At 47.7% G+C, this 72,089-nt stretch overlaps 1 protein-coding gene and 1 non-coding gene across 2 annotated transcripts; both read left to right on the top strand.

Annotated features, from left to right (window-relative positions):
- Window positions 1-28,651: 28,651 nt before the first annotated feature.
- LOC136514648 (small nucleolar RNA Z247) lies at window positions 28,652-28,788 on the top strand. The gene has a single exon (XR_010773795.1). It is a non-coding gene; the product is annotated as a small nucleolar RNA Z247 (small nucleolar RNA).
- An 8,553-nt stretch (window positions 28,789-37,341) lies between these two features.
- Window positions 37,342-38,823, top strand: LOC136513699 (RING-H2 finger protein ATL66-like). Its single transcript, XM_066507657.1, has one exon. It carries the CDS (start codon window positions 37,616-37,618, stop codon window positions 38,183-38,185), a length of 570 nt encoding a protein of 189 aa, XP_066363754.1. The 5' UTR covers window positions 37,342-37,615; the 3' UTR covers window positions 38,186-38,823.
- Window positions 38,824-72,089: the final 33,266 nt, after the last annotated feature.

Consider the following 72,089-nt stretch of genomic DNA (forward strand, 5'->3'; position numbering starts at 1 on the left):
AAGATTCGGATCGCCATGAAGACCTCTCTATTTTGGTGACTACGATGGATCGACTCGCCGAAAGATTCACGCAGCTCATGATGTCCGATCCAACTCAGATTTCATGGCTTAGCGCATCCAACTCAAACTCTGGCTCCACATCCGAGATAGAGTCTTACCCGAGTTCTTTCGAGAAACCGAGTTCTTTTCTAGAAGGGTTCTAGAACACGGCTTTGACCTATCAAGAATACAACTCAGAGTACACTCAGAATCCTTTCAAGAAGTCGAGTCCTTTTTCGTTCGGACTCTAGAACATGGCAAAGTCTTATTAGGCACGGCCCAAAGGATCCCTCGATTCGGTGCTTAGAATGCCACTGAAAGGAGCCCAGGAAGGTCTCGTACTAACTATAACATCTCAAGACTGCATCATCCACTGGCCAGGTTCTATTCTTGAGGATAGCGGAACCCGACTAGTCAGCACGACAACAATGGCAATTCTACCCTACCAAGAAGGAGACTCGATATGCGACCTTGAAGCCTCTACTAAAATCATCAACAACTCCGACAGTGTGGAAACCAACACTGATAACAAAACAATTCACACACGAGAAGTATTCATGGTTCGCTATCCTCGATCACCATTGGCCCCCCCAGAAGCACCCGACATCAGGTCATCGGATGAATCTGAGTCCAACATATCACCCTTTATCTAGGGGCACGGTGGTGAGACCGAGAATCAGAGGCAAGCCAGAGAAAGAAGAAATAAATTGAAACAAGGACGCCAACGTCGTGCTAGGCAGCGCAAGGAAGCTTGGATCAAATATGAGTCAGATCTGGCAGAGTATGACAGAAGAAAATCAGAACAAGAAGTCGAAGAAAGACGCGTGGCGAATACACCCTACAATAGGATCTGAGAAGCACTAGAAGAACTCGGAGCGACATCACTTCCCAGTGAAAAATAGGAACAACTCCGAGACCTCCTCCGGTCAGTAGCCCTAAGGACGCACGATGGAAGGACCCGCTCAAGACTACCTACCTGGTCAATGTCTCATAGGAAGGAAGATCATAATCAAAGGAAGTCTGCTTTCGAGAGATTTGGACCAAGTGGAAGTCACAATAGAGAAAGTAGAAGGGACCATAGTTAAAACTACCGAGTCGAACAACCAAGAAAGATTAGAAGCAAAGTACCCATTCAGACATCCCCGTAGAACTATTCTCACCAAAACGACAGTTGGCAGGAAGGAGGTGCTGAATCAGAATACACAGAAGCCGGAACACATGATAGATTCCCCTATTTTGCAAACAGACTTGCTTCAATACGACTACCTCACAAGTTCAAGTCATCCAACCACTCTAAATATGATGGCAAGACCGAACCAAAGCAGTGGCTCAGGATTTACTCGCAGTTGATTGAACTAGCCAGAGGAGACGACGATATCAAGACCTTATTTTTTTCCCATGGCACTGGAAACCATGCCCCTCCAACGGTTCGACAAATTAAATCTATGGTCAATCAGAAATTGGGAGGACTTGCAAAGAGTTTTCTGTGAAAATTTCACGGGTATCATTACGCAACCCATCACCCACGCAGAATTAAAAGGACTCAAGCAGAAAGGAGGCAAAAGTCTCAGAAATTACTATCGATGATTTGGCGAACTACATGCTCAAGTACACGACATCACCGAACGAGAAGTAATCGAAGCTTTCTCTCATGGAATCATGGCTAGGTGGCAATTTCAGGACTTCTGCAAAGAAAACCCGAGAAATAATGAAGAATTCAGATGCACATTAGAAAAGATGATTACTGCAGAGGAGAAGACACGAGAAAGGTTCCCGGATAGAAACAACCAAGACAACCCGGACAAGCAAAATCATCGAAACATGAGCTGAAAAGATGCTTGAGCCCGCCGATGAGGGTAGCTAATAAGCTAACACCCGAACCAAAAAGCAAAATGGCTGAAATTATGCCTAAGCATACCGGCCGAGAGCAAAAGAGCTAAAAAGATGCTTGAGCCCGCCGATGAGGGTAGCTAATAAGCTAACACCCGAACCAAAAAGCAAAATGGCTGAAATTATGCCTGAGCATACCAGCCGAGTGCAAAAGAGCTGAAAAGATGCTTGAGCCCGCCGATGAGGGTAGCTAATAAGCTAACACCTGAACCAAAAAGCAAAATGGCTGAAATTATGCCTGAGCGTACCGGCCGAGAGCAAAAGAGCTGAAAAGATGCTTAAGCCCACCGATGAGGGTAGCTAATAAGCTAACACCTGAACCAAAAGCAAAATGGCTGAAATTATGCCTGAGCGTACCAGCCAAGAGCAAAAGAGCTGAAAAGATGCTTGAGCCCGCCGATGAGGGTAGCTAATAAGCTAACACCCGAACCAAAAAGAAAAATGGCTGAAATTATGCCTGAGCATACCGACCGAGAGCAAAAGAGCTGAAAAGATGCTTGAGCCCGCCGATAAGGGTAGCTAATAAGCTAACACCCAAACCAAAAAGCAAAATGGCTGAAATTATGCCTGAGCATACCGGCCGAGAGCAAAAGAGCTGAAAAGATGCTTGAGCGATGAGGGTAGCTAATAAGCTAAGGCCCTGTTTGTTTCCGCTTATAAGCGGCTTATCGGTGGAAATAAGCGAGAATCCCGCCAAACGCTTTGCTTATTTCCACCGATTCTCACTTATGTGGTAAGCCGCTTCAGAGATTTGAACTACGAGAAGCGAAAAGCGAGAAGCGAGAAAATCTTCGCTTAGATTATAATCCAAGCGTGTCTGGGAGAAGCGGAAACAAACAGGGCCTAACACCCAAACCAAAAAGCAAAATGGCTGAAACAAGCCAGTTGTCTGACTACTCATCACAGTTTCCGACTACTTTGGCTGCGGTGACCAACTACTCGATAGCTCATGTCCAAGTACTCGCAAGCTGATGCTCGGGGGCTACAACCTCTGGGGTCTCCTAAGCGCAAAATGTCAGGATTGCGGGCTGATTCTACCACGCGGCCATCAATCAAGCTAAGTCATGATTTAATATTTTTTCAAATATTCTTTAATCATCATCTCTGGATATTATCCATATGCCTCCGCGGCTCTACTACAGTTGATTTACCTAGGTTGCTGAGGCCTTAATCCGTGAAGCCTACTCGCCGGAAAGGGAACCATTTTCTAGACCACGTCATCAAATAAGGAGCTCGCCCACCGCTGGCTGCCTTACTTGGCCACTACTTCGTTGGGTGAGACACACACCCCGCGTTGTCTTACTCGGTTGCTGCTCTACAAGTCACAAGGATGTCCGACTACTCGGCCGTGGTGATCGACTACTCGGTTGGGGTGATCAACTACTCGACGGCTAAGATCGACCTTGTTGCAGTGATTTGTAAATTCTAAGGTGGGGGTGATACAGGATCTCCGGTGAGGGGACTGCCCACCCGAAGCCTTTTAACGGATTATCTAGGTTACCTTGCTCAGATTGGATCATGGTCAAACGAGAAGATTTTGTCTCAGCAAGATGAGCACAAATATGAGGATGCACGTGCATATTTATATGTACTTTCATTACTCAAGCGAAACAAAGGAAGAGGCATGACATACAGCAGCATGCAAGAAGACATCAAGCATGCAAGCTAATTATGGAAAGTACTCGGTGGCGCAGCTGTGTTGACTTGCAACGGTATATGGATAGCCTACTGCAATTCACGGGTTACTTGGATACACCCTTGAGAATGTCTACAAGATCCTACATATCCTCAGAAGAGGTTTTTAGTTCTTTGAACAACTCAGATTCAAGACCCTCCAACTTTTTGTTCCAAATAGCAAGAGGCTCAGGGGCTACACTCAGTGAGTGCACTTTTTCTTCCAAAAAGCGCACATCACTCAGAAGACTTCTTCAAGACAGGAGTTTTCAAACAACATAAGATTCAAGACCCTCCAACTTTTTGTTCTAAATAGCAAGAGGCTCGGGGGCTACACTCAGTGAGTGCACTTTTTTCTTCGAAAAAAACGCACATCACCAAGAAGACTTCTTCAAGACAGACCACTTCAAGGCCTCACGACAAAAAGAACCCGGACCGATCTATATCCGAGTTCTTTTTGATAAAGAACCCGGGTATATGCTCGGGAGCCCTTCGACGAAGAATCAGAGCAATTTCAAGACAAGACCCTTCAGCTCCTTGTTCCAAACAGCAAGAGGCTCGGGGGCTACACGACGGGAGTACTTTTTCTTCAAAAAAGCACACACCACTCGAAGATCCCAAGAAGCGCTACATGGTTTCACTCAAGAAAGCACTCGGGCGACGCTTGTTCCTGCTCAACAAGACCTGGAGGAACAAAACAAGGCTTCCGGAGTTCAACCATGAAGTGCTCGGGGGCTTGTCGATGCGGGACCCACGGGATACGCCGCAAGGAAGAGAGGAGATCTAGTTTGATTAGGATTCCTCCCATGTAATCCTAATAGTAATACTACCCTGTAATCCTACTAGGACTCTACATTGTAAACCAACTAGGACTCTAGCCTCCTGACTATATAAAGGAGGGCAGGGCTCCTTAGATGGGAGATAGGACAGATAATGCAACACAACACTCTACAATCAATCCAACGCAAAGGCTAACGCCGACTGGACGTAGGGCTATTACTCGATCACGGTCGAGGGCCTGAACCAGGATAAATTGACTGTCTCTTGCGTTTACTATCGAGTTCTGCATACGATGAAGCCCAAACAAACTGCCCCGGGTACCCCTGTGGTAGGCTATCGGTGGTGAAACATTGACATCTGCCAAGACTTGAGATTTTATTGATGTTCTTTTTTTGAATTCGATGTAATGCTGAGATAGTTCTGCTGCCCATTTTCTCAATCTTCTAGATGATCTACAACTTTGCAAAACTTCTTTCGGAGGATAATTTGTTGGTACTCTGATTTTGTGAGCTTGAAAATAATGCTTCAATTTCCTTGCTGCAGTTACTACTGCATAAGCTATTTTCTTAATTTATGAGTAATATATTTTTGAGCCAGACAAAGCTTCCAAAACAAAGTAGACTAGGACTTGTCTTTTTGTGTGTTCATTTTTCTGTTCTTCAACTAAGACTGCACTTACTCCACTTTCTGTTGCTGAGACATATAGGAGCAATTCAGCCCCTGGGGTTAGTGTGGTTAGAGTATTTAGCTTTGACAAGTAACTTTTTATTTCTTTGAATGCATGTTGTTGCAAAGGTCCCCATGCGAAGTCTCTTTTTGTTCCCTTGAGTGCTTGAAATATCGATAGACTTCGCTCTACTGATTTGGAAATAAACCTGTTTAAGGTGACAAGTCTTCCTGTCAATTTTTGGACATCCGTTATATTTTCAGAAACTTTCATGTTTAAGATTGCCTGGACTTTATCTGGATTTGGATTGATTCCTTTTGCTGACACAATACAACCTAGAATTTTGCCCTTTTGGACTCCGAAGGTGCACTTTTCAGGATTCAACTTTAAATTTGCTCTCCTGAGATTTGTAAATGTTTCTTGGATGTCTTCGATGTGATCTCTGCTTTTCTTGCTCTTGACTACTATGTCATCAACGTAGGTGAGTAGATTTTTGCCAATTTGACCGCGTAGCACTATTGAGGTCATTCTAACAAATGTTGTGCTAGCATTGCGAAGCCCCTCCACCATTCTTACAAAACAGTAGGTCCCAAATGGGGTGATAAAACTTGTGAATTCTTCATCTTCTTTTCTCATCCAAATTTGATGATAACCAGGAAAACAATCCAAGAAACTTAGCATTTTATTTCTAGCTGCTTGATCGACTAGTGTGTCAATTCTTGTGGAAAATTATCTTTTGGGCACACTTTATTGAGATCTGTGAAATCGATGCAAATTCGCCATTTTCTATTCTTCTTCCTGACCATGACAATGTTTGTGAGCCAAGTTGTGAATTGAACTTCCCTTATAACTTTTGCATCAAGCAATCTTTAAACTTCAGCTTTGGCAGCTTGAACTCTGTCTTCGGCTAGTTTTCTTAACTTTTGCTTCTTTGGTCTGACTTTTGGATCGATGTCTAGTTTGTGCTCAATTATATCTCTGCTAACTCCTCCTAAGTCATTTGATGACTAAGCAAATATATCTTTGTTGCTTCGAAGAAATTCTACAAGTTTGTCCTCTTCTTCTTGAGAAAGTCTAGTACCAATGATGACTTATTTGTCTAGGACTAATGGATCAAGAGGTACTCTTTTTGTTTCTTCACAAGCTTGAGCTTTGGGCTTAGGCTTCGCAATTTTTGTTTCTTCTTCTTCAACGATTGCGTGAACATTCTTTTGTCCTAGAGTGTATTCTTTTTCAATGTTTCTTGCCTCAGTTTGGTCTCCGTGTACTGTGATTACTCCATTTATTGCTGGCATTTTCATACATGAGTATGAGTAGCTTATGACTGCTTCAAATGCTTTTAAATTTCCTCTTCCAAAGAGCGCATTGTATGGATAGTACATGTCAACCACATCAAATGCTATTTGCTTTGTTCTTGCATTGCTTACTATTCCAAAACAAACTGACAAAATTATTCTTCCAATTGAGTGGATCTTTTTCCCGATGAAGCCATAAAGTTGGTGCTCAGCTCTTCCTAATATTTTGCGATCGATTTTCATGGCATCAATTATTGATGTGAATATAATGTCAGCGGAGCTGTCTCCATCAACCAATATTTTTGAGACTGTCCAACCATCAATGTTTGCTTCGATTACCAAAGCATCCATATGTGGGTAATCTTTCAACCGAAGGTCTTCTTCTGAAAATGTGATTTGCAGATGGGACCATCTTGTTTTCTTGTATTGGCCTTCCATTGAAATTGAATTTACTCTTTGAAAGTAATTTCTTCTTTGACTGTTATTTTCGTGGTCCATGCTATTTTCTCCCATGATTGTTAGTATTCTTCCTCTGCTTGGGATGATTGCATTATTGTTCACTGCTAAAATTGATGGGGAGTTATTTTCTTGCTTAGCTTGGCTGTTTTGTGGGTTGTTGTTTGCCACTGAAGTTTCAGGTTATGCTGATTGAACATTGGATTACTGAGATTGATTTTGCCTCCATTGATTTTGCATGAGATGATACATTGCTAGGGGTTCATAGCTGTATGCTGGAGGTGGCTCTGGAAGTAGTGCTTGGGTATGTCCATAATGTATTAGGTAATAAGTTTGATGAGAGGTTTGTTGTTCTTGCCTCACATGATTGACAACTTTCGGTTGGCTTGGTGCCCTGTTTTCTTCTTGGGCTTCTTTGATGCCTTTCTTTACTTTAGGACACATTTTAGATGTATGTCCAGCCCCTTTGCCATGAATAATGCAGTACGTGTCTTCAGGTTTTAAAGGTGCTCTTCCTCTTTCTCTTTCTCCTCTTCCTCTTGTGCCAAAGCCTCCTCTTTTAAATGTTCTTTCATTGAAATGACTTCGCTGGTTGTATCGATTTTGGTGAGCATAATCACTTTCAACTGTTGAATTGTTGTCTTTCTCAATTTGATTGACTTGATTGTGTGGTGTAAATGGTCTTCGCTCACAGTTGTTTGGTCTTGGAGGATGGAAGTTGTTGCTTTGCTTGATTTGAGCCCTGAAGTTGTTTTCTTCTTCGATTCTTTTTCTATAGTCGTCATCTGACTTGCAATATTTTTGAATGACTTCGTAAAGCTCAGCAAATGTACTTGGTTTTTCTTGAGCAAGATGAGAAGCGCATCGGCCTACTCGAAGCCCTATAATTATGGCTATTATCACCACTTCATCTAGGATGTTTGGGACTTGTGCTTTGATTTGGATGAATCTTTCGAAATATTGACTTAGGGGCTCTTTGATTTGCTACTTGCAATTGAACAGATCTATGTCTATGAGGCCATTTGGTTGAAATCCTTGAAAGTCAACAAGCAAGTTTGCTTTAAGTTGATCCCTTGAATGTATGGATTTTGCTTTTAGCGATGAGTACCATTGTTGTGCTGGTCCTTTAACTATCATGATGAGATTTTGCCAACGTAGTTTCATCGCCGCCTCTAGAAATTACTATGGCTTCAAAACTCATCAAAAATTGACTTGGGTCAGATTGGCCATCGAAAGTTGGTATCATGTTAAATTTATACCCCAAAGGCCATTGTGCTAGCTGCAAGTTTATTGATAGGGGAGAGCTTGTGTAAATTGATATAAATAACTTTTGGGAGTTCTTTTCTTGAGAGGCTTTCATTGCTGAATTTGGTTCTTCTAAATTTATGACTTCGTGGCTGGCGCTTTGAAGTTGTTCATTCAGTTCATGAAGGGTGGCTTTGGCTTTTTCTATTCTTTGTTTGAGAGACTTTTCTCTTACTCTCGTGTAAAGATGGCAACGGGTAATATCTGCGTGGATACTGGTAGCATAAACCCGCAACCGCAAGAAAATTTCTATGCCCGCTCCCGCTACCCACCACAGGCACCACTTTGCGCCCGCACCCGCTATCCGCTGGTATGTTTCGCCCGCGGGCATGCCCACATACTCGCAAGTGGAGGAGCCACCGAGCGACACCACGAGAGGAGCATCGCGGCGGGTACGATGCCATGGAGGCGGGTGCCGAGGTCATGGTCTCACGAGGTGCCGGGGTGGCTTGCTGCCTCCCTGATGGATCCGCGACACCGAGCGGGGATTATAGAACAAAAAATACAAACAAAAACGCATCTTGCAAGCTCCAATCAATAATCCAAAAGCATGAAAATACAAAAAAATGCATCTTGCAAGAGCACTGATTAAGGACCACACAAGTTACAGACTCCTTTTACAGGTCACAACTCCTTATGCCACCAAAAGAACAAAGCAGATCCACAGATCAATAATGGGAATAAGCACCCAGATGTTGCACTCTTGCAGATCGAGCACAGAGAGAGAGGAGATCCTACAGATCGAGCAGTGACAGACACAGAGAGAGCAGGGAGATCCACAGCAAGCCTGCAGCTTGCCATCCTACTCTCATCAGGCGTCAACTTTGCTCTGCTAGAGGAGTCGCATAGCAGGGGATGGAGGAGCTCGTGTTGGCCTTGCTCTGGTTGAAAGGGAACGGAGAAAGGAGATGAGTGGAGGAGCTCGGTGTGGACCGCAGGAAGCTGGAAGCCAGGAAGGCAGCGGCGGCGGCAGGAGGGAACGGGTGGGGTGGCCGGGTGGGATGGAATGAAACTAGGGTTCCAAACTTCCAATATATACTTGGTTGGCTGTGACCCCAATTGTCAGGTAACTAAGACGGGTTTGTGGATACGGATAGGCTATTTTCTTACCCGTTAATGAATGCCCGTTGGGTTTATACCTCTGCCCACACCCGTGCCCGCGGGCACAGGTTTGCGCCCGTATCCTTGCCCACCGGTTCGAGTGCCCGCAGGTACATGGATTTTTTCTACCCATTGCCATCTTTACTCTCGTGAGACATTCTTCAAGTTCTTGTTGCTCTCTCAGCACTTGTTCTTCTAATTCTTTGTGTCTTTATTCTTCGGCTTCGCTTGCCTTTGAAGAGCTTGGGTCTTGGGGTGCATCTTTTTCGAGACTTTGGTCTTTCGACTGCTGGTGGGTCATCTTCGGTTACCCCAGTGATAACTTTCTTGTTAGGTCTACCCATTAGCTTCGTGTGGTAATGGGAGTTTTCGAGCACACACAAACGGTGGGCGCCAGATATTGGGTAAAAAATTACTCAAGCATCAAAGTTTGAACACAAGATAAAGTTGTATTCATTTCATCCTCGTCCTGTACATGTCAGAGGGGGTATTTATAGGGTACTTAGTCTTCGTATTTTACATAAAATGACTATTTTACCCCTAACTCAAATATTTACAACCCTTTTCAACTACAAGGGCGAAGTGGTCTTTTTTTCCTTCTGAGTCTTCATTCTCCAACTTTTGGCCTTCAATCTTCTTTGTGTCTTCATATCTAGGGACTTAGTCAGTTCTTGCCCTGCTTCTTTTCTGTCTTTGAAATGTTAAGCGAAGTCAAATATTTGTCTTCACTTGGCTTTGTTTCCTTCTTTTCAGCGAAGACAAGCTCTCTCCAGCGAAGTCAAATTCCCTTTCGCGAAGTTTAAACTTTCATCTTTGCTATGTTTTTTTCCTGCAAGTAGACTTTGTTATGAAATTATAATTTCAACTTCAAAGTTTCAAGGGCTGAGTTTTTCTGGCGAAGTTAAATCCCCAACATCAAGTGAGAGTGTCAATATGTCAATCTTTGATTTTCTTCTTGAACACAACCATCTTGAGCATGTGACTTGATTCCATTCAATAAATGTGAGTTAACCTCAAATGTATCAAGTCACTTCCAACAATATATCCAATATATTTGATTCCTCACTTTAATGTGATTATTATAGCTTGATTGATACCTCAACTAAATGCAAGTACTTTCTTCTTCACCCTAGCTAGGTTCTTTGATCACCAAGCCGTCACTTGCCCTTCACCCTTGCTTAGTACCTCCAAGCCTTTCTTTACTATCTTCACCATTTCAAGCCATCAAGTCACACCTTGTGTTGAATCATCCATTAACATCATAATTCATCCTTTCATTTGTATAGCAAGTTTCAAATATGAGAATATTTGTGGGGGTATTAACCCCTATACCCTTACGGCTAAGCTAAGGCCGGCCCGGATCAATGGGTCCGGTCCACCCGAAAGACGACGTGCGGCCCAGCCAACCTGATCGGAGTCCCGCACAAGGAGTCAAGGCGGATTTGGCGATCAAGCAGGATCCTGGTCGGTTAGAATAGGAATCCTTATCCGGCCGCATATGGCAATTGTAACTGACTAGGATTGGTTTCCAGATCTGTAACCCTGCCCCTCGGACTATATAAGGCGGGCAGGGGATCCCTCTAAAAAACATCTCTCATTGACATACAGCAATACAAATCAGACGCAGGACGTAGGTATTACGCCTTCTTGGCGATCGAACCTGGATAAAACCTCGTGTCTGTCTTGCGTCACCGTCTTGTTTGTGGCTTGCGCATCTGTCTACCGACAATCTACTACCTTGGGCATACCCCTAGGTAGACTGCCGACCATATTTCGTCGACAGTGGCGCGCCAAGTAGGGGGTGTGCGTACTGCTCTCCAAGCAAACAAGATGGTCATCGTCTCCGCCTCCATGGCTACGCCGAACGGCCTCACGTTCACCGTCGGCCAGATCACTTGGACCACTGGCTCCGACGACTTCATCGCCATGGCCACGGAGGAGGTGTGGATTCAGTCTGCGCCGACCACTGCTTCACCTGCATCGGCTACGGCTCTGACCACGATGGGTATGGCTCTGACCACGATGGATCTGACTCCGACCACGGTACATCTGGCTCTGACCACGCCTACGTCATCTTCAGCCACACCGACGACTCGACGTCCGCTTCCCCGCTACAAAGGGAAGCAGATCGACAACACCGACCTGCTCGACTCCATCGATCGGGTCGGCACCAAACTCGCTGAAACCCTAGCTCTGGTAAGTACGATTCAAAGTCAACCTAACGAGCAGGTAACCGCTCCCCACAACAGATCTACCCGACCAGCTTGGACCAGTCGTCCTGCACGACTTGGTACAGATCTCGTGGTCATATCTACTCCTGAAGGGCGCTCCGCTCGTCGCCGGCCAGCCTCCGCGATGGGTCTCCAGCTCTCCGAGTATGAAGCCTCGATGGGGAACCACTAGGTCTAGCCCTACGGCCTGCGAAACGCTGCCTCCAGCTACGCGTATAACCTACAACGCCGCTTGGATCTGTGTTTTATGCACCAACTTCGGCCGAAGTCGCGCAACTTCATCAACATGATCCGGATTGAAGATTATCAAGAAGGATCCATCCACACGGTCCAAGAGGGGGACTCCAGCTCCTCGTCTGGCACCGTATCTAATGCCTCCGTGCACACCGAGCTCCAGCATCACGACGATGAAGGCGTCGAATATGATCTGGATCTCCCAGACCATGCCCCGGGTTTCCCGCAATTCCCGTCTTTCCCACCAAGGCAAGGGGATTTGATCCATGTTGTCAGCAATGACGAACCACCAGCAGTGGGCGAAACAGAACAAGAAAGGACTACGTGCGAAGCACGCAATATTGATCGGTTTAATCGCCGACAAATCAAAGCCGAAGCAGACCAGGAGGTACGACGCATAAGGGTCCAGCCACGCGACCTCAACGATGCTTTCGATAGGGTGGGGGACAAACAGGTCTTCAGGACTCCGAGCGCCAACATGGCCATCGCCATGGCGACGATGCAACGGCTACCCAACACCCCGGAAACCCAAGCGGTTTGCGATGAAATACAAGCCTATCTGACAGCTGCCATGGCCCAGACCGCAGAGATTGTAAATCAAGTTCAGGCTCCATCTGTCTTAGTCGAGTCAAGCCACAGCCGCCAGCTTCCAAGTCGCTCACAGCCACTCAACCCACGTGGCTCGCGCAACAACGACCCATCAGACAACCGTCAAGGTAGAAACAGTGGCCACGATGGTGGTCGGGATGACAACCGCCGTCGGGAGGACAACCGTCGCAACGTCCAGGATGATAATCACCGAGACAACTGCGACAATCACCGCGATAACCACGGTCGTAGGGCTAATCCGGATGGTAATCGAGATCGCCGCGATGGCAATAACGATCTTCGCCATTACCTCGGTGGACGCGATCTGCGCGCTCGCATCAACTAGAGAGCCAATGATCGAGCATCCTACGAAAGCTATCGCTGTATGGAGTATGACACTGCCCACGGTCCACCGGGTTTGAAGCAGTTTACTCCACACCTTTGCCAAGTCATATGGCCCAAGAATTTCAAGCTCGAGAAACTTCAGAAGTACGACGGCAAGGAAAATCCTAATTATGGGTCATGCTCTACGAAACTGCGTGCAGATCAGCCATGGCTGACGAGCACGTCATGTCTAACTACTTCCCAGTCGCTGTTGGCCATGCAGGTCACCAATGGCTGGTCAGCTTGCCGGCAAACTACTTTGATTCTTGGCAGGAGCTTAAGCAAGCCTTCATCGACAATTTCATCGCTACTTGTGAACAACCGGGCAACAAGTACGATCTGCAACGGATCCGAGATTAGAAAGATGAGCCACTGCGCGAGTACAGTCTGGTGTTTCTCAGAGATGCGCATCAAGGTCCCATCAATCTTCGACAATGAGGCAATCGAGGCTTTCATCACTGGCCTCCGCTTCCATGACGCCCTAAGAGACAAGCTCCTCCGGAAGAGACCTGAATCGGTCACAGCGCTCCTAGCCACCGCCAAGAAATATGCGGACGCCGACGACGCTAAGAAGATAATTATTGAAGAAGCAGCAAGGGTTCCATGCTCCGACCACCCCCCACACCGCGACGACTACCGTGGCAACCGTGGTCAGAACGACAATTTTGACCGCCGCAACCAGCGCAACGACTCCCGCGATCACCGCGACCAACGTAATCAGCAGCGTAACCGCCGTGACGATTATAGGAGCAAGCGTGCTCGGGAAGACGACGGCGAGGTCAATACCGTTAAAAAGGGTGGCGGACATCGTAATTACGAAGACGACTACGCCAAAGCATTGAAAGGGCCCTGCCAGCTCCATCCTAAGTCAAACCATACCATGGAGAATTGCCACGTTCTCAAGTCTATCTATACGCGTCAACAGGCTCCGGACATATCCGACAAGCCTAACGATGCAGGGGAACAGCACAACGAGGATAACGACGACGACGATGCAGACCCTCATCACAAGTACATCAAGCCAACCGATCGCGTGCACACCATCATCGGAGGCAAAGTGTCCATCGAGACCAAGTAGGAATGCAAGCTGCTCGCCCGTGCTTGCTTGAACGTGGCCAACGCCGATAACCTCCTCGCCGATCCGCGACTCCCTCCATGGTCTCACCACGAAATCTCTTTCAGCAGGAAGGACCAATGGGCCGCAATACCGGAGCCAGGACGTTTTCCCCTGGTCCTCGATCCTTGTATCAACAAGGTCCAGTTCGACAGAGTACTAATCGACGGCGGCAGCTCCATCGATATACTGTTCAAGAACAGTCTGCCCGCCCTGAAGATAGCTCAGGCGGATCTTAAGCCATACGAGGCACAGTTTTGGGGTGTTCTCCTCGGACAGAGCTCTACACCTCTCGGGTAGATCACTGCTACCTATACAGTTTGGGACCCCAGACCACTTCCGCACCGACTACGTCAACTTTGTGGTCGCTGACTTCGATGGCACCTACCATGCTATTCTTGGTCGGCCGTCGCTCACCAAGTTCATGGCCATACCTCATTACAGGTATCTAGTGCTCAAGATGCCTACCGAGAAAGGAGTCCTAACCCTCCGAGGTAACGTGTACGCCGCTTACACCTACGAAGACGACAGTTTCAAAGTAGCAGAGGCCCACAACCTCTCTATTCGCATGGCCGAGACCATGCTCGATGCTAAGAAGACCTCAGCCGACCACCTGGAGATCCCAGACCTCGAGGCTCCACGCAAGAACATCAAGTCAAAGGAGCACAAGGTGATCCAGCTGGTCGACGGCGACTCCAGCAAAATGGCCCTTATCGGGGCCAACCTGGATCCCAAATAGGAAGACGCGCTCGTCGGGTTCTTGAGGAGCAACGTGGATGTGTTCGCATGGAAACCTGCCGACATGCCCGGTGTACCTCGGAACTTGATCGAGCACTCCTTGAATGTCAACAGCAAGGCCAAACCTATCAAGCAGAAGCTACGACGGTTCGCTCAGCGACAAAAAGGAGGCGATTAGGGTAGAAGTGACACTGGCTTTTGGCAGCCGGATTTATCAAAGAAGTGTATCATCCGGAGTGGTTAGCCAACCCGGTTCTTGTACGCAAAAAGAATAATGAATGGAGAATGTGCGTTGATTACACTGATCTCAACAAACACTGCCCTAAGGACCCCTTCGGCTTACCTCGCATAGATGAGGTCGTAGATTCAACCGCCGGTTGCGAGCTCCTGTCCTTTCTCGATTGCTACTCTGGTTATCACCAGATCGCTCTCAAAAAGGACGATCAGATCAAGACGTCTTTCATCATGCCTTTCGGCGCCTACTGCTACACGACTATGTCGTTCGGGCTCAAGAACGCCGGGGCTACATACCAACGCGCCATTCAGGCCTGCCTCACAGACGAGATAAAAGACGACCTTGTAGAGGCCTATGTGGATGATGTAGTTGTCAAAACCAAGGAAGCACATACCCTTGTCGACAACCTAAAACGCACCTTTGCAGCCCTCAATACATTCCAATGGAAGTTAAACCCAAAGAAGTGCATCTTTGGTGTTCCTTCTGGTATATTGCTAGGCAACATCGTCAGTTACGACGGCATACGCCCTAATCCGGAGAAAGTCAAAGCTGTCTTAGACATGAAGCCCCCCAAAAAGGTGAAGGATGTCCAGAAGCTTACCGGATGCATGGCTGCTCTCAGCCGTTTCATATCAAGATTAGGAGAAAAAGGGCTACCATTTTTCAAACTGCTCAAAGCATCTGAGAAGTTTGAGTGGTCGGAGGAAGCAGACGCTGCCTTCACGCAGCTAAAACAATACCTTACATCACCTCTGGTCCTCACTGCTCCTAGAGAAGACGAAACTCTCCTACTTTACATTGCGGCAACCAATCGGGTGGTCTCCACTACCATGGTGGTCGAGCGCGACGAGTCGAGGCCACACCTATAAGGTACAGCGGCCAATTTATTTCATCAGTGAGGTACTCAACGAATCCAAGACCAGGTACCCATAGATTCAGAAATTGCTCTACGCCATACTGATAACATCCCGAAAGTTGAGACATTACTTCGATGGATATCGTGTGGTGGTCATGACCGAGTACCCTTTGGGGGACATCATTCGCAATAAGGATGCGAACGGGCGCATCGTCAAATGGGCAATGGAGCTATGCCCCTTCTCCTTGGAATTTGCAAGCCGTACTACAATCAAGTCTCAGGCACTCGTCGATTTCATCGTCGAGTGGACAGACTTAAGCACACCTGCCTCTCCGGGATCTAACGAATATTGGACGATGTACTTTGACGGCTCTCTCAACATTGACGGTGTGGGAGCAGGAGTTCTTTTCGTGTCACCATCCAAGGAGCAGCTCCGGTACGTCCTCAGGATTTATTTCCCGGCATCTAATAACGCCGCTGAATATGAAGCATGCCTGCATGGTTTACGCATTGCGGTTGAGCTTGGTGTTAAACGTCTCTATGTCTATGGAGACTCAGCTCTGGTCATCAACCAACTCAACAAGGACTAGGACATGACCAGCGAAAAGATGGACGCATACTGCAAATCGATAAGAAAGCTGGAAGGCAGGTTCTATGGCATCGAGTACATACACGTGGTCCAGGGACAAGAACCAAGCAGCGGATGCACTGTCAAAGTTAGGATCATCCCAAGCCAAAATCCCACATGGCGTATTCTTCCAAGACCTGCTCACGCCTTCCATCGAAGAGGAAGATTCCACGGTCGACAAAGCTCCAGACCAGCAATTGGTGGCTATGGTTCTGGTGCCGAGCACAACCGAGCCGCCTCCGACCACTCATGAGCCAGACTGGAGAACACCTTTCATCAAGTACTTAACAGATGGCAGCGGTTATACTGATTGGACAGAAAACGAGCGACTGATGCGTTGCAGTAAGCAGTATCTACTCATCGATGGCAAGTTATGGCGCAAAAACGCAAAGGAGGAAATCTTGATGAAGTGTATAACCCAGGAGGAAGGCGAACATCTCCTGGACCAAATCCACTCTGGCTCCTGCGGCAACCACGCGGCCTCAAGAACACTGGTCGGTAAGGCTTTCCGAGCAGGGCTCTATTGGCTATCAGCAGTAGCCGACGCAGAGAAGCTAGTCCGCCACTGTGAGGGTTGTCAGTTCTTCGCTAAGAGAATCCACGTACCAGCACATGAGATCCAGACGATTCCAACCTCTTGTCCCTTCACATGCTGGGGACTGGATATGATCAGGCCTTTCAAACCGGCTCCTAGGAAATTTACATGCGTCTTCGTGCTGATTGACAAATTTTCTAAGTGGATAGAATACATGCCTCTGGTACAGGCATCCTCAGAGAAGGCTGTCACGTTCCTCGACCAGGTCATCCACCATTTCGGCGTACCAAACAGCATCATCACCGATCTGGGTACTCAGTTCACCGAGAACGCTTTTTGGGACTTCTGCGATAAAGGAGCATAGTAGTAAAATACGTCTCGGTGGCGCACCCTAGAGCTAATGGACAAGTCGAGCGGGCAAATGGCATGATCTTGGACGCATTGAAGAAGAGGATGTATAGAGAAAACGACAAAGCTCCCGGAAGATGGCTCAAAGAGTTACCAGCTGTGGTCTGGGGCCTCAGGACGCAGCCCAGTCGTAACACCGGCGTCTCACCATACTTTATGGTTTACGGCGCTGAGGCAGTCCTCCCACCAGATATAGCTTTCCGATCAGCACGAGTAGAGAACTTCGACGAAGGCAAGGTCAATGAAGTACGGGAGCTAGAAGTGAACAGCGCAGAAGAGAAAAGGCTCGATTCTTGTGTACGCACGGCCAAATACCTTGCTGTTTTGCACAGGTACTACAACAAGAACGTTAAAGAGCGGTTCTTCATGGCTCGGGGACTTAGTCCTGAAGTGGAAGACGAACCAGGCTGGTGTCCACAAACTCGCAACCCCATGGGAGGGACCCTTCATGATCAAGGAAGTCACACGACCAACGTCTTACAGGTTAGCTCACCTGGACGGTACAGAAGTACCAAACTCGTGGCACATTGACAAGCTTAGACGTTTCTATGCTTAACTACTGAGATATGTACTCCTCTTGTACTTTCGATTTACTTCAATAAAGCAATTATGATTTCTCCGACCACTCTAATGTGTCACTCCGAATTTTATGGTTATTCTAACTTAGCCAGTACAAGCCGACCACCACTCCTCTATGGTTTTCGGAGCAGGCCTTGTCTCCGGTTCCTCCCAACACATGCATGGGATCCTGCTCTCTATGTTACGAGGTGATCGGTAGGTCCCCCTTGGTTTGACTTGTCCGCGTCTATGTGTGCACAGGTCACCGATACCTCACACTCCGACCACATGGCAAACTAAGGCCACACAAACCTTCCAGGATGATGTGTCGAGCAAAATGGTACAACTAAACAGAACGTTAACATGTTCTCACTTAGTTACACCAACATAAAGTTTCAAGCTTAAATACGTTTTATACAAAGCAAACAAGCTTATAATGATATACAGTTACGTTATTACAAGCTTGCCTGAAGAGGCTCAAGTTTACAATAACACAACTATGTCCTCCTTCTATAGCTCTAAGCCTATTACATTGGCTGGTCAGGGCGCGTGGCACTTACTGCTCGCCGATTCCGACATCCTACTCGAGTCTCGGGGACTCTTGTGCTAATCGAGCTGAAGGGGATGGCCCCTGCCTGATGCCTGGCTGGTCGAGACCGCAGGCTTCGTTGGTTGGCTTGCAACTGATGGCATTTCCAGCTGACTCATCAATGGCGTACCCTGTACAGGTGCTGTCCCACCTCCACATAGGTTAATGTCGCTAATTATCTTTGATGACAAGTCCAGCTGGGCTGTCCGAAGCTCCTCCGCCTTGTCTGGGTCTACCTCCTTCGGGTACCCAGCCTCCAGGCGCTTGAGATCGATCAGGGGGTAGTGAGCACATACCATGCTTAGTACATGGGCACCCGTGTACTCACCCGCCTCCTTCACGAACTCTTGGAACCATCCCCACGCTTGTCTGCATCTCTCGACCAATTCGAGCTGGGGTGTCCTTGGCTCTTCCTCTATCAGCGCCGGGTAGATAAGGTCAAGGAACGGGCATAATGCCAGTTGCCACTTCTTGGCACCGGTTCTTCCACGTGTCCCGCTCCTCTGTGATCTCGTGGGATCGTGCTTTCCAGCCGTCACGCTCTTTGATCACGGCCTCTAGATGTCTCTTGGCATTGACTTTTAAAACTGAACACCGTACAAGACATCAAATGTTATGGCACTACAAGACAAGGCGGGCAACAGAATGAGAAAGGTGGTCTGGAATACTTACTTTTCAGTTCCTCCTTCATTTTGGCAGTGTGGTCCTAGAGTTGAGACTGACTGTGTGCCAGTTTCTCAGTTGTCTTCCTTCAGACGACCACACTCTGCGGTCATGCGGCTATTCCCCTCTTGGAGGCGGGTTACTTCAGCTTCTAAGCCTACATTACAGCTGTCACTACCAACAACACAACAATACATGTTACACACTTGCTGTGATAAAGTGACAACTTACTTATTTTTTCTCGCTCTTTGTTATTAAGCTGGCCGACCAGGTTCTGGTTCTGTGCCTCTAGCTCTGCCCTTTTCTGGTCAGCGGCTTCAAGTTGGCGGCGCAAGTGTTCCACCTCGGACCACCAGTTCTTTATTATTCGCCATGATCCCCTCAATCTGGTCGAAGCACCTCTTTCGGTACTTCGCGGTCTTCATCGAGTCCTGCACATAAATAAGCTAAGTCAGACAGATCGACTACATAACAGGGTCAAGTGGTCAAGCAGAACATACCTGGACTTCTGTCACCAGACGCTTTGCCGCCCGTTCGACTCTTAGGGTCTCTTCGACCTCTGGGATTTCTTCGTGCATAACCCATTCGTCGTTTCGCCAGCGCGACACATATACATGTTGTCGCTTATCTTGGGGACAGGCCCAGGACCTCTTCTACTTCGTCCTCTTTAGCCTCCTATTTGGGGGGCGGTGCTGGTCTGGAGTCTGCAGTCTCCGCGACCACCATGGCTTTTCCACGAGCCGTTGCATCGGCAAGAGTGCTCTGTGCCACTTCTGGCTGCTGCTCCTCGGCTTGATCCAGTTCCCTTGGCACCAAGGTATCTGCCTCAGTAGGGTTTGTGCTCGGAGCACTTGTACTCTGCTCGGCTGTCTTCTCGACCAGCCGCTCGGGGACTAATGTCTGGTCGTCCGCCTGCTGAGGTCCCGGCGGAGTTCCTTCTACAGGCTCCTCCACGGCCGGCTGCTGGGCAGTTTTTCCCGCCATTGCTGGCAAAGTTGTGCCGCACCCGGCTAGCTGGTCGGGGTTCTCGGTGGACGCCGACCTAATTTATCAGAGAAAAGTTCAGAAGATAATAGTATTCAATACAAATTACAAGCTTACATCAAAGTTATAGATACTTATAGCTTCGAAGCACGGAATGATGTGGCGAAGGAGCGTCTCCTTGACTGCCCCTACTCCGCGTGCTCGGTAGGTTCCACCGAAACTCTTTCCACCACCGGTACAGGCGTCGGGGTTTGATGCTCGGCATTTCCTTCGCTTGTCCTCTATGTTGCAGTGGTCGGTGATGCGATCACTGCTGGCACAGAGGAGCCACCCTGCTCCGTCGACCCCATTTGTCTCCTCCTCTTTCGAGGGACGAGCCGAAAGATGTCCACATCCTCTACTTCGTCGTCCGAAAGGGGGAAGATGGCTTGGCGTCGTTTGTTGGCAGCCGGACGCTTGCCAGCGGCTCTGGCTGATGCATCCTCCACAGCCTCGAGTGCCGCCCAGTGGACGTCGTCGGTCCTGGCGCTGGTCTAGGCAGCTGGGCCGGCAACTTGTGGCCAATCCACACCGGGGGGGCGGAGACACGAACACTGCTGCCCGGTCACGACCATTACTCTGAGACACATAACGGAGACAACATTCAATTTCTTGTTACAACATGATTCTACAGTTAAAAGGAAGCATCATTTACCTTTGGGGGAGGTTGGGCCAGCTTGAAGGCGTGCTCGATGTCGTTCAACCTGACGTAATTGGGATCGGCCAGGTTGAATAGCTCCCCAATCCTGGCCTTGACTTCTGTCTTGTCGAGCGCCTCTTTCCTGGTCCTTGTTGGATCTGCGCTTCCCTGGTACTCGAAGCCAGGATGTACCCTCTTCTGGCAGGGTTGGATCCTTCGGCTGACGAAGTTCCCGACCATGCTTGGACCATCCAGTTTTCTCCACGGGATCATCCCAAGCAGTTCTGCAATCTGCTCCAAGTTCTCGGGCTTCTCTGACCAGCTGTTCTTCCTCTCCGAAATCAACCCCACGTCGCAGAGGGTGATTGTGTTTGGCTCTTCACGGATGTAGAACCACTTCTTGTACCATTCGTCCAGCGAGGTGTTCCAGGGGCAATGCAGGTATTGGGTCTTCATGCCGTCATGAAGATTGAGGTAGACGCCTCCGGCTATCTTCGAGCCGCCGCTCCCTTTCTTCCGCAGACAGAATAGGTGGCGAAAGAGGTCGAAATGGGACTAGAAGCCACCATAAGCCTCGTAGAGATGGATGAAGGTGGAGACAAGAAGAATCGAGTTGGGATGCAGATTGCAAATCCCAATCTCGTAGTACAAGCAGAGACCCTGAAGGAAAGGGTGCACTGGAACCCCAAAACCCCGTTTGAAGAAATCCTCGAACACCACAATCTCACCTGGTTGTGGATCGGAGAAGCTTTCTCTTTCGGCGCACGCCATCCCGCGAGTGCCTTGTTGTGGAGCACTCCCATGGCGACGAGGTCTTCGATGGTCTGCTCATTGCTCCGCGATTTCCACCACTCCTTCGCCATGACTCCGCCTTTCTTCTGGGTGTCTCTCTTCGCCATTAGTCTATCTTTACTAAGGGGGTGGATGCGGTGGCAAGGGGGTTGGCGATGATTTTCAGAGGAATAGGGTTCGGCAAGAAGAAGAAGAAGGTTGCGGTGGTGAATGACAATGGGGAACGGTATGAGTAACTTACCAGATCTACATTATAAATAACAAAGAGCTCCGTCGTTTCGTTCGCCCGAGATTATTGGGAGACATGCGCACGCGCCGCAGACGGTTGTTCACACAACTTCGAGATCTACGCCAATAAACGCGCCCCTTCGTTACCAGTGTGCGTGCCTCTTCGTTGATAGTGTAAGAGGGCCCACACTGACGCACCTCCATATAGGTGCCAAGCGACTGTTTGCCAGAAAAGAGTAAGAAGACAGAATGACGTACTATACCCATCTGCTTTTTTGACCAGGCGTGTCAGACTGGACTTGGCAGAGAAAGGAGATAAATAAATACACCGAATAAATACATCAATGGCATTCGTGTTTTCGATGCTTGTTTTGTGCTCAAGGATGGATCAGACTCTTACAATGCTCGGGGACCGCCCAGACCACTGCCGTGCTCGGGGACTGCCCAGACCACTCCCGTGCTCGTGGACTGCCAAGACCACTACCGTGCTCGGGGATTGCTCCGACCACTGACGTGCTCGGGGACTGCTCCGACCACTGACGTGCTCGGGGACTGCTCCGACCACTGTCGTGCTCGAGGACTGCTCCGACAACTGATGTGCTCGGGGACTATCCCGACCACTGCTCGGAGAATGGTTCTCCTCGGCTACATGTGATTTGTACCCACATACAGTTGAGAGACATTTATTTAGACCTTGCTACAAGGCTCATATTTCGCATTTCAGCAAGCTCGGGGACTACGTCGGTACGATGCACCTGCCGGTGCATCTTGTATCGCCTGTACAACGATTGGATTTTTAACTTCAGTGGAAATTCTTTTTTAGACCCTGGCACCACGTGCCTGCGTCACCTACTACCAGGCTCGGGGACTAAGTGGGCACACTTCACCTTGCGGTGAATGTGTTTTAATTGACCCCTGTGCTTTGAATGATTGTAAGGATTATCAATGTGCTCGGGGACTGTCCCGACCACTGCTCGGAGAATGGTTCTCCTCGGCTACATGTGAGTTGTACTCACATACAGTTGAGAGACATTTATTTAGACCTTGCTACAAGGTTCATACATCGCCTTCCAGCAAGCTCGGGGACTACGTCGGTACGATGCACCTGCCGGTGCATCTCGTTTTTGTTTGTACGACAATTGGGTTCTCAACTTAACTGGGAATTCTTTTTAGACCCTGGCACCACGTGCCTACGTCACCTACTACCAGGCTCGGGGACTAAGTGGGCACACTTCACCTTGCGGTGAATGTGTTGGTTTTTTCGACCCCTACACCTCTGACGATTCAAGGACGCTATGCTTCAAGACCACTTACATTTCTTTCCAGAAATACAAGTGGGCACACTTCTCAGGACGGAAATCTTTTTCTTTTTTCTTAAGAGCACCATACATTCTTTGGACAACTTACTTCTCCGGCGATGACGGTGGTCAGAAATGTCAAGAACTCAAGCCTTACTTGTCGGAGAAGGTTAAAATGGCGTGTCTCAGCATAATACATGGTGCTCGGGGACTAGCTGTGGGGGTATTAACCCCTATACCCTTACGGCTAAGCTTGGGCCGGCCCGGATCGATGGGTCCGGTCCACCCGAAAGACGACGTGCGGCCCAGCCAACCTGATCGGAGTCCCGCACAAGGAGTCAAGGCGGATTTGGCGATCAAGCAGGATCCTGGTCGGTTAGAATAGGAATCCTTATCCGGCCACATATGGCAATTGTAACTGACTAGGATTGGTTTCCAGATCTGTAACCCTGCCCCCCGGACTATATAAGGCGGGCAGGGGATCCCTCTAAAAAACATCTCTCATTGACATACAGCAATACAAATCAGACGCAGGACGTAGGTATTACGCCTTCTTGGCGGCCTGAACCTGGATAAAACCTCGTGTCTGTCTTGCGTCACCGTCTTGTTTGTGGCTTGCGCATCTGTCTGCCGACAATCTACTACCTTGGGCATACCCCTAGGTAGACTGCCGACCATATTTCGTCGACACCATTCCATATGCAATCCCTTATGTCTCATTAATTAATTCTCAGCGTGCTTGCTTTATGATAAATCATAGAAATCACATAATAAATAAGCCTTGCAAGAATTACATTTGCATTGTTGTCTTGTGTTTGAACTAGATTGTTTGTACAATAACATATCTTTTTGGCTTTCATCAAGTACCTGTGAGATTACCCATTTCCTGTTCAACACTTAGCAAATAGGTTAGACCTTTATCCAAAATCATTGAAATTTCCTACTAGATGCACTTTCAATAATATGTAAAGGAACCTGTGTTGGGCACTTATGATTTCTGCCTGTCCACTTTTCACCACAAGTGAAACACAAATTGTTGGCACGCCTGTAAGCCTTCAAGGTTGTCAACTTGACAGAAGAAGCACTGTTCTGAGACAGCTCTGCTGGTTTGGGCTTCTCTTTCTTCAACTTTTATTTCTCTGAAGTCATACCATATTTTGACTGAAATTTGCCTGAATCTCTGTAATCAGACTTGTACTGAGATTTTGGTCTTGCCAACTCCAATTCAGCCTCATGTAATAGAGCTAAGGTACTAGCTGCTTCCAGATTTGGTGGCCCATGCAATGTGATTGGTGCCCTGATCTCTTCCATCAGACCTTCCAAAAACTTTGTGACAAAGTACAAATCACCATAAGCTGGATTATACAGCAGTATACTGTGAGCAAGCTGGTCAAACTTAGCCTGATAATCAACTACAGATCTTGTCAAGCTGTTTCATGTGCAAGGGATATTGATCCTTATCAAAATGAGCACAAACTGCGGTATGCATTGCGTCCCAAGACTGAAATCGGCCCTTCAACTGAACCGTTTGCAGCCAAAGTACAGTTGTGCCCACGAAATTCAGAGTGGCAAACCTAGTCTTCATCATCTCAGAAACTCCATAAATCTCGAAGTAGATCACGCATTGCTCCCGCCACAGCCTCAGGTTGCCGCCGTCAAATTTTGGAAAATCCATTTTCGGCGTGGAACCCGCACGAGATGTATGAGAATGCGAACCAGACGAATCATCAACAAGATGAACAGAGGGGCTAGGGTGCATACCCGGGTGGTTAATCGGTGGAGGGTTGGATCCCGGAATTGGGCCAAGAACCCCTCCACCCATGTTGTGCCCATTGGGCGGCTCCGCTGATGAAGCGGAAGGGTGCGCCCCTGGTGATGGGGCGCGATTGAGGTCGACGCCGCCAGGAATCTAGCCCGCCAGTGGGGGAGGTGGCGGTGGGGGTGGCGGTGGAGTCGGGACCTTCTCCAGGTGGGTGATCCGCGCCGCTGTCTCCGTCGTCTTGGTGAGCAGTGACCCAACAATTTGTCGGTGGTGCTTCTCCAAGCCTCGAAGCCATTCATCTTGTCTAGCATCTACTGCATCATCAACTGGAACCCCTTGAACTCCTCCGCTAAGTTCTCGACGTTGCTCGCCATCTTCGCTTACAACGATGGAGGTTTCTTCTTCGGTGCTAGTCCGGATCCAGTGGGGAATGGGGAAAAAAATTCCGCCGAGGAAAGATGGCTCTCGATACCAATTTGTCACGAACTGGGTAACTAGGAATGGAGATGGACGAAATTTGGGGGAGAAATCAGCAGCGGAGGGGCTCGGAAACAAGAACAGGATTGGTTGAGGAGCAAGAACTCAAGAAGGGAGATAACCGGAGGGGGGAACGGTTACGTTTTCAGTTATTCGATAAAACGATTCATTTCATTACAGTCGGCTGCGCGCCGCACCGACACCCACACACCTGGGCCAAGCCCCTACAGTCTACTGGGCCAAGCCCACATCACCGAATGACTTCTAACACTTCTTCCCGCTCATCAGCTCACTCATCAGCCACGCTTACGCCTTCTCTTCCCTTCTATCAGTAGTTTCCTGACAGCTTTTAATATACACTTAGTCATACACTATGTCTATCTAGATGCATAGTAAAAGATATCTATATAACTTAGAAAGGAAGGAGTATAACTTATTTACAAAGTTGTAGCTACATGCCACAATAGCCACTCACACTTGTAGTGTAGGAGACCAAACCACAAGAAAGTCCCACGTACCGATTACTAATTTGGAGTGACTTGAGAACACTTTGAATAATAAATCGGTTGTAGTATATATTAAATTAAATATGCCCCTAACATAAATGAAATGTGCGGGGAAATAAATTGTGTCAGGTTACTATCAGCTTGCCACAAGCTCAAATCATGACGTTGTATCTCTACTACAACACGGGCAGTTTAGCTACAACTACAAGCCTACCAAGTGTAGCGGGAGGCCGTTGGCACCTTGAGCACACTGCGATCTATTGGCAACAATAATGTCGCTTCGTGCCAATACGACTAAAAGGTGCGATAGGCCTGCCTGACCACTTTCGGCTTTTGCGCCCTCTTGTGGATGAACAAGTTTTATCCTGTACCAGCGATAGCCGATAGCTGATGCGTTCCGTTGGTCCATCTCATCAGTCACCTGCCATCGCCATGCATCCTGTCCGGCCGCCGGCGCACTGACGCGACCCGTCAGGCCATCCACCGTCCATCGGGCTACTTCCCTCAACGGTGCCATCATCGTGCAGCAGTGGTCACACGCGAGCTTTCGCATCGGACATGCACTCACCGTCGCGTCGTTTGATCTTTACCTGATCAAGATCAACGCATCTCGCCCATCTCATCAGCAGCTCTGCACTTTGGTTGCATGGACTAGAGATCCAGTGGGCGCAATCCGCATCCGCCCTATGGCCCCTATCTCATCTCATCAGTCATCATGGTTGGCAGGTCAGCAGCAGGTAGTACAAGGCAGCAGCAGCCCAACAAAGGACGACCGATCCACCGGATCACACGGCGACGATCCCGGCTCGGCACTCGCTGGGCTATGTGGCGATGTGCACGCATCTGCTGTTGCAGGACAGCAGGAGGGGAGGGAGTCAGGGAGATAGGAGTGCTAGGACCTGCCTACTTGCACTCTCGCACGTACAGCAACTGGATTGCAGCCATGATGATGGTGGACGAGGCTGTACGAAAAGAAGCATGGATGAGGCAACCTGCTGCCGTGCAGGGCCTTGCCTGCTGGTAGTGCGATGCTGCCCAGGACACGGGCACTTTCGCATGCATGCCCGGCTGGAGCGAGAGCGCCGCCTACTCTTGGTTCTCTTCTCCGTATGCACCTTGCCGGATGCGGCCTCGGCAGGCCCTCGTGCGCCTCACCTCGCGCATGAACGACCACCCGATCGACTAAGCTACACACTACACAAGGCTAGCTAGCTCTCACCACCGGCGCTACTGCACTGCACTACACAACCATAAAGCACACGGAAAGCGGCGTGCCGGCGTCCCATCTTGCCATGCCACTGCCGCCTTGGCGCCGCCGGTCGGCCGTCCCAGGATATTTTCGCAAGTCACGGTGCCTGCCGCCTGGGCTAGTTAGCTCCTCCGGGGGACGATCAGGCACACACGGTTCCCGCTTTTAAGCCCTTTCGTCGCAGCGGCGTGCCCCTGTCGTTGTTAGCGTGAATAATTTATTGACGGGATAGCGTTGATCCGTAACGCAACGGTGGGTCGGGTTGGGAAAAAGATATATGGTGATTTTTTTTTTCTGCTGCCGCTAGTAGTGATATGGATGATCCAGCACTCAGGTCCCGGCTGGGGGTCCCATGACGCGCTGCTGCTGCTGCGCTTTACTTATTTTTCTCTGTGGCTTCAGCCTTATCCCTCGAGCTCAAAGGGTACGCGCAGTAGTGACAATGAGAAAGCTAGCTAGCGTTCGCCACTTCGCCTGCAGCTGCTTGCATCGCCAGACCGCGGTGGATTGCACGTAACGTCGCAGGTTCAGTTCCGGTCCTGTACATGTGCTTGGTGGCCGATTGGCCAATTTCGCCGTGTGTGTATGTCGTAGCTAGTGCTCCTCATGCATCAAGATTTATACAGCTGGTGACCGTTTGGGTGATGGTCAGCTAGCATGGCCGCTGGGGCGCCGGTGGATGCATGATTGATCTCCGTCGCCCGTACGGCTTTGGGTTCCAGCAGTCCATGTCTATCCTGCCGTGGAAAGCCTTTGCCGAAACTACGTGTGCGTCAACTACTGGAGAGCACAGAGACACGCACGCATGCACGCACACAGTTTGCATCAGCACGGAACTTGAAGGGCTTTGCATTGTTTAGTGTTGGTGTGTGCGCGCCACGGCAGACGAAGCCGGCCGGGAACCATGCACTAATAGGATCACATGACCATAATATCTAGTTGATTGATATCTTCTAAAGATTGGTTGTGCGTTCAGGTTTAGATTGCGGGTGAAGAAAAGTATCACGGCTTCGATTAGATAGGATAGGTATCTTCTGATTGATGTAATCTTGTGATGTAATCTAGAGTTACCAAAGTAGTTAGCTTCTTCTTGTTATACAAGTTATACCGCCACGCTAGGGGCTCTTCCTGGCTATATTAACATGAAGCCGTGAGCCTGAGAGGGCATCACGTTCCAACCATTTTCACATGGTAATCAGAGCTAGGTTAGTCCACAATATTCTCGATGGTTTCCTCTTCCACGCTTCAACAATCGTTCTCTCTGATCGGTTGTCCCGTCACCGAGAAACTGGGCAAAAGAAATTTTCCCCTATGGAGCGCCCAGGTGATGTCTGTTCTTCGCGGTGCGCGAATAGCGCACTATCTTGAGCCCGACATTATGGTGCCGGCGAAGCAGATCCCCAAAACGGCCGACAAGCCGACTGAGCTCATCCCCAACCCTGAGTATGAAACTTGGGTTGCGAAGGACCAGCAGATCGTTAACTATCTGCTCTCCAATATCTTCAAGGAGATCCAGGTGCAAGTCTCCAATTGCACCACATCGGCCGAGATCTGGAAAGTGATCTCAGAGATGACGACTTCCGAGTCTCGGGGCCGTATCATCAACACGCGCATGGCGTTGGCCACAGCGCAGAAGGGCTCGTCTACAATCGCCGACTACTTCAACAAGATGAAATCTCTTGCTGACGACATGGCGGCCGCCGGCAAACGTCTTGAAGATGAAGAGATCATCTCTTATGTACTAGCCAGACTTGACATGGATTTTAATCCGATTGTCTCGGTTGTCGCAGCGCGCACGGAGCCGCTATCTTTGGGCGAGCTCTACACCCAGCTAGTGAGCTGGGAACAGCGGATGGATCTCCTGCACGGTGGATCCGGTTCATCTGCTAACACGGCTACATGTGGAGGCCGTGGCGGTTTCAACCATGGCGGTGGTGGCCGAGGACGCGGGCGCGGCTGCAACCGTGGCAACAACAACAACAGCGGGCGCCCCCGGCAGAAGTACAACGGCGATAAACCCATCTGCCAGCTCTACAGCAAGGAGGGCCACACCGGACTCCGCTGCTTCAAGCGTTTTGACGCTTCCTTCACCGGCCCACCAGAGCAATCCCGATCTGCCTCCTCTGCGTCATATGGGATCGACACCAACTGGTACACCGACACTGGTGCTACCGACCACATCATGGGAGAGCTGGGGAAGCTCACCATGAGGGACAAGTACCATGGAAACGACAAGGTTCATGCTGCTAATGGCGCAGGTATGAGAATCAATCAAATTGGTCGAAGTTTTGTTCGTACCCCAAATCAAAATCTCGTCCTAAACAATGTTCTTTATGTTCCTGAAGCTAACAAAAGCCTTGCATCTGTTCATCGTCTTACATCCGATAACCATGCTTCTATTGAATATTATCCCAACTATTTTTTAATTAAGGACCAGGCGACGAAGAAAACCATCCTTAGAGGGGAATGTGAAGGCGGCCTCTACCCATTGAAGTCTAGGCCGTCATCGAATAAAGGGGCATTTGGTGCTGTCAAGTCTCCTTTGTCCAGGTGGCATAGTCGTCTCGGCCACCCTTCTTTTGCAGTCGTTCAGCAAGTCCTTAGCAAAAATAGTATTCCCTTTGTTGCCGATTTGAATAAAGAAATTATTTGCGATGCTTACCAAAAGGGCAAAAGTCATCAGCTACCCTATCCTAGATCCACGAGTATCTCATTGAGTCCTTTAGAACTTGTGTTTTCTAATGTATGGGGTCCTGCGCCCACTTCTGTTGGCAAAAACAGTTATTACATTAGCTTCATTGATGATTTCAACAAGTTTATATGGATTTATTTGCTTCATCATAAATCTGAAGTTTTTCAAAAATTTCATGAATTCCAAACTATGGTTGAACGTCAATTTGATAGAAAAATTCTCGCTATGCAAACTAACTAGGGAGGGGAATATCAAAAGTTGAATGCCTTCTTTCAGCGCATTGGCATCTCGCATCATGTCTCATGTCCTTACGCACATCAACAAAATGGCCCCGCTGAACGCAAACATCGCCATATTGTTGAAGTAGGTCTCTCGCTTTTAGCCCATGCTTCTATGCCCTTAAAATTTTGGGATGAAGCTTTCATCACTGCCACCTATCTTATTAATCGCCTCCCTAGTAAAATTATTAATAACCAAACTCCTCTTGAACGTCTGTTTCATCAAACACTAGACTACTCCTCTCTTCGTACTTTTGGCTGCGCATGTTGGCCGAATCTACGGCTTTATAACGCTCGCAAGTTGCAATTCCGCTCCAAATGCTATGTCTTCCTAGGATACAGTAACATACACAAGGGGTTCAAGTGTCTGGATGTCAATGAAGGGCGTGTCTATATTTTTCGAGATGTGGTCTTCGATGCACACGTCTTCCCCTTCGCCGAACTCCACCCAAACGCCGGTGCTCGATTACGATATGAAATTCTCCTCCTTCCTCCAACCTTGACAAATCCTTCACATGATTTTGGGGACGACAATTCTTCAGATCATTTTAATAATGATTCCCTACATACTAATGTGACAGAACCTCCTAAATTATAGGACCCACATGCACCTGTCACTGTCCAACGACCTCTGACGACTATCCATATGTTCCTGGTAACTTAAGAAGACTGTCGGGTGTCCTCGGGGAACCTCGAATCATCCACGATTTCCGAGCAGGATCCCATTACAGAGTCATTGCAGTATTACAACATTTATTCAAATATCTACATCAGAGTAAATTAGCGGAAGTCTTACAATAACTTAGTTTATAAAACAGTAGTTTCAAATCTTACAAACTAAGTTCGATAATTATTACAAACCATAGTAGTAGTGGAGTGGCATTAGTAACATTATACAAACACACAATATAAGTATCCTGCCCAAGGATCACACATTCACTTATCGTCATCGACCTGAACAACAGTCATGCAGCACGGTCCAAAACAGACCTGCTCATGAGCCTCACCTGCAACAAGGGTCAATGAACCCTGAGTACAAAAGTACTCAACAAGACTTAACCGAAATAAAACTGAGAAGACTCAGTAATGCAGGCTCAGGGATTCAAGGTATGGCTTTAGCAATAATCAAAGTTCTTTTGCGTAAAAGTTCTCTAACAAGATTCTTTATATCAACATTTTTATCTTCAAAAGAAATCATATACAAAGCTAACATGATCCGTAATGAGATCATGAAACTTCATATCCAACACTTTCTCAAACCTTACTCAAGTTCCAGTTATTTAACTACGATGATGAACAATGAGTTGAGTCTCCATAACTGAGGAGCAACGACGATTCGAACCGATTAAACCCAGCTGGGAATTCCAGACCACACGATATATGCAGGTCCCCGACTTACATATATCAACCTACCCTCGGATCCTCTAAAACAAGAATGGGTCCGCGCCACCCGAGAATACAGTACTCCACCAATCCAGCCCATTGCCACGTGGGTACACGCTATTCCCGCCATCTCTCCACTCCCAGTGCGTGAGTAGCCATTCTCATAATAGAATAACCGAGTTAAGGCTTACCGGAGTATGTGGCTAGTACTACAAAGTCTCATCTCATGCAATTCAACAACGGATGGACCTTAATCGACACAGGCGGAAAGAACTCATTCACAAGACCTCCATGTCTTGTGGCTCCCATACATCGAGTCCATCCGGTCTAGATTTATTACTTCACATGCTCATATCTCATGATAACATAAGTAACCAAACGTAACCAAAGATCTATTTAAAACTCATAGGTGACAGGTAATCACCCGGCTAAGCATGACTAAGCATAACTAGGCATTTACGAATTAAAACTGGTAACAAGGTAGATATGGAAAAACAAGGTTGGTAATGCACCAATTAGGTTTTCACTTGACTCCTAATCACTTAATGCAGTATATAAAAGCAAAATGATAAAAATTTATAAAATACAAGGTAGGTTTAAATGCATCCAGGGCTTGCCTTCGTTGACGGAAAAGTCTAGTTCCGGAGTCGTTCCACAATTATGAAACCCGACCTCAACAGACGGATTAACCTCTTCTACAACTTGATTAACTACCATGTGCTCACCTTCGTTCACTACACGTAGTAACAATGCCATGTTTAATATGATGCGAGATATAAAACATGATGCTTGATGATGGATGCGACAGTTAAAAACTTGAATACAACTTTCCTTCGTGGTACAGTTACAAGTCAAAACTAACTAAACCTTTTTCCTAACACTTACTTCAATTGCCAAGGATCATTACCAACTAATGACCCAAGGTCATCACTCAATCCAAAAATTCAAACAAAACCTAAATCATTAAAGGTTACTATTTGCTTTTATGAATTAATTATTTAATTCAAAATTATGAAATAAATCAACTTGTTCCAATTGAGTTCAAAATTTTTGTAAATGTTCATCACATGATAACTAAGTGGCAAAACAATTTTTATAATTTTTTGATAATTAAATAAGCCTAGAAAAATCATGGAAACTCATTTATTAATTAATTGAGCAATTTTTATCACATTCAAAAAGTACTGAAAAACAACATTTCATATTTTTCCTAAATAATATACATGACAGAGAGGTCACACAAAAATTTTCATAATTTTTGGAACTCTAATTAATTCTATACAAAAATAACAAAAACTATCACTATTCATTCAAATCTGCAAAATAGAAAAATCCATTTTCAACACTGAGTCACTGACACCTTGACCCCACCTGTCATCCCCTTCCTCCCGCGCTGACCACGGCAACGACGGCACTGACCGGCGATTTCTCGCCGCCGGTGAGACCAACGGCGACAGCAAGAGCACCACCACGTCCCCTACACACCTACGCGTCGATTGGTGGCACAAACAAGACTAAACACGGCCAGGACCGAGCATGACACCGGCCATGGCGGCCACGACGGCACGGCTGCGCTACGCTAGCGACGTGAGACCGGTAGAGCTTAAACAAACTGCACAGGAAGGTTTAGTAGCTCACCCTGAACACGATTGAGCAAGGAGCAGGGCCGGAGGATCAACGGAGACGCTAGTCGACGTTCACAGCAACCACGGTGGAGCAAGCTACGATGACAGTGATGATCCGGCGACTGCGGTGGACAAAATGGTCAATCAACCAGGTACAAAGCACCACGGCATCGTGGTGAAGCTGAAGCAAGACTTCGTAAGGTCAGAGGCTCACCGTAGAGCGCTGGCCACGACGGCGCTCGCTCGACGGTGGTGCTGTCGGCCGCAAGGAAGAAAGGCAAAGAACGGCGGTTCCCGACGCAATTAGGCAACAAGGGCTAGAGGACTGGGTGCGCAAGGAACAAGCAAAGCTCAGACGGTGCTTTGCCGAGGATGAGAAGGCGCTACGACGACGGCAAAGCTCAATGGAGCAGCGGCGGCGGCGACTGGAAAAGCAGAGGAGGAGAAAAGAAGAACAGCGACGACACATGGGCTATAAATGCGACCAGGAAGCAAAGAGAAGCCACGCAGGGGCCTTCTCCATGCTAGCGCGAAGCCAAAGACGGCCACGACGGCGCCTGGAAGCGGAAAGAAGATCGCCGACGGTGACAGCTGTCCGATGGCACTGTTCAACTTATTTACCAAAATGCCATTCGATTTAAAATCCAAATTACTCTCAAATTTATGTAACAACTCAAAAATCTCCAAAAATAAAAGTTGTTCAAAATTCAAAGTTCTACAACTTTGCATTTATAATCACCCCCTAATTCAGTCTACATTTTGAAATGCAAATTTGAATTCAAAAAAGGGACATTTAAAGAATTACGCCTTTTCAAATTACTTCAAATTTTATAAAACAATTTTGAAAACTCCAAAAACCAACTTTGTAAAACTCGACAAGCTCTACACTTTTGCTTTTAGGCTCAACCCAAAATGTGCTCAGATTTTTAATTTGGTTTTCAGGGTAGGATTTAAATACTGAAAATTAGGGTTTTCGGAAATTCAATTCAATACAAAGATTTTTAACTCAATTCAAGCTATACAAGTCAACACATATAACATAAAGGTAAACTTGTTTTAGTGTATGCATATCAAAATTTTCACTAATACAAAATGATGTACAATGCATATGATGACATGGCAGGTTTTAGTATTTAAAACACCCGAGGTGTTACAACTAACCCTATGTCTAAGTGTGCAGCACATGAAAAAAATTCGGCGTCAAACGAACTAAATCTGACTGGAAACGGGCGTCATTTCATGCTCCTCGAGCAATTTCCCGTTTTGGCAAGAACAGGCATCGATCCCCAGGCTGATTCACCTGCACCTTCCACTATGGAGCCAACAGGGTCGGTCTTGGATCCGGTGGCGTCAGCTCCTGCACTCGTGACGAACGCGTCAGCTCCACCGGCATCCTCTCCGCGTGCGCCACCTGTCTCGAACTCGCCTTACCTGGCTCCGTGAACGGGGGACAGGATATTTCGACCGGTGGTGGAAAATCTCCCTTGGGTTCACCGCTCGTCGGATCTTCTGCGCCAGCCACAGATCAACCCACCGGATCTTCGCTCGCCGGATCTTCTACGCCAGTAACAGATCAACCCACCGGATCTTCTACATCGCCTGCAGCACCGGCTCTCCAGCGACCCACCACACGTCTACAACAAGGTATACGCAAACCAAAAATTTACATTGATGGAACTATTCGATATGGTTAGTTAGCAGTCACCACTGAAGGTCCTATTGATTTACAACATGCCTTAGTCGATAATAATTGGAAGCGTGCTATGGATGTTGAATTTGATGCATTGATCAGGAATAAAACTTGGCATCTAGTTCCACCTCAAAAAGGTAAAAATGTGATAGATTGCAAGTGGGTCTATAAAATCAAAAGAAAATCAGATGGGAAAATTGACTGATATAAGGCACGCCTAGTAGCAAAGGGATTCAAACAACGATATGGCATTGATTACGAGGATACTTTTAGTCCTATTGTGAAAGCAGCCACAATTCGTCTTGTGCTCTCTCTAGCTATGTCTAAGGATTGGTGTTTGAGGCAACTCGATGTTCAGAACGCTTTCTTGCATGGTTTTCTTGAAGAAGAGGTATACATGAAACAACCGCCGGGTTATGAAGATAAGACCAAACCACATCACTTATGCAAACTTGACAGATCCCTGTATGGTTTAAAACAAGCACCACAGACCTGGTATTCTAGGTTGTGTGGTAAACTTCAGAGTCTAGGCTTTGTTCCCTCCAAAGCTGACACATCATTATTCTTTTATCGGAAAGGAAATCATGTCATTTTTATGCTTGTATATGTTGATGATATAATTGTGGCCAGTTCATCACAGGAAGCAGTGGATGCTCTTCTCCGAGATTTAGAGAAGGATGTTGCAATCAAAGATCTCGGGAACCTTCACTATTTTCTTGGCATACATGTTCAAAGAAAGAAAGGTGAATTGCTTTTGACACAGGAACGGTATGCTTCTAATATCCTCAAGAGAGTTAATATGCAGCTATGTAAACCCGTCAAAACACCCCTTAATACTATCGAAAAGCTTTCAGTCAGTAGTGGCACTCGGTTAGGAGTGGAGGACTCAACCAGATACAGGAGCATTGTTGGAGCGCTCCAGTATCTCACCCTCACACGACCAGATCTGTCTTTTTCGGTCAACAAAGTTTGTCAATTCCTTCACTCACCGACTTGGGAAGCTGTGAAGAGAATATTGAGATATGTACAAGGAACCATCGGCCTAGGGTTAAAAATTAGAAAATCTAACTCTATGCTTATAAGTGCTTTTTCGGATGCTGATTGGACCGGTTGCCCTGATGACAGACGATCTACAGGCGACTTTATTGTATTCCTAGGTTACAACCTAGTGTCATGGTGCGCAAGAAAACAGCCTACGGTTTCAAGATCAAGTACAGAAGTTGAATACAAGTCTTTGGCCAACACTACTGCAGAGGTAATGTGGGTACAAAAATTACTTGATGAGTTAGGTATTCCACATCCTTTGGCAGCATGTTATGGTGTGATAATCTTGGCGCAAAGTACCTATCGGCTAACCCTGTATTTCATGCACGCACCAAGCATATAGAGATCGATTTTCATTTTGTACGCGAACAAGTTGCAGCAAAGCGCCTGGACATCAGATTCATCAGCACTACGGATCAGATCGCCGATGGCTTCACTAAGCCTCTTCCAGAGAAGCAAATGGTCATGTTCAGAGACAATCTCAACCTCGCTGATAAGTTGTGATTGAGGGGATGTTAAGAATATCCAATATGATCACATGACCGCAATATCTGGTTGATTGATGGATGATTGATATCTCCTGAAGATTGGTTGTGCGCCCAGGCTTGGATTGCGGGGAAGGAAAATATCACGGCTTCAGTTAGATAGGATATGTATCTCCTAATTGATGTAATCTTGTGATGCATGTTCCAACTATTTTCACACGCACGACGACGAGTCGACCACGACGCATCTATGAAAAGCCTCTGCCGAAGCCCGAAAATCTATACAATAGTATAAAAGGCGTGCAATCTGAAATCTCCGACCTCTCTCACAAACCACTGTTCTAGGCACAGTAAACGCGCGATGTACAGTACCGGGTTTCCATGAACAGTACCGGGTATGATGAACAGTATTCGACCCTTTAGGGAACAGTACCAGCCTTTTTTTTAACAGCCCAGTACCAACCTTTTTTTCCCACTGTTGCCCGCGCAAAGCGCGGGATTGCCTGCTAGTAGTATATATGGTTCTTGATTCCGATCCATCCATCCGGCGGCGTATTGCATGCGTTGCGTGTCGTATTCGACCGTGCTGAGCCCCGTCGTCCGTCGTCGTGTCTTGGACAGCTCCCGTTTTGTAGGCACAACGGACAGCGACCTCGATCGAACGCCCGTCCACATGTACATGTACACATGCGTGGTACCTATGCCGATTCATTGATGAGTCAGCGGAGATGGATCGGAGGTCAGAATTGTTCGTCTGAATGCATTACCCCTGGTCCACGGCGGAACAGGCACAGGCTAGATTGTTTACGCCTACATGTCTACCATGACTGTTACAGATTCAAACGCTAGCCAGCGACCGAATCTTTTGGACTACACGCTGAGACCCGATCGTCCCGTTCCGTCGGCACGCGGGTCGCCGGCTGCCGGGGACTCACTGCAGTCGGCAATATTGTTAATTAGAGCCAAGTATTTTATGGTTTTGCTCAAACTTTAATCAAGTTCCAAAGATTCTTACTGTAATTTGTGGCCTTGGCGCTCATTCGTTGTGGCCACTTTGCAATCTGGCCGTCAGTTTGGGGGCTTGTTGGTTGCCCCACTGGGCACTGGCTGACGGCGGGCGCTCTCATCAATCGCCCACTACGGCTGGCGGTGGCGCGGTAGCCTCCGCCCTCTCGCCAACCTTAAAAGGGACGGCCCGGGCGCTTTCAAATTTTATAAACCACACCCATCGCACTTGCCACCCCCGCGACCGCGAGCGCGGTCGCCAACCTCGCCGAGCCACACGCCGCACGTCTGGCAGCGACGCCCGCGCCCCGGCCGCCTAGCTTGACCACAGACACGAGCGCTAGCGACGACGCTCCTTCTGCTTCTCCCGTCGTCGGTCGTCCCATGCCCCTCTGCCATATATAGCGTGTGCCAGCGGTGTATCTGCGCGTGCGCGTGCGGTTGGCGCCGGCGAGGAAGGAGGAACGACAATGGCAGCGCAGGAGACCGCCGCGGGCGGCGGCGGCGGGATCCCGCAGCAGGTGGTGACGCGGTGGCGGTACGGGGACGTGGGCGACAGCAACTTCGCGGTGCACAGGCGCACGGTGCCGCTGCTGGTGGGCCTGCTGTGCGCCGTCGTCGTCTTCGTCACGCTCTGCCTGTACCTCCGCTGGAGGTGCCACCGCTACGCGCCCGCCGACGACCCGGAGGCGGAGGACGCCTCCTCGTCCTCGGCGGCGGCGGCGTCGCTACCCGGCCTCGACGCCGCCGCCATCCGCGGGCTGCCCGTCAAGCTGTACCGCCCGCCCACAACGTCGCCGCCGCCGCGTATCCCCGGGGAGGCCGAGGCCGAGGCCGACGACGACCAGGCGGCGGAGGCGCTGTGCTCCATCTGCATCAGCGCGCTGGTGGCCGGCGAGAAGGTGAAGGAGCTCCCGCCGTGCGGCCACTGCTTCCACCCGGACTGCGTCGACGCCTGGCTCCGGTCCCAGCCCAGCTGCCCGCTCTGCCGTTGCCTCCTCCTCGCCGCCGCCAAGGCCGATGCCAACGACGCCGTGTGAGTGTCAATGGCAGGCACGCACTTCGCATCCTAACCTCACATGACAAGAGGGCCCCAGCTACCAGCGTCCCCCGAGACCCGGCCTTTTAATCAGCGCGCGCATTAGTTAATGGTGATGGTGGCGGCCGCCAAGACCGCGTCAGATCTACTCGTTGTGAGTGCGCTTGTAAAGACTAAAGAGGCCTTGGTTTATTAGGGCCTGATCACCAATGGCGTCGCAAAATGCAGTTGCGTACTGGCGTGTCGTGCCCCCTGCCCTCCGAGGAGTTGTTTGGAGGCCGGCGTGGGGTCACCTGACCAAGCTGGGGAGGCTTTTGTTTGTAACTTTCTCTGTGGCCAAGACTCTCCAACCAGTGCAGGGGGAAAGAGGTGTAAGATGTACATAGCTTTTGAGAGAGAATTTAGCGTATGCGGTGGTGGTTCAGGTAGAATCTTACAACGTTAGCGTAAGGGCACTCACAACGCATAAATCATCATAGTTTCTATAGACATTAATTGTACTATCACCTAAGTATTTTGCTGATGTGGCAATGTGGTTACTGAAGAGAGAGAGCAAAATCATAGAAACCGGGTCTAAGTTAGAAACCATGTCTACACGAGAAACAAGATATAAATGGATGTGATAGATAGAGAATGGAGAGAGGATATATGTGATTAGATAAAAAATTGTTCTGTAGAAACTATTTATTGAGACCATGATTTCTACGCGTAGTGTCTATAAAAATTAAAAAGTATGGAAGCTGCATGTAGTTTTTAGCATTGAGACTGCCCTAACAAACAGCACTGACACAGACAAAGACACCTTTAATTACAAAAGCTAGCAGCAAGTTGCCTAGTACTAGTGTGCTACTACTCGATGTTATGTTGTGCCTTTTTGTTTCGAGAGTGTTCGGCTGGCATTAAATATGCACTGTAGCAGCTAGAAAAACTGTTTATGCTGGAATTTGGTAAAAGAAAAACTGCTTCGCTTGGCAAAAAAAAAAAAAAGCCGAAGCTGACCAGCCGAACACGCCATTTGATTCCACAGAGCACAGTCATACAGCCATACAGGTACACTTTCGTAAAAAGTGGCATTTGCAAATATCACTGTCGTACAAGAACTAAATATACTAGCCGTATTGTTAAAGCATATTAGTACATCTAATTATGGTCTAGCGAGGTGGAGGGATGAACATATTCTGAAAAAAAAATGCATTGGCATCAAGATTTTGTACTCTTGATGGTGTTGTTCTTCTTTATTTGGGTCAAGGTTTAGGGTACAGTACAGCTCCTACAATTTTTGGAGTTGGGTGTTCCTAATTCAAGAAATATCTATAAGCTAGAGAGGTCTGGACACATTTAAACAAGTTGCTTGATTGAGATGTTTTCTTTCTTTATTTTCCGACAAAAGCAAAAGCTTTGCCGACTACAATTTCATTACAAGAAAATAGTACAACTGGGTCAACTGCAGTAAACGAAAAGAAAGGCACAACTGAAAGGCCCAAAACAACACAAGTAATAAAGTCTAAAGACCACACAACTCGGCAAATTAACAGGGCAGCGCACAAAGGTCGTCCGAGATTGCGGCACACTGAAAAGTAATCCTCGAAATGTTTGTTCTTCTTCAAACACTAATAAGGGCCAGGGAGAGACCAACGCCGGGAAAAAAACATGCAAAGCCAGGCAGGGGCACCAACTTTAGAACGCTGAATTTCCATTGGGAGGATTCTTCGATGATGATGTGTGCCACCTGTATGGGTTGCAGATAGTTGCTGTAGATACTATTTCAATTGGAAGACTCTTCTATTTCTTTGGTTCTAAATACGCGACCAGAAATACGTCACGAAGCCATCAAACCGTCTATGCAGATTTTGAAATAGAGATTTTTCTTCAACATCTTCTTCACTATTGTTTCTTTTCTATTCCTTTTTTTTTGTTTCTTTTCTATTCTAGTACAAGATTTTAAAAGAGTTTCTAGGTTATTGGTTTTGACATAGAGCCCCTACAACTAAGTTTTTTTTTTTTGAGCGAACCCCTACAACTAAGTGAAAAGGCGGCTAGTGCTTAGTTGCAATTATAGCAAGCTTTCATGTCTCCACCTACGTTCTAAAATGGGCTTGCATCCTTGGAGTAAGACGGCGGCCTATCGTGTCTGGTGGGTTTGTTTATGGCAAAAAAAAAAAAAAAAAGAGGAGGATAAAGGGGTGTAGTAGTTTTATTAAAAAAAACAATGGCCATGATATCAGATTTATTTTCTTAAAAAATTGATGTAATTTTTGTAGTGGTAGCAACTAGTACTACGAGTAGTAATAGATAAGGTTTCAGAGACAACATGTTAAAACCTTAATTGTCAAGATTTTTTTTGAGGAATTAATTAATTGCCAAGATTTTTCATGGCTGTCACAGGCACAAGGTACGTGCACATCTGCACATGACGAAGGCATGAAGCAACTTTATTAGACAGCACTACTACCACTTGCAGGTTCTCGAAGCAACTTGGACTCTGAATGGAGTTCGAGATGTCCTATATACTGGCTTGATCTTGATCCTTGGAGTTATCACGAACAGTGGCGCCACACAGAAGCACTTGACCAATTCTTTTATGGTCTCGGCTTGATTAGTTTTCACGCATGCATTCCACTTCATGTCCATCATCATGCCGTCTCCTGCTTTCCCCCAACCGAGACATTCGTTCTGATCCAAGAAAGGAGTTGGAAGGGCAAACTACAAACTAGTAGAAGGTAGCATAGCAGCTACTCTGCCGAAGATATTCTTTCTCTCTCTCTCTCTTTGTGAACAGGAGATATTATTTCTCTGGCGAAAAAGGTGAGAGATATCAAACCTCTGATGTTCAGTCGTGCTCCTTATCCGCCCCACAGTGCACTAGCAGCACGCAGTATTTAAATTCAGCCTGCTGGATGTCATGCGTGTGGATTTGAAAAAAGGAGACCGCTCAGGATAGACAGGATGGGGTTATCGCTAACCAATCATGATCTCCCAGTGGCTCCAGTGCAGGTGCACCCAGCTGATCGCTTTTGATGAGAGCCAGGGTTTGCTTAGGCCAGTGTAGTGCAGCGGCCGTCGGCCGGCGGCTGGAAATTTCCCCAGGCACGCCAGAAAAACGAGAAACCAGACCAACGTACCCAAATTCGAGTAGAATTTTTAAAGAGAAATCCGGATCCAGGTGGTCGGGATGCGTAACCATGCTCACTTCCGAGTTGACGTTCGAAAACTATTGGAGATTTTTAGGAACCGGAAGACACGCCGGGACGATCGCCATGTTGTTGCACGAGCCTCTGCCTCTGCCTCTGCCTCTGCCTCTGCCTCGGTGACCGCCAGCCACCACGCACCCTTGCCGCTCGTCACCACACCAGTCATCACTCATCAGTCATCACCACACGACCGAGCAGCGAGACCGCGCACGACGCGCCGGGGCGCCGAGCGCACAGGCGGAGCGGCGCGGACGCAGCAGCATTGGCGAATGGGCTAGATTGTGGGCCAGGTTATACCGTTGTAGCCCATTTATTGGCCTTCTTAGCAGGGGCAGCACTTTCCTGCCCACAAAACGACTTGGGTCTTTCTCGACCAGGTTCTGAATGTTTCAGGTCCAGTCGGCTACATGAGAACCCATATGGACAATATGCTCCTACATTGCAAACAGGACCAAAGCGTTTTCGTGGCACCGTCTTCCTATGCTACAGATCAGAGTCAGTCACGTAGTACACCCTTGACAGCACACACAGCTACAAATCTACGTAATCATCTTGCCGGTACGGTACATGACGCAAGAGAAAAGGTTGCCGAACAACCGTTTGCACATGCACATACACCTACAGCTACAAGGCCACAAAAGACCTATTCACTGCATTTTGTTAGCACGGACATCGCTGGATATATATTGCCATCTTTAGATTCTTGAGGTCAGAGCACACCACACCTCCAGTTGCTTCCGTTAATCCATCAGCGGCGTTGTAGTCTAAAACAAAGGAAGTTACTTTCCCAAGATAAATAATCTTATTTTCGTGAAGGGCAACTTTTGCTACGAGACCATATCCAAAATATGATAATAAAAAACTGTAACAAGACGTCTAAAAAAGAGAGGCTGCAATCACTCAAAACTTCGCAGCTACTCATCCCACTATGGCCTCGCTCGGATGGTGCTAAAAAAGACGGTTCACGGATGGTTTCTGCTGTTCACGGATGATTTTCTCTCATAAATTTTTCCAGATTTATTCAGATTTCTTCAAGCGAACAGGGCTACGAGGCTATCTGTGCCCATGAATTTTTGAAAACATGTGCTCCGTACTAGCGCCCATGATTTTCTGCCGGCTGCTTGTATATTTCTTTCTTCCACTACTACTGTCACGACGAAGGAATTGTCAAACCATATGCGTACACAGTTATTATTCAGCCGGTTCGCTGGTTGGTTTCTGGATTGATAAGCCCGACTGGTGCTGGTGTGTTATGAGAGAAAAATACTGTTAACTGACTGATAAACCCTGGCTGAAAGCAAGCGAACAAGCGCGATGAAAATGACCATTAAACTGGCCTGTTACGCATTCGAACGTGTGAGAATCACACAAGTATCGCCGCGCGTCCAGCCAATTAATGCCCGCCGTGACTTGTGCTCAGCTGCCGACTGACCGACCGACTCCACGCCGCCACTTTTCAGTTTCGGCTGGCCGCCCCGGCGTGGGTGGCACACGCGAGTTTTGACATTGTGACGTGAGCCGCGTCGCCATCGCCCATCGGTTTGACTCCTCGCGATCGCGAGCGCTCCGTCTCCGTCCTGTTGCGAGCGAGCAAGCGCGCGGAGCCTCGAAGATTCCCGAGGCCGACGATCCCAAGCGTGTCGCTGGAACGCACGGAATCCGCAGATCCTCCCTCTCGGCTCTCGCCGTCGCCGCTGGGTTTGCTCGTTCCGGCGCCCGCAGACTGCGCGCGACAGCGTGACGGCTACTTCCTGCAGGCTGCAGGACTCGCGTGGCAAGTGTTCGCGTGCATGCGATTCAGTTCAGAGGCCGTGTCGTGCATACCGAGTACAGCCACCCATGGGATGGATCCCTGAACCAACTGGTTATGGCATTGTTAGCAGGCAGCCGTACGTAGCAGCGGAGCCCTCTTTCGGACAGCTTGAGAATCCTGTGGTTGTGGCTGTAACGGGGCTGATTCATGCCCCTACTTGCAAGTAGCTAGCCTAGTTCAAACTACGCACGGAAGCGTCCTTTCGGGGGTTTATCATGTGTGTAATAATAATAATCGGTAATCAGTGGGGGGCACGGGCACAAGTTGGGTCTTGCATTTGACGCCTTTCGGCTTTGAAAAATGCGGCCTCGGGATGGGCAGTGTGGGGAGCACCTGAAACCAACAGCAACCGGATCCCTAGTTCCGAGCCCGGTCCCACCGCCTTCTCTTTTCAGCGCTGTGTGTCTGCCGTTCTTGTTTGACTGCGCGATGTCGAAGCCAAATCACTCACGGTAAAGGATCTTGTGCATCCTTCATAATATCCTGTCCCACTTTGCATATATACCGATATATATTGCGAAACCCAAATTCAGTAGTCCTCCGTACGTCAAGAGGCATGGAACGACCGATTAGTAGGCATATTAAACACGCTTAGTTTGTACCTACTCAGTTCTAAATTATAAGTCGTTTTAATTTTTTTGGTTCATCTATTTTGCTACGTATCTAGACATATTATTATATCTAGATACATAGTAAAATAAATGTATCAAAAAAAATTAAAGTGACTTAAAATTTGAAAAAGAAGGGAGTACCATATGACATGGTAGATGGAACCATGACAAGCAGCGAAAGTGCGCCCGGTCTCTCACCCTGCGTACACGTACGTGTCTACTACTCATTAATTACTGATGATCGGCTTAGATTGAGCGTTCGGTTGCCGTTCACAATTATTCTCAGGGGGTGTTTAAAGACGGTCACATCGGATGTTTGATATATGTATGGAGTATTAAATATAGACTAATTATGAAATTAATTGCACAGCTTGCGACTAATTTGTGAGACGAATCTTTTAAGCTTAATTAGTCCATGATTTGACAATGTAGTGCTACAGTGAATATGCACTAATGGCAGATTAATTATGCTTAATAAATTCATCTCGTGGAGTGTTGACGGATTCTGTAATTTATTTTTTATTAGTATCTAAACATCCCATGCGACACCCTCATATGACACCTCCTAAATTTTAGTCACCGGATCCGAACACCCCCTTATACTATATTATTACTAGTAGTAGTAATATCCATCGTAACCTTCTCTCCCCCGCGTTGCCCCTCACAGGCGGCTCGGGCGGAACCGCCGCCTCGCCACCGAGGGCACTCCTACCTCCGTCCCTTCACCTCGCCGTCGCCGGAGCGGGCTTCCGCGTTTGTCGGTGGCCTGCAAGGACGACGGCGGTGGGGCTTGTTTTCCTTCCCCTCTCCTGGTGCTTTGCCGTGGTGGCGAGCTCCCCTTCTGGCTTCAAATCCGGCAGCCTAGGGGCCAGATCCAGCGATGTGATGATCGGATCTGACGGCCTAGTGGGGCCTGCTGGCTTCGGCGCGCGCGAGTGGTGGCGTCCTTGAGGGTCTGCGGCACGGTTGGTGACAGAGGTTGCGGGCGCTGAGGTGAGCGGCGGCTACGGGCTCAACGGAGCGGAGGTGCGACGATAGCGGCTCCTTGGGCTCCACCGCGTTGCCCTCTTCCTCGTCGGCGTTAGTGGTGCTCACCGAGGTGGATGGGCCGGGCTCGCGGTCGTGGCCGTGGTCACGGAGGCCATGGACACGACCGAGGGTGTGGTGCTGATGCTTGGGGGGTAGCGGCCTGTCCTGTTGGCGGAGGTGGTGCAGCTCTGCAGGGGTGCTCTTTCCATGCTAGAGCTTCCCGTGGTGGCCGGTGTTCGTCAGGTTGACGGCAGTTTCGATGACCGGCGCTGCATTAGGTTGTGTTGAATTGGACGTGCTTCTTGGCTGTGGCAGCGGTACCTGACTTACGGCGTCTCACCTCGGCCGTGGCCACGGTGGCTGGCCTCGCATAGCGATGGTTAGTATCGGACGGGGTCGTGGGGCTCGTTTGCATGGCGAGGTGCATTGGTTACGTCGGTGGCAACAATGCTTTTCTACTGCTATCTGGGGAGTATTGCAGAAGGTTTCGGTTGCGGCGCTTGGTTCGATTGGTTAGTGGAGCGGCATGCTTCCTCTAGGGGCGATCTATGGTGTGTTGGTATCTTTTGGTTGGCTGCGGTCTACGTTGACCGATGCGGTTGCGACTGGCCACACATGCCTATGGTCGGCTCGCCGTCGCTGCGACAACCAACGGATGGTGGCTCGTTGAAGACGGAGGCTTGTGTGGGGATGCTCGTGGTTTCTCTAGTTGATTGTGGGGCGTCGATGTGCAGCGGCGTTGGCGATGCTCTTTGCCTGGTGCTGAACAAGTTGTGGCTTCTCACGGTGGTCGGTGCCATGTAGGATGGAGGCGACCCTAGTGGGCTGGCGTGGCGGCGGCAGGTCACGCTTGATGGTGACCTTGTCGGTGCCACAGTGACCTCCTGCTGGTGGCGGTTGGTTGTGGTCGTCCACGGTTGTGACTAGTTGGCTTGGGTGTCGGGAGTTATCGGGCGAAGGCCCTGCTAGGCCCTTGGCTTTGGCCGACAATGGTGACGCCTCTGGCAGCACGTCCTCGTTGGAGGCTTTGTCGTGAGGCCCCCTTACCCTCTGGGAGTTGGGTTGAAAAAGCTTGGTTCTCTATTCGGCGTTGACGGCATACTTAGATGTTGTTCTCCTCCTTGGAGGCATTGCTACGGAAAACCTACTCCCCTACTAGTTTACATCGCTTGTGCTCTATGGCGTGAAGAGTGTCGTTAGATAGCCGTTGCTTTCGAGGTTTGTGGGCTTTGTGTTTCTTGCGGAAGTGGTTTTATTGTTGCCTCCTTCAGTGAGGTTGTTGTTGTTTTTTATTATTTTTACTTTTTTTTATATTGTACTGTAATTGCTTCTTTTCTATTAATACATGCCCGGTATACTCGTGTCGTGGTTCTTAAAAAAAATACTACTAGTAGTAATACTAATACTAATACTAATATATTCAGTCTCGGCGGCGACAAAAAAAGGACCTAGATGACGAGTTCATGTCGTCTACTACTCCTATACTACAAGGCAATCTCTACAACTAAAATATAGAAATTGTCAACATCTACCCGGCAGGACCAAAATACTCATACGATCTATATCCGTCAGACAAATAATCACTGCATGGAGACACTGGAAGGCAAGTAAATAAAATGGAATAAAACTCACGGAATCACCGGCAGACAAATAATCACGGTATGGAGACACTGGAAGGCAAGTAAATAAAATGAAATAAAACAGAAAGAGAATTATGGGAAGAGAAATGAATTTATTGGAATATCACCACGCAATGATCATGATCGTGATCCTAATCTCGTTCATCGTCCTTCGCGTTGCGTGTTAACAATAAATACTTTTTTCCCCAAAAAATGAATTATTGCCATGCCTCATACAGGCTAGGATATTATAAATTCGAGTATACATGTTTTGGCAAGGCAGATCATGGATAAATTCAATTCGATGCCTAGCAATAAATTTTCAGCCTTTGAGGCAACTTATGTTTGTCGTAACTTTCAGACAACAAGCGCCGAGCCTAGCTTTTATTTCAGATTCATTACGATAATAAATGTGTTTCTAGACATTATCATGGTATAATACACGTGAAAAATTGAATTGATATATTCTTGATTTTAACTTAGCTAACAAATATTTTATTTAATTTATGTTGCACCTATTACGACGCACGGTTACTGATTAGTACAAGTACAAGCCTACAACCAAGCAGTCACCCGGCAGAGCGAATCGCCGAGCAGTGTGCATGCGTAGCCCGCCGACGCAGGCAGCAACAGCGGCGCCCGAGGTGGAAACCATGGGACGGAACGGGAGAGCCCGGGGGCGCACGGGGCCCGTCCAATTCGGCGCATGGAGGTTGGGGCGTCGGGACGGAATAATGTCTTGAGCCTTCACTGTTCATACCATCAGGGTCCAGAGGGGACGAATGTATAGTACTGCTACAGTGTACATGAGTCATAATCAATTGATGACAACGGCGAGGTCTGAACTCTGAAGACGCGCAAAACAAATATATAGTCGCTAGCTGGCCTTTTAACCTCCTACGAACTCGAAGAATATCCTTTACATTGCCGCGGGACTTTCTTAGAAATAAATTCGCTGTATATGGCATTACTATATGATATCATGGCTACTATGTGTATATATATATGAGCTTAGTTTGCATGTTACTCCGTATTTTATTGCATCGGTTCTAGTAAATATGGGTAAACTAATAGAAGAAAAGCTAATAGAATATTAGATCGCATTTTAGAAGGATGAGACGATGAAACAAATAACATATGTAGATGACTTATATGTTGAAAGATTAAAAGTATGAGATGACATGAATAATTTTTGTAATAAGTAAGAGATGATATGAATAGCTCGTACGAAAGAATTAAAAATACATGCAGTTAGTACAAATTGCAATTACTTGTCGTCCAAACACTAAGGTTCTCTTTGAAATGTGAGCTCTTTTGTCTTGTTTACAGTGTTCTTTTTTTTTTTGAAAATGAATTGATTCCTATAACAATTCATGTGAAATTCATACATTCCAAAAGGGCCCTAAGACACTGTACATGTTTACGCTAGATTGGGTTGTAGTTTAATGCAGGATAATGATATAAAATAGGACCTCTAGATCGCAGATCAGGTGATAGAAACTTGACTTAGATGGGAGACTTGGTGATATACCTCGCCATACGCAGTCACGGCCACGGCGCCACCGTGACATGGCCACTGGAGTCGTAGTAGGGGAAGCCGTGCAGGCGCCCGCTAGGCCGTCGAACGCAGCAGCAGTGCAGGTGCGGTGCTATGGCGGCGGCGAAGGCGATGGCACTTCACGTCGCTCACAGCACTCCTCTTGATCGTTCTAGGGTTAGGAACTTCGGGGTGGGGCTAGCGGCTACTGATGACCTCATGTCTTGTGCTCCAACCCTCACTGTCCTTTTATGACGCTGCGCGACGGGGGCCCATCAGCCAGGAGAACCGGCTGAGCGCCCTCGATCAGGGCGCGGATCAATGTTCCAATTGGCCGTTGGGCCAACTAGTGAAGATCATTCTAACATTCTCCCCCTTTATCTCACCTTATGACTTAAACTCAACTTACTTTATCTTTTTCCCATTCCATCACAGATCAGTGCATAGAGCGTGCCTCATCGTCATGGTCAGTTGCCACTAGATTAAACAGCTACAATGCACCTCTCTGTTTTGAAATAAATTCTCAACTAAGCCCTTAGTATCCAGAAATCATAGGCTTTCCCGTAAACCCATGTCGACTATGTGTTCTCTGAACATACTGGGTGGTTAGCCTTTGGTAAGCGGATTCGCAAATACTTGCTTGGTACTCATATGCTCAATGCTTACAAAATGATTCTGGATTTTCTCCTTTACAACATATAATTCAATGTCAATGTGTTTGGCAGTACACTTGACCTGTTGTCTTAGGAGTAAACTACTTTAAATGATTATTGCTGTTGACTACCATTATTAAATCCGGGTACTAATTCCCTTAACTTTCTTTTGCCTATTTGTCGACAGAATATTGTCGGCAGTCCTCCGAGGGGTATCCCATGAAGGTAGATTGATCGGCAGAGAAGCGTGAGATCAAGAATAAGAAGGCAACAGAAACACACGAGTTATACAGGTTCAGGCCGTCAGTATGGCGTAATACCCTACTCCTGTGGTCTGTTGGTTTGTATTAGCTATCATATGATATTGCATGTGTTTGGAGGGGGTCCCTGCCCGCCTTATATAGTCCGAGGAGTAGGGTTATAAGCCGGTTAGATCTGAGAGATAACCAGAAAGTAATAACTGATTACAGGAATCTTGGGATCATACATATCCTAACAGATCTCGTAGTATCTCCAGGATATCTTTTAGATGTCTTGTGGGAGGCGCCGAGCAGAGTCATGCCCCACAAGGCTTCGTCCTGTGGGCTGGGCCGCCCCTGAGGGCACAGCCCATGTGGTCTGCCATGGTTATCCGAGGTCGTACCCCCCACAGCTAGTCCCCAAGCGCCTTGTACCCGTTGTGCAACGCCGTCTTGAGCTTGTCCGGGCTGGTGCGAACACGGCCGAGCAGTCAAACTCATGGTCCGACCACCGTAATGAGTTGCCGAGCAGTTGCGAGCAGTTGCCGAGCAGTTGCGAGCAGTTGCCGAGCAGCGTGAACTGTCGTCGAGCAGTGTGAACCAAATACAACTTGCCATAAGGGTGTAGGGAGCTCAAGTTTAGAATCGAAAATTTCTTCGCAGTGGACCAAGTGTGCCCACTTAGAGTCCGACCATGAGAAAAAGATAACCTTCTTCAGCTTCAAGAGGCACGGAGTCTTCCAGAATAAAACAAGCACATTCACCACTAGGTGAAGTGTGCCCACTTAGTCCCCGAGCCCGACAGTAGATGGCGTAGTCATGTGGTACCAGGGTCCAAAGCAGAAGAAAAATAAAAGACTAGTCGAGTAGGCAGCCAGTCCCCAGGCGTAGCCCTAAAAAGCACGTTCACCGCAAGATGAAGTGTGCCCAATTAGTCCCTGAGCCTGATAGTAGATGACGTAGTCATGTGGTGCTAGGGTCAGAAACAGCAGTCAACTTGGAGAAAACAGAATCACGGAGAAAACACCAGAGTAACGACTGTACAGTAGTAATTACTGAGCCGTAATGATTGGCAGAGATGTCGGCGAGTATTCGGCGAGCCGTAACAAATTGCGGAGATAAATCAGCAATACGGGCTAGGGCTACGTGAAGGCCTAGGTAACGGCCCACCTTGCTATTACGAAGAATTCAGGGTGGCGTAAATCGTGGGAACGGTTCCCCAAAAACCCTCAAATGTGAAAGGGTAGGGAAAGTGCTTTATAACAGCGCCGCCGCATCCCGCGTTCCCACCTTTGCCACTTTGCCATTTCATCTTCCTCCTCAGCCCTCATATTTCTAGATTCGCATCCGCACTTCCTTCCGTCGCCAAACCCTAATCAGATCTGAGAGATGGCGCCAAAAAGGGAGCTACCAAATCGAAGAAGACGAGCCCCAAGAAGGCGAGCGCCAAAGCCTGACGTAATGAAGAATGGGTGTCGTCGCGAATAGGAGAAGCAGAGCTCAACAAATTAGTGGAGGTTGGCGTTCTTCCTGACCGCGCTACCACCGGATGGCGGCTGGCCCTCGGTGAGCCCTTCCCAACACCTCACACCGATGAAGTGGTGGTATTCGAGGATTATTTCTGGCGTGGGTTGGGATTTCCTGTTCATCCAATCCTGAGGGATTTGCTGGAACTTTGGGTGGTTAGTCTGTGCAATCTCCACCCAAATACCATTTTACACATCTCTATCTTTATCCATTTCTATGAGGCATATCTCGGAATCCTCCCCCACTTCAACCTCTTTCGTCACCTATTCTGGCTGAAGAAAAGAGGCAGCGGTGGTTCTAAGGTGGTCGGCGGAGTATACCTTTAGCTGCACGATGGAATGGCGGGGGAGTACCTTACTGTGCCATTGAACACGTCACTAAAGAACTAGAACACCAAGTGGTTCTACATGAGGTAGAGCCACCCGATCGTCCGCTGCGACACTGACCACATCCCAGAGAGCCAGAGGAACTGGTCGAAGATGCCAATTATCGCTGATATGGAGAAATTGAGGGAGCTCCTTAGCTTAATACAAGGTGTGAAGACCAACAGCGGATTGGTGGCGGCGAGCTTTATAGTGCGCCGCGTTCAGCCCTACAAGGAGAGAGCCCACCCCACCTTTGAATTCAAGGGGGAAACCGATGGTACCCGGGAAAGGCCGAAGATGCTGTCGAGGGACGTTGTGGAAGAGCGGGCTGCAGCGCTATTCACTCCATTTGCCTCATTCAACATGTTAGGGTATATGAAGCCCTTTAACAGCAAGAATCTGCCTCCCCAGGTAAATATTTCAGTTGTATGTTCCTGATGCTTTGTACCTTTTATCATTTTCGAGCATTGGACTGATTCACTTATGCCAAGATCCACTCGCAGGATAGGACAGTGTACTTCTCGGGCGTGCCGAGGCGCGAATGGCTGAAAGGAGTAGATTCCTGGCCACCGCCGCGGCCAGAGGAGGACACTATCAGCATCTTGTCGAAGAGTCCATCCTCGGTGTTAGAAAAAACCCAGGGGAAAAGGGCAGCGGTAGATGAGCCGGCCCAGAAGAAGAGAAAGATGGTGGTCGCCACTCCCCTCAAACCAGGTGGCATCTCGCTTGGCGGTGACCAGACCACTCGAACACGAAGGACCGCGGTGTTCGAGTGGTCGGACGGCGACAAAAATCCGGTGGCTGCCCCACCAAGCACTGAAGCCCCTCCGTGCATCAGGCGTGCAGAAGAACAATCAAAGGGAGGGGAAGAAGTCCCTGAGCAGTGGGCGAGGAGAGTCCCTGCGTAGCAGGCGACGGAGGCCTCCATGGAGCAGGCGACGGGAGTCCCCGAGCAACATGCGGAGGAAGTCCCGGAGCGACAGGCAGAACAAAGGCCGACAGTGGAGGAGGCCGCACCTCCACCCCAAAGCATGGGAGTCAACCCCACGGCCACGCCTGGGGGCTCAAGTGGGCAGCATCGGTTCAAAAAATTGTACCAGCAGACCAAACCGTAAGTTTATTTTCCTTGGAGTTTCTTTGCTGTCGTTTCTTAGCTTTTTTGGCGACTGACGAGATGATCTGATGCAGTGCAAAGCGTGTGGAGGATCCAGCCCCGCCCATCCGGACTGTCGAGCAATTGAAGGCTAGTCCTAGAGCAGAAAAGGTGATAGTAGACCCCATGCTGGAGTCCCCAGTTGCTTGACGGCCTGCAGAGGAATCAACCACAGCTACTGGCGGACTTGGCGGCGGCGAGAAGTTGGCTGATGGATCGACGGTGGTGCCCGGGGCAATGGCGGAAACCACCGGGTCTTTGAGAGCAGAGGCTGGAGCCGCTGATGCCGCGCCGATGTTTGGAACGGAAGGGCCTATGGTGCCAGAGGAGTAGACGGCCCTGCCTGAGGCGTCAGAGGGCATGGTCGGACACGCTATCTAGCGACCGAGCCCCCAGGTGGTGCATCCAACTGTGGTGGAGGAGGACGAGGTGGAAGAGATCGAGCGCACTGAACCTCGACCTAAATCTGTCCGAATCCTCCGTAAGCGCGGCGATGAGGTGGTGGTTGTCGAGGAGGAGGACACCACTAGGGAGATGAGGAGACTGAAGTCCGCCGTTGCTGGCGTGATGAAACAAATCGAGGTCAGTACTGCATCTAGAGAGCTTGTCTTCGACGTTGGTGATCGAAGTTCATCATTATCATTATGCATTTATAGGGGATAACCCAAACTACCGAGCAGCGGCACCAGCTAATAAAGAGGATGGAGCCCCTCGCCGAGGAGAACAAAAAACTTAAAGCGGCGATGAACCTCATGGAGATAAACATCCAAAGGGCCCAGCGCAAGCGAGACCTTACAAAGTCCAACGCGCGGGACCTGGAATACCAAAAGGGGGTCCCGTCCGAGCAGCTGGCGGCTGCGACTGAGCAGGTGTGGCGCAAGTCTGAGCAGCTGGCCACTGTCTTCGAGCAACTGACGGGTGCTTCCAAGCAGTTGGAGCAGCTGCAAAAAGTCTCCGAGCAGAAGAAGGGTATGTCGTATCGGTGAATGTGCTTTGGATTGTTGAATAGCTATACCGTTGGTGATGAATGTTGTCCTTGTAGAGCAAGATACGGAGCTTGGCCAGCTGCGCTAGGCCCTCGAACAACTCTAAGAGGAGAAGGCGAAGGAGTCGGAGCGAGCAGACAAATTGGCCGAGGAGCTGAAAGGTGAATACCTCCTGGTCGGAGTTACTATTGAAGTAGTTTCCTTGTATGATGGAACATTGTAATGCTTGTAGGCTACCATCATAAAGCCAAGGCACAGTTTGATGTGCTGGTGCAGGAGGCCAGGACTCAAAAGGATAACTTTGACACTATAGTCATCGCAGTTAAACCAGTGCTCGACTGCATCGTCCTAGAACTGGCTCCTTGGCCCGATGGCAGGCGACAGTGTTCGGACACCATCATCCATAGGTGCAAGGCAGCGTGGGAGAACTTCAAGAGTTTCAACCATGACGCCATTGTTTCCGCCGCTACTCACGCCCTTGAGGTGGTTCAGTCCCACTACCCAGCCATCGACCTTTAGGCGATAGGGGGCGGGTTCACCGAAGGGCTGAGTGAGGTGGAGACCCAGCAGCTAGAGGATGAGGTGGAGGACACAGCGAAGAAGCTGGCCGACGATATAGACCTGTTCGGTGAGACAGACGGTGATGGCAGAGCATAGTGATCTGCTCGGAGGGTATTGTCTGTAACATCTTTAGAGGGTAGTTAAAACACACGAGAGCGCAGAAAACATTTATGTATTAGTATAAATGTTATAAAGTGCATGTGTATGCAATTTGCTGGCATTTCGGTGAAAAAAATCTTCATAGTTTTAACCATAACGCAATTATACGTAGTATAAGTAGCATCCGAGCAGTTAGCTCGCTACTGAGCCCTATGGCCTTGACTAGCCCACAGCCCATAACGTCGAGCGCGGAGCCCGTGCACGTGTAGGAGTTGTAGGCATGACCAAGGAACCGCAACCGACCACCCATAACGTAGAGCATGGAGCCCGTAGCACGTGTATGGAGAGATCGAAGACTGGGTCTTCTCCATAGAGCACAGTGCGGAACGTCTGCTGCTCGATGGTTGGCAAAATAACTTGGAGATAAATGTAGTATAAGTGGCATCCGAGCAATTAGTTCTTTACTGAGCTCTCAGCCTTGGCTAACCCATAGTCCATAACGTCGAGCGCGGAGCCCGTGGACGTGTAGGAGGAACATGCATGACCAAGGAACCGTAGCCAACCACCCATAACGTAGAGCGCAGAGCCCGTAGCACGTGTAGGGAGAGATCGAAGACTAGGTCTTCTCCGAAAAGAACAGAATAGAACGTATGCTGTTCGCTGATCGGCGAAATGTCTTGGAGATTTGGAGCAAAATGCTTGGCGATTTGGAGAAAACATGTTCGGCAATTCGGAGAAAAAGTGTTCGGCAATTTTGGAGAAAACGTGTTCGACGATTTTGGAGAAAATGTGTTCGGCGATTTTGGAGAAAACGTGTTCGGCGATTTGGAGAAACTCGTTCGGCGAAAACATTGGAGATTTGGAGAAATGTGGTCAGCACAGTTATGGCGATTTTGTATTGGAGTTCGTTATGTAGTAGCATAGAGCTCGGCGACCGTAAGCGGAGATTAAACCACAATGGAGAAAAAGTGGAGACAAGTTATGGAGACCAAAACTTTATTCATCATAAAGTGGAGAGTACATTTCTGGGGCGTTTCAAGGATAGAAACGTATGAGGTGCTCAATTGCCATGAGTTGGGGACATCGATTCTGTCTATGTCACATAAGCGATAAGACCCTAGTTGGGTAACCTCTTTGACAACATAAGGCCCTTCCCATGGGGAGGAGAGCTTATGCATCCCTTTGGTTTTTTTGCTTTCTGCGGAGAACGAGGTCGCCGACAGCAAATGAACGACCTTTGATGTTGTGGTTGTAGTACCTCCGTAGGCCTTCTAGATATTTGGCTATGCAGACGTAGGTGATTAGGCGTTCTTCCTCGGCCCTATCGACGTCCTCTGTTCGAACATCGGCGGCTTGCTCTTCATCATAATTTTCCACCCTAGGTGCTCGAAAGGCAATATCCGCTGGTAGTATGGCTTCTGAACCATAGACCAAGAAATATGGAGACACATCGGTGTTGCGACTAGCTTGAGTGCGCAGTCCCTAGACCACAGCTGGTAGCTCCTTGAGCCATCTGCCCGAATGCTTTTCTTCTTTCTAAAATAGCCTCTTTTTGAGGGCATCAAGGATCAAGCCGTTTGCCCGTTCGACCTGTCCGTTGGCTCTAGGGTGGGCAATGGAGACGTATTTGATGGAGATGCACTGGTCTTTGCAAAAGTCTCAAAAATGATGGCCAGTAAACGTAGTTCTGAGGTCGGTGATGATGCTGTTCGGGAGACCGAATTTGTGGATGATATCTTCAAAGAGCTCGACTGTTTTCTTTGCAGTAGCCGAGACCAGTGGTTTATACTCGATCCACTTGGAGAACTTGTCGATGGTGACGTATACGTACTGGAAACCACTAGGCACTAGCTTGAAAGGCCCAATCATATCCAGTCCCCAGCATGCGAAGGGCCAGAAAACTGGGATGGTCGGTAGCTCTTGTGCCGGCACGTGTATCTGCTTGGCGAAAAATTGGCATCCTTCACAATGTCGGACGAGGTCTTCTACATCGGAGATGGCCATGGGCCAGTAAAAACTAGCTCAGAAAGCTTTGCTGACCAATGTTCTCGAGGCCGTGTGGTTGCTGTAGGAGCCAGAGTGAATTTCGAGAAGTAGCTTCACTCCATCTTCTTGGGTGATGCATTTTTGCAGAATCCCTTCCTTGGCACTTTTCCTCATCAAGTTGCCATCCACCAACACGTAATGCTTGCTTCGATGGATTAGGCATTCGGTTTTAGTCTTATCGGCGGGTACTTCGGCGCTGGAGAGGTACTTGATGAACTGTTCTCTCCAATCGGCGGCCGACAAAGTTTCTGTAAGTACCAACTGCTTGGTGGGGGGAACTTCCTAAATTTCCTTTTCTTCCTTAATGGATGGCGCCAGAAGATCTTGAACAAAGACCCCTGGTGGAATCACGGCGCGAGAGGAACCTAACTTGGACAAGTGATCGGCGAGTTGATTTTGATCGCGTACCACGTGGTGGTACTCAATACCGTAGAACTTCTCTTCGAGCTTCCTGATTTTGGCGCAATATGCATCCATCTTCTCACTAGAGCAAGACCAGTCTTTATTGAGCTGGTTAATGACCAGCGTGGAGTCCCCGTATACCATGACGTGTTTGACGCCGAGCTCAATAGCTATACGGAGTCCGTGGAGACATGCTTCATATTCGACGGCATTGTTGGAGGCCGGAACGTGTATCTAGAGAACATATCGAAGCTTATCCTTGGTCAGCATAATGAACAGAATACCCGCACTAGCACCGTTGATGTTAAGGGTACCATCGAAATACATCACCCAGTGCTCGGGGCATGTGGCGGTGATGGGCTCTTGGATCTCGGTCCACTCAGCGATGAAATCAGCAAGCGCCTGATACTTGATGGTAGGCCTACTTTTGAATTTAATGGAGTAAGTGCTGAGCTCAACAGCCCACTTGATGATACGGCCATTGGCCTCTTTGTTACAGAGAATGTCCCTAAGGGGGAACTCGGTGACCATGGTGACCTTGTAATACTCGAAGTAGTGGCGAAGCTTGCGCTACGTGATCAGGACGGCATATAGCAGCTTCTATACCTGAGGATAACGAGTCTTGGGCTCATTAAGAACCTTGCTGATGAAATATACTTGACGTTGCACCCTATAGGCATGCCCGGCCTCCTCACATTCGACTATAATGGCTGTGCTGACGACACAAGAAGTAGCGGCGATGTAGATCAGGAGGGTTTCATCTGGCCATGGCACCGTCATGATCAGAGGCTTTGTTAGGAATAATTTGAGCTGCTCGAAGGCTGTGTCTGCCTTCTCCGACTAGGAAAAGTGCTCGGAAGCCTTGAGGAGTTTGAAGAACGGTAGCCCTTTTTTGCCGAGGCGCGATATGAAGCAGCTTGTAAGCTTCTGTATATCCTTGACGCATATTGGCCATTTCATGTTCATGATGGTGGATACCTTGTCAGGATTGGGCTCAATGCCTCATGCGCTGACAATGTAGCCCAGGAGTATACCGGTTGGAACTCCAAAGATGCACTTTGAAGGGTTCAACTTCCATCGGTACCTTTTAAGGTTGGAGAACGTTTCTTCGAGGTCGGCGATAAGATCATCGGCGGTCTTAGACTTGACGACCACATCGTCAATGTAAGCTTCGACATTGCGGCCGATCTGTTGATCGAGGCACATCTAAATAGCCCTTTGATAAGTTGCCCCGGCGTTCTTGAGTCCAAAGGACATGGTGGTGTAGCAGTAAGCATCGAAGGGCTTGATGAACGACGTCTTGATCTGGACTTATTCCTTGAGGGAGATCTGGTGATAACCGGAGTAACAGTCAAGGAAGGAGAGTAGTTTGTAGCCAGCGGTGGAGTCTACAACCTCATCTATCCGAGGCAAACCGAAGGGGTCTTTAGGGCAGTGTTTGTTAAGATCAGTGTAATCAACGCACATTCTCCATTCTTTATTCTTTTTTTGAACAAGAATAGGGTTTGCTAACCACTCAGGATGATACACTTCTTTTATAAATCTGGCAGCTAAGAGCCATTTTATTTCTACCCTAATAGCCTCCTTCTTGTCTGGCGCGAATCGGCAGAGTTTCTGCTTGATCAGTTTGGTGGTCGGTGAGACATTCAAGGAGTGCTCGATCTTCTCCCGTGGTACCCCTGGCATGTCTACAGGTTTCCAAGCTAACACATTGGTGTTGGCATGTAGGAAGGAGAAGAGCGCGCTTTCCTATTTGGGGTCAAGGTGAGCCCCAATCTTCACGGTCTTGGAGGGGTCGTTGAGGCCGAGGCCGACCTCCTTTATTTCCTTGGACTTGGCGGAGGCGTGAGGAGGCTCCAGCTCTGGGATCTCCATGTCATCGGCAGACACCGTCTTGGCTTCGGTGACCACTCTGGCCATCTGGATGGAGAGGTCAGTGGCTTCGACGAGGGTGAGACTCTCTGTCTCATAGGCATAGGCGATGGTGAGGTTGGCCCGTAGGGCCAGAACTCCTATAGGCGAAGGCATCTTCAGCACGAGATACACATAGTGCGGTACAGCCATGAACTTGGCCAGAGCTGGCCAACCAAGTATGGCGTGGTAGGCGGTGTTGAAGTCGGCGATGTAGAAGTTGATATGCTCAATGCGGTAGTTGCTTGCCATGCTGAACTGTACTGGTAAGGTGATCTCTCCAAGCGGTTTGGAGGCCCTGCCAGGTAAAACACCCCAAAAGGAGGAGTCAGAGGGTGTGAGATCTGCTAACCCGAGCCCAGCTCCTTTAGGGCTTCGGCAAAGAGGAGATTCAGAGCGCTCCCACCGTCGACGAGCACTTTCCTAAACAGCACCTTCTGGATGGTGGCGTCGAGGATGAGGGGGAAACGCCCTGTGTAGGGAATGTCCTCCCACTGGTCAGCCCTATTGAAGGTGATGGGGACCTCAGACCATGGGCAATAGCTGGGGTTGGCGACGGCGTCTTCCGTAGTGACGGTGAGCACCCGCCGTGCAGTGAGCTTCCGTTCCCTTCTTCTCTCGGTGGAGGCGAGGCCCCCAAAGATGGTGGCGACCACCTTGTCATGGTCCTAGAAGGCATTGCCATTGCCCCTAGGTGGTCGGCGGCCTCTGGCTCCGTCGTTGGTGTCGTCGTCCAGCTTTTTGTCCTGGAACTCCTTAGCCAAACCGAGGCAATGCTTCATCTTGTGCTTGGCGTTCTCGTTGAGAGGGCATGAGCCGTCAAGGATCTTCTTGTAGTGCTCGTTGTAGTTGCGCTTGGCGCAAGGTTCATTGACAGCAACGACAATGTGGTCTGGTCGGCGGCAGTGATTTTGGCCAGACTTGGGCCCTTCTGGCTGATCACGACCGCTGTCACGATGGTAACTACAGTCGTCAAAGCGACGGTCGTTGTGGCATCGGTCGTCGAGGTGGTCATTGTAGCGGCATGTTGGGCGATGAGTGCCCGCATCCTCATTGAAGCACACCTTGGCTTCCTCGGCATTGGCGTACTGGTTGGTGGTTGTGATCATCTCGCCATTCCCAGTAGGTGGCTTGCGGTTGAACTTGGAGCGGAGCCCGCGGTGGTGGAGTCCTCGGATGAAGGCGGTGATGACCTCAGCTTCTATGATGTTGGGGATAGAGTTCCTCATCTCGGAAAAGCATCGGATGTAGCTATGGAGGATCTCGGACGGCTTCTGGTTGATGCGGTTCAGGTCGTGCTTGGTGCCCGGCCGAGTACACGTAGCCATGTAATTATCAGTGAAGACTTTTTTCAGCTCTTCCTAGGATATGATGGAGTCCAGGGTACGGCTGGTAAACCAGCTCATGGCGGCTGGCGTGAGCATGACGGGAAGATAGTTCGCCATGACACTGGTGTCTCCTCCGACGGCGCGGACAATAGTGGCGTAAGCCTGTAGCCACTATGCCGGGTTTATCCTTCCTTCGTAGGGATCGACCCTAGTGATTTTGAAACCATGGGGCCACTGAAATGTTCAAAGCACCCTTGTGAATGCAGGGGGCCCCTCGGGGTTGTTGGCGCCGTCGTCTATATTGTTGCCGTCAGCGAGTGGCTCGAGAGCTGAGTCTGGGTTACCGTACTCTTGCTCATACTCCTGGCGGCGGCGTACTTCATCTTCATGGCGACCAAAGCGACATTCATTAATACATCATCATGCATCCCAGAGATTGTTGAGGTCCACTCGGATGTCCTGGTCGACCTCCTGGTCGGGTTGGCAGTGATGTTCAATGCGGTTGCCTGTTGTCGCGGCGCTGGTCGGTGAAGTGACTTGGGCGGCGATCGGATCTTGTGGCGACTGATTGGCGAATCGAGGTTGTGGAGTAGGAAGGTCTCTGATCCTGATGGATCTCATTGACCTAACAATACACCGCTTTGAGCATTACGGCAACCCTAGCGACCTCCGATGTCTGCTGGAGCCGGGCGAGCTCATTAGCGGCCACGACTAGGTTGGCGCTTGGTGTCTTGTAGACATCGTGGCCATCAACATGGAAAAACTCGTCATCGAGGTTGTGCTGGAGCGACCTTCCTTGCGAGTCAAGCTGCTGCTCGACCATAGCAAGGGTAATCTTGTTTGCTCGGTGTTGTGTGGGGTTGACGTTTTGGTTCTCATGAGCGGCGTGTTCCTCCTCGGTTTCACCATTCCGATGGGGGCTATCGATGCTGACGTTGAAGATTGCACCACCACAGAACAGAGGGAGAGGAAGTTGCTCGGTGAAGGTTTCAGCGAGGGTCTCCGTAGAGCCCTAGGACTCAGAGCCTAGATTCTCCTCTAGGATGGTCTGGAGGGACGCTCCAGAGCATTGGCCGACATGGAGCATGTTGACGGCCGGCGGAGGCTGGTCAGCGATCTAGTCAGCGAGAGGATGGTCATCTCCCACCTGGTCGGTGAATTTGCCACTTAGGGCATCTTGGAATGTGGTGGCGGCATTGGCGAGCCCGAAGGGCAGAGCCGCAACTCCTGGAGTCTTCTGAGTAGCCTCCGGCAAATCTGGATCAGTGGGTGGTCGGCGCTGGACCAAAGTGTCTAGAGCCGATTCGGCGATGGAGAGGCAATCGGCGAGCTTCTGACCAACCTGATCGATTGATGTGATCAGATCATCATTGTTGATCTGCCTTCTCTGGTAGCGAGGAAGTGGGCGGCGAGTTATTGATGAAGACGACCTCGAAGGTGGTTCTGAGATCGGATCTGTAGTCGCAGGTGCGGGGGTGATCGGCACATAATTGATCTGCACCAACTCGAGGAGCTCTCTGACTCCGTCAGCATTGATGATCCACAAGATCGATCCGACCATGAAGATCTGGCCAGGCTGTAGGAGGGACGAAGATCCTATGGAAAAAGCCATCTTGTTCAATAAGGAAACAGCACACAAGCTCCTATCTGGTGCACCAACTGTCGACAGAATATCATCAGCAGACCTCTGAGGGGTATCCCATGAAGATAGATTGATCGGCAGAGAAGCATGAGATCAAGAACAAGAAGGCAACTGAAACACATGAGTTATACAGGTTCAGGCCGTCAGTATGACGTAATACCCTACTCCTATGGTCTGTTAGTTTGTATTAGCTATCATATGATATTGCATGAGTTTGGAGGGGGTCCCTACCCACCTTATATAGTCCGGGGAGTACGGTTACAAGTTGGTTAGATCTGAGAGATAATCGGAAAGTAATAACTGATTACAGGAATCTTGGGATCATACATGTCCTAACAGATCTCATAGTATCTTTAGGATATCTTCCAGATGTCTTGCGGGAGGCGCCGAGCAGAGTCATGCCCCGTAAGGCTTCGTCCTGTGGGCTGGGCCACCCCTGAGGGCGCAGCCCATGTGGTCTGTCGTAGGTATCTGAGGTCGTACCCCCCACACTATTCCTTAAGCCTCATGTCAAGCTATACTATGGTATGCATCACTGATGACACCACAATTGTTTCTTAGGAGCTTTTCCATAATAATACTTCAACTACGAGTGTTAGCAACTACTATGAATTTCACTAGACATCTCATCAAGACTTAACATGTGTACCATCAACTATTTGAGAGTACTTGTTCTTTCTTACTCAGCATGAGACCTATGATACTTTACAAAATTGCAAGACATTCTCAACTCTATTCCAGTGATCTATATCTAGACTGGACTTCTGCTAAAATATCCTGGATATGTAAACTACGTCAGGGTAAGTTCTTACTTGTACTTGTACACTCATCAAGTGTAACACCTTCAGTGTTACACCATAAACCAACTACTAAATCATGTCACGAGCATCATGTTTGTGTAATAATGCATGTGATACAAGGTGTTGATAAATTCTTGTAGCCTCAAATAATCAATAAAAATGTTAAATCAATGTTGATGCAATAGCTCATATATCAAGTAGGGTCTAAAACCAATTTTTTAAGCAAAAATGCTATAAAACATATATGTGACACCTTAATAAAGTTTGAAGTACACACTTTGTAGAAGATAGTGCAACTTTTGTTTGAACAAGATAATAATGCTAGCTAATATTTCTAATAGCTTGGAAATCGAATTTGTAACAAACATTAGACAAGACTTAGTCAATTTCCTAAGTCTGAAAAATAGAATGGCAAGGCTGTGTTTGGGGATTTATTCAAAGAAAATTAGTTAGAAAATGGTGTCACGTGTAATCTCTTTTCGATAGCCTAATATGTTCTCCGTGATGTAGCAAAGGTGGTTTAGTCTCAACTCGCATGGATTAGTCGCTACACATGCTTTAAAATCCGTGCACATCGCATGTCTCTGGCTACAGCGCCTGCTGTCGGTCGGCCATGGGCCATGGTGCCCCGCTGCCGCTGTCGCGCTGCACGCTACTCCCCTGCCTAGCTCTGTGCTACCGCTGCTGCGCTGCCACCTCGCACTACTGAGCTCCTGTGACCCTTCCCCCATCGCGTTGCGCATGTGGGCTTGCCTCTTCTTCCCTGTCGCCATGCGCGACGCTTCGCCATTAATGGAGCTATGGCCACATTCACGTCGTGCTACCCCACCGCCTGCACACGCATGTTTTGGCTTTGGCACCAGAGCGCATGTGGCCCTGGTCGTGTCGGTTGCGTCCCGCCAAGCCAACGTCGCGTCGAGTTCTAGTATTCCCCTCCCCTCTCTTCTCTCTCCCACCATGGCCGACTGAGCCATGACTTTAAGTGCGACAGGGAGAGGTCTTCTCAGGTCATGTCGTGGTGTCTCTAGCACCACCATCAAACTGCCTAGCCAGCTGTCCTTACCCCGCCTTGACTGGCGCCAGGCCGAGCTCCAATTTTGGAGCTTTGCCCCACCACCATGCCATTAAGGCCGAGCCGCCCATCACCGTGGGCAGCTCCCATCGGACCGCCTGGAGCCAAATTGGCTGCACCACTAGACTCGCCTCGAATGCCTCCTCGCCATGCACACCTGAGCTATACCCCTACCGCTGTCCCAATGTTGCTGACATAGTCGTGTCCGCCTTGGCTCGTCACTGAGCTCGCCGTGTGTACGCGGCCAGCCTTGCTTGGGGCATCTCCGGCTGAACCATCACCTCCACTAGGACCGTGGTCAGTCCCTGATACTCACCCGCTATCGCTACTACCCCGCGAGTGTAGCAGCTCACCGGAACATGGCCGCCACCATTGCAGGTTGCTCGCCACCGTGGGGGAAGCCGTCGTACCTCGTCTCTGGTCTTTGAACCGTGGCCCGGTGCCACGCGTCAACCCCTAGGTGAGCATCGACCCTCTAGGTGAGGCGTGGAGGTCCCTAGTCAGCCAGCGTGTCCACCCTATGCCGACCGATGCCACGCTGGCGAGCGCGAGGGTGTCGGGGACCTATCCATTGTAAAGAAGAGGAAATGCGAGGGCCTTTGTGCATAAGTGTTGTCTCTAGGAATAGTAGCGTGGACCACGGGTTGTTTGTCCAAAAGCCAATGGCTTTTCTACAAGAGCGTCAGCGCGCTTGCGGGCTCCCCGCATGGGTCGTCTTCGTGCGCGAGCCAAGCCCGAGTTAGGCCGCGTTGGGCCATTTTGGTCTTTTTTTTCTAGCCGAATAATAAAGCTTTTCTATTTCAATTCTGAGTTAGATTTGTATATTTAATATAAATTCGTACGAATGTCCAAAAATCGTGAAACAAATTTTGTTAGGTTCCTAAAATTGTGATCTATCTGCTAGTATATTTTGTTCACATAGTTTTATAATATTTTTAGGAGTTATATAATTAATTTGAGATGCTTAATATTGTAAGATATAAACTTGAAGGAATTTTTGTGATAAATTGGTGATAGTGTTGACTCTGAAACTTTCACAGTAAATCCCTAAAATTATTAGGTGCTCACTGTAATTTTTGTAGCTCCGTAATAATTAGTTTGCTAAGCTAGCTAAATGAGACCTAGTTTGAAAATATATATTTAATCAATAAAATGCCAAAGCACCTTGGGATTTTAAAACTAGAACATTTTTTCGGAGACAAAGCCTTACTTGACAACATAGATACGGAGACCAGTACGTTACTCATTAAATCTGGTTCATTAACTTGCATAGCGTAATCATATATTTAAGTTACGGTTACCGTTGATTAATTGCGCCTCTGCGTTGTATCCACGTATATCATAATAGGAACAATGATGGATCATGGAGTCGACTGAAGTAGCGGAAAAGATGATTCCTTGATGATCGTGTCACTATGATGGAATGCGAACTTTTGGTTATATCTTATCCAGGCAAGCCCCGGTGCATAACCTCTATCATTCTGCACTTTATCTTATGCTTGTGCATTAAGTTTTAAGGAGTTGAATGAAAACCACTTGCATATATATATAGAACTACTATCCTGTAGCTGGCTATAAAATAACTTATTCTGTAGCCACTTTGAGTTACGATAATTACTATATTAATTTACTAAGTGGTTTACTATAACGTTATGGTAAATATCCCTATGTGTTATAGTAACCCAACTATCATAAATATGTATTGACATTATCTTAAATTAGTGTATAAAATTATCGTAAATGGAGGTGGCTACAGAATAACTTATTTTGTAGCCGGCTACTGAATAGCCTCTCCCTATATATATATATATATTGTCAGTGCAGAATGTGACCAACTAGTAAATATTTGTAGTTTTGTCGTACGTTGTGATCGGAGGTGGCCTAGCACTCAATGACACAGGGTTTATACTGGTTCAGGCAATGTGCCCTACGTCCAGTTTGGGTTGGTCAGTGACTTTATTCCTGAGCCCAGGTGCTCGAAGTTTGCAGTGGGGTTACAAACGAGAAGGAGAAAGATGAGGTGTACAAGAGATCCAGTCGGCTCTGGTCAGAAGGGCCAAGAGCGACAGGAGCTACGCTATGAGCTAAGTGTTCAAGCATGTGCTTGGGGTACAAACTCGACGGTTCTGTGGTTGTGAGCTAATGAACTCAATCAATGTTGGTTTACTCAAAAGGACTAAAGAAGCTCTCCTTTGTTGGAGGGAGTGCATCCCCTTTTATAGATAAAAGGGATGGCTTTACAAGTGAGAGGATGAGGGTACGTATGCTACTGGGCTCTGTCGCCCATGCTGGCGGGTACAAGATAATGGTAGGCGCCCACAACATTGTTGGTCATCACTGTAGAGTGTCAGATGCACGTGGGAGGTTGCGTTGCCTTCTTCAGAAATGGCAGATGTTGGTACCGGCAAAACATTGTTGATGCCTAGAGGCATGTGAGGGTTTCACCACGTTCAGCTGGTACGGTAAATCCCGGCGCCCACAACACTATCGATGTCCAAAGGCATGTGGGGGGCCTTACCGTATGGGATTTAACGGCGCTTACAATACTGTAGAAGGAAATGTCGGCGCCTACAATACTATTTGTGTCAGGGTGGTTGCAGAGTACTGTATAGGGTATGGTCCCTGGTATCGTGGTTTGACTCTGTGCGCCTGGCTTGCTTTTTCGTTCGTCGCCTAGTTCCTTCTGAGCGGGCGTTCCTAGTCGGATGGCCCCAGTCGGTCCTGGTTGCGCCAGTCGGAGAAGAGTGGTGAGCAGGGTTTCTGCGAGCCTCGGTCGGAGACGCAGGGTCAGAGTCAGAAGTAGCACTTTGGGCCAGCCTTCCAATCGGAGAGGCCGTCCAGAGGCGGCTGGAGTCCGAAGCGAGCGCTCCGGTCGGAGAGGTGGGCCGAAGTAGTCAACGAGCGGGCGTTGTTCCCCTTTGGTCAGACCTTTCGGTCGGTGACTAGACCGCTCTTTCGGCCTGTTGTTTTAGATCCTTGGTCTGGCCCATGAGTTGTGTGTTGCCCGCTTGGGCCGAGCCTTGGCGTGGAAGCCGGTCCCCGAGGGACCTCAGGTTTATGAACCCGACATATATATATATATATATCCTTATCCTATGAGTCCTACTAGTATGTCAGGATCATGTAGATTGCTATGTTATAGGATCCGATAGAAGTTGAGTGATTACCTGTCACTCATGAGAGATTGGAAAGATATTATTGTTGTTATTATATTACTATCACAAGGAATATATATAAATGATAATTGGAGACCGGGCAGAATGGTACTTTGGATTTGGACTTGGTTTGGCATTCGAGTGAGGCTCGGATTGCACTTGTTCCGCCTATGTCAATTGAGGACCGTCCGTTGCTGTGGATGGTAGTTAGGTCACAGACTTATTATCCTAAGCACATACTTGCTTATGGGAGCGGGAAGGCTCTTTGCTCTCTTGTCATAGGTTCTGCTCTTTTTGGACCGACTGATTGGAGGTGGGGATGGTGGAGGTCTAAGCACCACACTGAGTCTAGGACTCAGGAGTGGGGGCTTGGAGTCCAAGTTTGGACAGGGACCTGGACCCCTTGATAGGAGAGTGGTGGGTTGGTCTTGCATGTGCCTGAGGTACAAGCAGGGCATGTGTTTTGGGGTATCCAGCTAGGAGACATTGGTTCACAAATTGCCATGTGATGCGGTACGACTTGGCTATGGTCTAGCACCGTAGTAAGAACTGGAATATGAAAGATGGTAAAATGATTCTGATTGCTTAACACCTGCTTGAAAGTAGCATAGGTGCTTACATAGAATGATTAGTTAATGAACTAATGATGGCTACTAATAAAATTGAATGTAAGGACGCACGTTTAGTAATGCTTCCATAGATGCAATAACCCAGAAGCCAGATAGCCTTGCATATCCTTTGAGTCTTTTATTTTCCTCCTGTCGGGTAAGTCTTGCTGAGTACAATCGAGTACTCAGGGTTTTATTCCCCTGTTGCAGGTGATCAGAGGATACTTAGAGCTGACTCTTGTGTGTGGAAACCTCCTAGTGGGCTTAGAGAGGATTCCTTTCACTCTACGACCGTAGTGTTTATTTATAACCCTCATAAAAGGTTTCTATAAGAAAAGATGTAAAATCTGCTAGCATCTCTTGTATAAAAATGTCCAGAATGTTAATGCTCCACCATGTCATTAAATTAATCCTGCTTCCTCTATAACTCTGATAACATTGTTATATTCCACTGTTATAATAAATAGAGGTAATATTCTGGTACTGTAATAAAGTGATGTAAGAAATTACTTAAGAATGTTGTAAGCTTTATTCTCTCATTTATGATCCTGATGGAACAATATGGATTTTTGAGTTCTCCCTTGGGGTGTGCTCGACGGAACTGCGTAGTTTAGCGTCCTCTCTTGGATACTTAGTGTCTAATGGAAGATAAGTACTCCTGGGAGGCATTAGACTAGGCGGTTCTGCCACATCAAGCATATGGAACCATGTTTATTTGATCAATCTCATATCGGTTCCTGGAACACTTAAAGTTCCCAAATCTATTACCCTTGACTATAGGAGCAGGCGTAGGTTTACTCACATGCGTACTTTATTTCTTTAGAATCTTTTCTAAGTATGCCTTTGTGATAGTCCTAATACCCTATTTTCTTCTATCTCAATGAATTTTGATTCCTAGAACCAATGACGCTTCACCAAGATCATTCACATTAAAACTTGAGGATAAAACTTCTTTTTCTCCAATGACAGATTAACATCACTACTAGTGAGTAGAATGTCATCTATTCACAGGATGTGGAAAATGAATTTTCCATTCTTGAACTTCGCATAAACGCTATTGTCGTTCTCATTTTCTTTAAAAACCCAAACTTTCTCATTGTTTCATCAACTTCAAATACTACTATCTTGAGACTTGTTTTTAACCCATAAATGGATTTCTATAGGCGACATCCCATATGTTCTTTTTCTTCCACGACAAAACCTTTGGGTTGTGCCATGTAAACGTTTTCATACAAATCCCCATTGAGGAATGTCGTCTTTACATCCATTTGATGTAACTCTAAATCGTAATGTGCCAATAACACTATTTTGATTCTAAAAAATCTTTGCATAAGACTGGAGAGAAAACTCTCATTGTAATCTACTCATCCTCTTTGTGTAAAGCCTTTTGCTACAATTCATACTTTATATCTTTCTACATTCCCTTTGGAGTCACATTTTGTCTTGTAGACCCATTTACAGCCTACTGTTTTGGCTCCATTAGGAATTTCATTCCCTTTGGATCCATTCCCAAACAACGTTGGTATTCATCGAATTCCTTTTAACTTCCATAGCTTCTTTCCATTTAGATGAGTAAATGCTTCTCATGGCTTTTTTAAAATGAGGTGGGATCACCGTCCATTTAAATTTCTTCACTAACATAGACTTTATAGCATCAGAAAAAACTAGTTTACTAATTCTTTGAGACCTTGTCGGGCCTTAGCTATTGGCACTGTCACATGGGGCTGTTGTTGCTGTTCATTGCCAAGAGGCAATTGATTCTACAGGCTCCTGTATTACAAGATTCTTGTTTGTATTATTCATCTTCTTCAAAGAGCCAACAACATGTGTTGTATAACTTATACAACATCAACAAGTATTGAGAAATTCATTGTTATTGAATCACTGAAGTGGGCATGCAGTCCCGCTTCGCTTCAAGTCATAGATCTCTACATACCATGCTCCCCCAGATCATCCCATCTTCTAAAAAAGATAGTGTACCTTCCAATTTCTTATTTGGGTTCAATCTGTTAAAACCTTATATGGCGCTTTAAGCACCGTCTTAATATCTTTGAGGCTGACTACGCTATCTTCCTCTCGGAACTTTAAAAAATCCATAAATTTAGCTATTTCTCTGCTTAGGGGTATCATTGTTATGACCGATGGTCACATTCATCAAAAACTTTATCTCACTCTTAATGAAGAGTACACATTCATCAACCTTTATATCACTCTTAATGAAGAGTACACATTCATCAACATCTTTATCTCACTCTTAATGAAGAGTAGTTTCTTAATTGATCTTAATTCTTACTCTTAATTCATCTCATAATTCTCCCCCTTGAAATATGGCATGAACTTGACTGCCATAATTTCGAGAACTATTCCGAAAAACTGTGAACGAGGAGACACTTATGACTTACTTCATTCACATGATTGTGTCATTCACATTATCCTCATTCCACTTCAAAAACTCAGCGAGGTCTTTTATTAATTGTACTTTTGCAAGTCACGCTTGTATCTTTTTCTTGTCTTTTGATTAGTATTGACCATGACGGTGCATTTCAATTGTGCCATGGTCAATACTAGGATCGCATAAGAGCTACCCAAATTTCTCCCGCTATGCGAGATACAAAAACATGTGATTCATCACAAAACTTCTCCCGCCATGCAGGATTGACCAGCATAAGTATTATGCCAAACTTCTTCCCATGCGGGATAAATCTATATACAAATTACCATAACGAAAAATTTAGTCATGATGACTAAAACATTCACTTATACTTCACTTTTCAATTAAATCTTCCCGTTGGTTCCAATTTAATCAGAAAATTAGTAAACTAACAAAAAATTGTCCTGAACTGGCTTGACTCAAGCCTTTTCATTCACATACCCCAGTATTGCAGCCCGTTGGCATGCAGCCGAGTGATCTCGTCGGTTAAAAAGTAAAACTCACAAGATGCTTTTGCATCAATTCTATATCATTGTTAGGCAGAAAATAGAATTAATACATAAAACTCATAAATTAACTTGAAAAGACATATAACTACTCTTTAAAATTAAATTCTCCCATTCGTTCGAATTTAATTAGAAGGTAATCAACATCATTGCAGCGAAGCATGATAATAAAACACATTCTATTAGTTTAGGAGTATTTCTTGGTCTTTATCTACTCTCTAAAAAATTGACCATGTTGGTGTAAAATTTATCAGAGATTTAAACTTCAACCTTAAACTCATTATAATATTATTATCATCAACGTTGGTCAGAAAATAACAATACCATAATTTAACATAAATAAATCGGACTACTCCTTTAACTTAAATTTTCTCGTTGGTTTCAATTTAATTAGAGGATAAACATAATCACAATTTACTAAATATAACTGCTCTTCACATTAAATTCTCCCATTGGTTGAATTTAATTAAAACATAAGAAACATTAAACTTTGCAGTGGAAACATGAAAAAATAATTTATCTCCTTTTCAGAAGCAATTCACCGTCCTCATCTACTCTGTGAATAATTTATCACGTTGGTTCAAAATTGAATAGAGATGAAAACTAATCAAAATTTATCAAAATTTGCTTCTGAAAATAATAAAACCATTTACTTTTCATTCGGCCCGGCCAAGAAAAAAATGGCCCACAGCCTATCTAGCCAATGTGCGCGCGCTCGGCCCAGCGACGTTGCCTATACTAGAAATCGGCCCATGGCCTACCGTGCGCTGCGCGCGTGCCCGCTCCCCCATGCCTAGGCCGCAACCTGGGCCTAGGCCTAGAATTCTCTGCCCCGCCTGGGTCAAATTTGGCCGTGCATGTCCCCGTCGTCGATCACGATCAGACGGTCATCCGCTGTTCTCGCTAGGACAAAAACCGGTGCCACGCTGCTCCTCGCCAAACCCTAACCTCATTCTAAAACTCACATTCCTCTCTTAGCCCCGCGGTGACCGGCTCTCTCTCTCTCCCCTTCCAAACCGAAAACATGGCGGCTAGAGAAAGATGGCGGTGTCGCTACTGGTCCCCTCGCCGGTGCACGCGCTCACCGTAGGGTGAGCGCGCCGCCATTGAGCGGTCTAGCGATGGTGCCCTGAGCGCGTGTGTGCGCTTGATGGAGTGCCGGTGGTTCTCGTGATGCGATTAACTAAGGGATGATGGTGCTGCCGCGGGGCTCCCGGCCGGCTCGTGCGCTCGTCGGAGGTCCTCGGGCGGTGCCCTTGGCCTGAGCCCGAGGCAGCTCGGGATGACTTCTCGCACGGCGTCGAGGCAATGGGCAATGGTGGTGACTGTGCGGGTGGTTCCTATGGCAGAACCGCCCAAAATAACACACCTTCGGAGGCATTTGTCTTCCACTAGACACTAAGCACCCCGAAAGCAAGCTACATCAGACGGTTCTGTCGAGCACACCCCAAGGGAGAACTCGAACAATCCACATTTTTTCTCCAGGATCCAATAATGAGAATGAGTGTACAATACTCAGTCCATTTTAAACACCAAGAGTTCTCAGAAATATATTATTACATTACCAAGTTCAGAGTACGGAATTTAAACAGCGGAATTGAAATAAACTTCTAACGATAAGATATAAAGATCCGTCTGTGCCCACCAGAAGAATTCTCCACTCAATAGCTACTCCTCAAGCTGCACCTGCAACAGGGGTAAATAAACCCTGAGTACATAATGTACTCGCAAGACTTACCCGACTAGTGAGAATAACTTCCCGACTCTAAAGGATATGATAAGCTTTATGGATTTCTAGGTTTCCTTTTTGCGAAAAGCCTTTTTGCGAAATGCACATCACATATATATATCTAGTGATCATTCAAAATAAGGGTTATGCACCGGAGCTTGCCTTAGGCAGGCGCGGTGTCAGCTCAGTTAGTTAGTGGTGGCTCCGGGACCTCCTCCTGCACGAGGATCTCCTCCTCGTACTCCTCGATCACCTCCTCGAACTCATGGTCTCCGATGGTCACGATCTACACCAACTCGTTCTCTACATGCATGCGATGATGATGCAACACTTAAAATTTTAGCAACAGCGGCTCCTAAATTAAGAATACACATGGCAAACTACTAAGCTAGCTCTAATGACTAAGATACTAAGCTAGCTACCATCTTCATCAAGTAAACATTGGGTTCGACTAACAAACACCTAGCTTTACAAATGAAGGATATATCTTTATTTCTACTAATGATTTAATGTATATTTGAAACAAATAGCATTTAACTACCCTTATGTTAAGTCTATTCTAAAGCTACAAAAATTAAGGTGAGCACATAATAATACCATGAAGCTACTATAAATTCTTCAAAGCTAAAGCTATCATCATTTTGCCACAAAAATTCCTACAATATTTAACCTAATAATATTAAGCACTCTTAAATGATTTAATAGCTCCTAGCATCGACAAGTATATATATGAACTAAATACACTAACAAATAGAGCATAATTTTAGGAACTTAACAAAATTGGTTTCATAATTTTTGGATACCTACATGATTTTATATGATTTACCAAAGTTTAGCTCAGAATTAAAATAAAACGCTATTTCTATTCTCCACGAAAAAGATATAGTCAAAT

Source organism: Miscanthus floridulus, chromosome 16 (genome assembly GCF_019320115.1).
Source record: "Miscanthus floridulus cultivar M001 chromosome 16, ASM1932011v1, whole genome shotgun sequence".
NCBI classification, from domain to species: Eukaryota; Viridiplantae; Streptophyta; class Magnoliopsida; order Poales; family Poaceae; genus Miscanthus; species Miscanthus floridulus.

What these genes read in the sequence shown, in the direction of transcription:
- LOC136513699 (XM_066507657.1), top strand. Translation starts at nt 37,616, where the DNA reads ATGGCAGCGCAGGAGACCGCCGCGGGCGGCGGCGGCGGGATCCCGCAG.